Raw genomic sequence first — 72,089 nt, forward strand, 5'->3', positions numbered from 1 at the left:
GCCTGGTACTCTCTGGACTGGAAACAAGCATCAATGACCAGTTTCGGAGATTTACCCCTCATCAGCCAGGATAGCTTGACTCCAGTGGCATGGAGACTTAGGGACCCACGTCTGGGCATACCCATCCCACACTGGGTGACAAATGCAAAAAGAACAATTGATGCAGAGAATGCAGAAAAATGTCATACATTTACCTTAGTATAGAGATCTGGGTCTATAAACATGGAGGACTTCAACTCCCTGATTTCAAGTTATACTATTGGGTGACATTTACCGGACGCCTTCAAAGCCTTTTGCTTACTAAGAATCATTGTTATTTCTGTTTTTATCTTGCACTAAGGGTGGATGCTAATATGCTTTTGTGCAAAACTAATGACCCGAACTATTACATAAGAGTCAGATTCAAGACTATTAGGGACATAATGCATATATGGCATGAAATCTTAAACTTCTCTTCGTTGTCCCCAAACGATTCGCTGTGTGACTTTAATTTTCCTCTATAGGACAGCTCAACCCTCCCAGAAGTGTTCCACGATGCTGTTGGACGGCATTGGGCAGGCTATGGCATTGAACGACTTTGTAAACTTTATGATTTAAATGGCATCCATACTTCTTATGGTTTACAATCTATATATAATCTCCCAAATCAGTTTTTTTTAAAAATACTTACAGCTAAGAGACTACTTTTTAAGACGACAAATGATTCAGATACCGTATAATTCTGACTTAATGGCATGTTTATTACATCCTAACCAAAAACCATGAATCAGCACAATGTATTTGTTATTTTGTCAACATAGGGGGGATGATAGTCAACAACTGGCCAATAAGTGGAGCCAAGCTTTAGAGGTAGTCATTATTCCTGCAGAACTAACATCGGCTCTAGATACTTTGGATGGGGCTGTTTACTCGACCTATTTAAAATTACAGCAATTTTGCACTATCTGCATGTTATTTTATACTCCTGATAAGATTGTGAACTAGGCACAAACAGTTCAGGGAGAGGGTGGAGATGGTGGAGATAGAACGCTCTGCCCAGAATGTGGAATGTCAGCTGCTAATATCGTACACATGTTTTTTACCTGCCCTATGCTCGTTAACTTTTGGGGGGAAGTGGCTAAAGTTATTGAGAATTGCTTGGGGCTGGATTTCTCTCCCACTGTTAAAGAAATTATGTTACGCTACAAAGAGTGCGCTAACATGGGATTGAGATCCTTTTTCTCTATTATTTTGGTTGCTGCTCACCTATGCATTGCAAGGGTGTGGATCTCGACAAATCCTCCTGTTGCATTAGAATGGTGGACCATTATAAAAGATGTATATAAAAGGTAGCGCGCAATAGCTAAAACTAGAGGCGATCACTCCAGAAATTCCACTGCATATGGAACAGATTTGTTTGATTTCATGTATTAGATGTGGATGTAAAATGGAATTGATGATTCTCTGCACTTTTATTTTTCTCTCTCTCTTCCTTTCTTCTTTTCTATTGCTACTAGATTAAGCAAAGTATAAATGCAATACAGCGTATATTTTATGTACCCTTTGGTCAAAATCAATAAAAAGAACAGTGTTCCTCGGACAGAATGCAGAACAATGTCATACATTCACCCTAGTTCAGAGATAAGGCCCTAAATCCATCGCTTTTTTGCTCACCATGCGATTCCAGTGTAGATTCAGCCATATGCAAATCAGTCTTGAACCTGCGCCCAATGGGAACAGTCCAGCCCGAACTGCAAGGCCAAGTCCTCCCTGGACTGGAAACGAGCATCCTAGGACCTGTTTTGGGGTTACACGCTTCACCAGCCAGGATAGCTTGACTCCAGTGGCATGGAGAGCATGGGGCCCACGGCAGGGCTTACCCGTCCCACTCGGGGTGAGAGATGCAAAAAGAACAATTGATTGATAGAATGCAGAACAATATCATACATTCACTCCAGTACAGAGTTATCGGCCTAAATCTATTGTATTTTTGCTCACCATGCCATTCCAGTTTGGACCCAACCATATGCAACTCGGTCTTGACCCTGCGCCCAATGTGAACAATCCAGCGTGAACTGCCACGTCAGGTCCTCCCTGGACTGGAAACAAGCATTCAAGGACCAGTTTTGGGGTTTCACCCCCCATCTGCCAAGATAGCTTGACTCCAGTGGCATGGAGAGCACAGGACCCAAGTCTGTGCATACCCATCCCACTCGGGGTGACAAATGCAAAAAGAACAATTGATAGATAGAATACAGAACAATGATATACATTGACCCTATTACAGAGATCTGGGCTTAAATCCATTGTTTTTTGGCTCATCATGCTATTACAGATTGGAAACAGCCATATGCAAATAAACCTTGACCCTGCGCCCAATGGGAACAGTCCAGGCCGAACTGCCAGGCAAGGTCCTCCCTGGACTGGAAACAAGAATCCGAGGTCTGATTTCAGGGTTTTACCCCTCATCAGCCAGGATAGCTTGACTACAGTGGCATGGAGAGAACGGGACCCACCTCTGGGCATACTCCTGCCACGAGTGTTGACAAATGTAAACAGAACAATTGATGGTCAGAATGCAGAGCAATGTCATACATTCACCCTAGCACAGAGATCTGGGCCTAAATTGATTGTTATTTTTGCTCACTATGCCATTCCAGTTTGGACCCAGCCATAAGCAAATCAGTCTTGACCATGCACCCAATGGGAACAGTCCAGCCTAAACTGCCAGGCCAGGGCCACCTGGGACTGGAAACAAGCATCCTAGGACCGGTATGGAGGTTTCACACCTCATCAACCTGGATAGCTTGACTCCAGCAGCATGGAGAGCCCAGGACCCACATCTGGGCATAACCGTTCGACTCGGGGTGACAAATGCCCAAAGAACAATTGATGGACAGAAAGCAGAACAATGTCATACATTCATCCCAGTACATAGATCTGGTCCAAAATCCATAGTTTTTTTGCTCACCATGCCATTCCTGTTTGGACCCAGCCACATGCAAATCAGTCTTGACCCTGCGCCCAATGGGAACAGTGCAGCCTGAACTGCCAACCAAGTCTTTCCTGGACTGGAAACAAACATTCAAGTGCGGGTTTTGGGGTTTCATCCCTCATCGGCCAGGATAGCTTGACTCCAGTGTCATGGAGAGCACGGGACCCACGTCTGTGCATACCCGTCCCACTCGGGGTGACAAATTCGAAATGAACAATTGATGGACAGAATGCAGAACAATGTCATACATTCACTCCATTGCAGTGATCTGGGCCTTAATCCATTGTTTTTCTGCTCACCATGCCATTCCAGTTTGGACCCAGCCACATGCAAATCAGTCTTGATCCTGAGCCCAATGGGAACAGTCAAGCCTGAAATTCCAGGCCAGGTACTCCCTGGTCTGGAAACAAGCATTCTATGACCGGTTCCGGGGTTTCACCCCTCATCAGCCTGGGTAGCTTGACTCCAGTGGGATGGTGAGCACTGGGCCCACGTCTGGGAATTCCCGTCCCACTCGGGGTGACAAATGCAAAAAGAGCAATTGATTTAGGGAATGCAGAAAAATGTGATACATTCACCCCAGTACAGAGATCTGGGCCTAAATCCATCCTTTTTTTGCTCACTATACCTTTCCAGTTTGGACCCAGCTATATGCAAATCAGACTGGACCCTGCACCCAATGGGATAAGTCCAGCCTGAACTGCCAGGCCAAGTCTTCCCAGCTCTGGCAAAAGTATCCGAGGACCGATTTGGGGGTTTTACCCCTCATCAGCCAGGATAGCTTGACTACAGTGGCATGAAGAGCACGGGACCCACCTCTGGTCATACTCCACCCACTCGGGTTGACAAATGCAAAAAGAACAATTGATGGACAGAAAGCAGAACAATGTCATACATTCACACCAGTACAGAGATCTGGTCCTAAATCCATCCTTTTTTTGCTCACCATGCCATTTCAGTTTGGACTCAGCCACATGCGAATCAGTCTTGACCCTGCGCTCAATGTGAACAGTGAAGCTCGAACTGCCAGGCCAGGTCTTTCCTGGATTGAAAACAAGCATCCTAGGACTGGTTTCGGGGTTTTACCCCTCATCAGCCAGGATATATTGACGCCAGTGTCATGGAGAGCACGGGATGGGCTCCTAGGCTTTACCATCCTACTCGGGGCAACAGATGCAAAAAGAAGAATTGATGGACAGAATGCAGAACAATGTCATACATTCACTCCAGTACAGAGGTATGGGCCTAACTCCATTGTATTTTTGCTCAGCGAGCCATTCCAGTTTGGACCCAGCCATATTCAAATCAGTCTTGACGCTGCCCCCAATGGGAACAGTCCAGCCCGATCTGCAAGGCCAGGTCCTCCCTGGACTGGAAAAAAGCATCCTAGGACCGGTTTTGGGGTTTCGCCCCTCATCAGCCAGGATAACTTGACTTCAGTGGCATGGAGAGCACAGGACCAACATCTGGGCACACCCGTCCCACTCGGGGTCACAAATTCAAAAAGAACAATTAATGGAAAGAATGCAGAAAAATGTCATACAAACAGCCCAGTACAGAGATCTGGGTCTAAATCCATCGTTTTATTGCTCACCATGCCTTTCCAGTTTGGTCCTAGCCATATGCAAATCAGTCTTGACTCTGCGCCCAATTGGAACAGTCCATCCTGAACTGCCAGGCCAGGTCCTCCCTGGACTGAAAACAAGTATTCTAGGACCATTTTCGATGTTTCACCCCTCATCAGCCAGGATAGCTTGACTCCAGTGGCATGGAGAGCACAGGACCAACGTCTGGGCATACCCGTCCCACTTGGGGTTACAAATGCAAAAAGAACAATTGATGAACAGAATGCAGAAAAATGTCATACAATCAGCCCAGTATAGAGATCTGGGTCTAAATCCATTGTTTTATTGCTCACCATGCCATTCCAGTTTGGACCTAGCCATATGCAAATCAGTCTTGACGCTGCCCCTAATTGGAACAGTCCAGCCCGAACTGCCAGGCCAGGTCCTCTTTGGACTGGAAACAATTATCCTAGGACCATTTTCGAGGTTTCACCCCCATAAGCCAGGATAACTTGACCCCAGTGGCACGGAGAGCATGGGACCCACATCTGGGCATAGCTGTCCCACTCAGGGTGACAAATGCAAATGCAAAAAGAACAATTGATGGACAGATTGCAGAACAATGTCATATATTCACCCCAGTACAGAGATCTGGGCCTAAATCCATAGATTTTTTGCTCACTATGGCATTCCAGTTTGGACCCAGCCATATGCAAATCAGTCTTGATCCTGCGCCCAATGGGAACATTCCAGCCCGAACTGCCACGCCAGGTCCTGCCTTGTGTGGAAACAAGCATTTGAGGACAGTTTTCAGGGTTTTACCCTCATTAGCCAGGATAGCTTGACTCCATTGGCATGGAGAGAACGGGACTCACGTCTCAGCATAACCTTCCCACTCGGGGCGACAAATGCAAAAAGAAAAATTGATGAACAGAATGCATAACAATGTCATACATTCAACCAAGTGCAGAGATTTGGGCTTAAATCCTTCCTTTTTTTGCTCACCATGCCATTCCAGTTTGGACCTATCCATATGCAAATCAGTCTTGGCCCTGAGCCCAATGGGAACAGTCCTGCCCGAACTGCCAGGCCAGGTCCTCCCTAGACTGGAAACCAGCTTCCTAGGACCGGTTTCAGGGTTTCACCCCTCACTAGCCAGGATATCTTGACTCCAGTGGCATGGAGAGCATGGGACCCACGCCTGGACTTTCCCGTCCCACTCGGGGTGACAGACGCAAAAAGAAAAATTGATGGATACAATGCAGAACCATGTCATACATTGACTCCAGGACATAGTCGTGTTTTTGCTCACCATGCCATTCCAGTTTGGACCCAGCCATATGCAAATCAGTCTTGACCCTGCACCCAATGAGACCAGTGCAGCCTGAACTGCCGGGCCAGGTCCTCCCTGGACTGGAAATAAGCATCTGAGGACCGGTTTTGGGGTTTTACCCCTCATGAGCCAGGATAGCTTGACTCCATTGGCATGGAGAGAGCGACACCTACGTCTCAGAATACCCTTCTCACTCGGGTGACATACAAATAGAACAATTGACGGACAGAATGCAGAACAGTGTCATATATTTAACCAAGTACAGAGATCTGGGCTTCAATCCATCCTTTTTTGCTCACTATGCCATTCCAGTTTGTACCCATCCATATGTAAATCAGTCTTGACCCTGAGCCCAGTGGGAACAGTACAGCCTGAACTGCCAGGCCAGGTCCTCCCTGGACTAGAAACAAGCATTTTAGGACTGGTTTCGGGGTTTCACCCCTCATCAGCCAGGATAGCTTGACCCCAGCATCATGGAGAGCACAGGACCAAAGTCTGGGCATACACAACCCACTCGGGGTCACAAATGCAAAAAGAACAATTGATGGACAGAATGCAATAAAATGTCATACAATCAGCCCAGTACAGAGATCTGGGTCTAAATCCATTGTTTTATTGCTCACCATGCCATTCCAGTTTAGACCTAGCCAAATGCAAATCAGACGTGAACCTGCACCCAATTAGAACAGTCCAGCCCCAACTGCCAGGCCAGGTCCTCTCTGGACTGGAAACAAGTATCCTAGGACCACTTTTGATTTTTCACCCCTCATCAGCCTGGATAACTTGACTCCAGTGGTATGGACCCACATCTGGGCATACCCGTCCCACTCTGGTCGACAAATGTAAAAAGAACAATTGATGGACAGAAAGCAGAACAATGTCATATTTTCACCCCAATACAGAGATCTGGGTCTAAATCCATATATTTTTTGCTCACCATGCCATTCCAGTTTGGCCCAGCCATAGGCAAATCAGTCTTGATCCTGCGCCCAATGGGAACAGTCCACCCCCAACTGCCAGGCCAGGTCCCCTCTGGACTGGAAACAAGCATCCGAGGACAGGTTGCAGGGTTTTATCCTCATCAGCCAGGATAGTTTGGCTCCATTGGCATGGAGAGAACGGGACCCACGTCTCAGCATACCCTTCCCACTCGGGGTGACAAATGCAAAAAGAACAATTGATTGACAGTGTTAGACCTGACACCTTAGAAGTTATAAGAGAGGAGAGCACTCCTGTGGTTATTGATTAAACTGTTTTATACTGCAATAATACATATGATTGTTCCAAGATGGCGCCTACTGATACCAGGACATTCACTGAGTAGTGCAGTCCGTCTTTTAGATCTTGTTAGAATTCGGCAGTTCCGGTTATATGCTTACGTTTAAACGCGAACATCCCGGTGACCCACACTCGTTTCCTCCATTGTGGTGCACTGCTGTTGACCTCATTACTGATCGACTAATCGGTAAGGCTTTTTCCCAGCACAAAAGATTGAGCTCTGGTATTTTAGCATTTTAGCATTTCACTACCTTACGCCAACTAGTTTAATGACGGTTTTCTTTTCCGTTCTTGTTTTCACAGTTCTACACGAACCTCTACTTTGAGGTAAGCCTCAGCATCTTTAGACTTTTTACTGTTAGTCTGTCCGCAACTTATAAAATCTGTTGCATACAATACAGCACGAGCTGAGTTTAGTTCCCTTTTTTTCTCCTCAGAGACACACGTTTACATCCCTTCAGGTAAGCCCGGTTGCCTGGCGCAAACCGCACGCGCATTTTTCGCCAACACCAAAACCCTTAAAGTTTTATCTGACTCTTTTTTACTTCTTGTTATTTCCAGAGCGCACTACATAAGAACACTCATACAGGTAACACACATCTATGTCTGGGCAGCACAAGTACACTAAGAGATTGAGCCCGAAGTAATTACTCATTCAGACATTTCTTTACTTTCATTTCAGATCGTCCCCTGACGAAGGAACCGCAAGGTTCCGAAATGCATTGGGCATTGACCTACATACTAACACGAATCTGTTAATGTCAAACAACTTTATTGAGCTATGTGAATGAAAATATTATAGATGACAATTACTACAGTTGTTTATGATGTTAATACTAACTGTATTGTTCATTGTCAAACATCACTGATATATTGTTATGTACAAAATGTCATGTTTTTTCACAAATTACCAGTTGTAACGTTGAAAAATAAATGTACAACTTGTTAAACAACCACACAGTGCCAGCAGGCGCCTTGTGAACAGTGCACGGCTATATACAGGTTCTCATCCTGTCAATAACTCAGGCCTGACACCTTGGCATGGGTCTCCCTTCCACTTTTTGCTGTTGCCTCATGTGGTTTTGCTGGTTATATATGCTTTGGGCACTGTGCCACTGCTGTCCAGTGCCACGGTTCATGTGCTCCCTATTGTAAATTGATGGATGGATTAGTGAGTTCATGATTGGATGGTTTGGTGTACTTTTCAGACCCTAGTACATTGCACTGCGTGTGCCCAGGGCTTGTAAACCAAATGCTGCTGGTGGGCTTGCAGCACTGGTCGTGCCACCCACAGAAGCAGCCTGTAAAAGTGTGTCTCACTTCTGCCATTGCAGAGCCTGTGTGCAGTCTGGTACTGCTGTGTTGAGTGGGTAAGTGCACCCACTTGCCAGTCCCTAAACCTTCCCTTTTCTTCATATCAGTCACCCCTATGGTAGGCCCAAGGGCAGGGTGCATTGTAAGTATAAGGTAGGACATGCCGTGATGTGTGTCCTGATAGTGAATTACAGCCATTTTAATTTTTCAATATTGCAAGGCTAACAGTTCCCCATAGGCCAGAATGGGCAGTTTGATAATTATAATCCTAACTGACTCAGGGAACTGGGTTGAAATTTGAGTTTAGTATGCCTGAACACAGAATGATAAAATACATCTTTTAGTGAAGTTGATTTTAACATTCTGTGTTTGAAAATACCACTTTTAGAAAGTAGGTATTTTCTTGTCTAACCATCCAAGACTGCCTCTGCTAGTTTGTGTATTCCTTGTCTGGAGTTTAGTGACAGGGGCTGGGGGATTCCAGGAGACAGGGTGAGTCAGCACAGTGCTGAATAGAGAGATCTGCATGTATATGGGTGGGATGATTTGCACCTGGGACTTGAATAGGGCTGTGCCTTCCCCCCACAATGCTGGCTCAACCTCCTGTGGTGCGTCTGATGTCCTTGGCCTGCACTGTGAAAGGAAAGAAGGAGACTTGTCAACAAAGTGCTCCAGGACTGATCAGAACTGGTTTGGACTAGGCAAAGGCCTGACTGCTTTCAGAGAACAAAGAGAAACTGTGTATAAAAAGGGGGACCCAGACCCGAGAACTTTAGATCACTTTTGGGAAACAAGAAGAAACCTTTGCTGAGGAGAGGAACCAGAGAGACTGAGGAGAGCCTATCCCTAAGCTTGAGGGATTGGCCTGCAGTGGTTGCCGGACTGCCAAAGAGAGGAGAAAGGAACTGTGTGTGTACTTTTTTCAAATTGTGAAGGATCTCCAAGGCCTTGAGAAAGAGCTTGCCTCCTGCTGAAGTCTCATGGACAAAAGACTTCATTCACCAGCTCCCCAAGAGTTCTTTGGAAGTGCCTGCAGTTGTGTTGGGCTTTCTGAAGGACTGCGTGTCGCAAGGAGCTAAAAGCGCGACTCACGAAGAAGAAGCGTGTCACCACCACAGCCACTGTCGTCGCATCACTGAAGAAGGGTGTCACTGCTGTAGCTGTAGCTGTCGCATCGCAGAAGCGTCTCGCATCACCCATGAAGTGTGTCGCCGCCGCAGCCGCTATCGTCGCATCACTGAAGAAGGGTGTTGCCGTTGTAGCTGTCGCATCGCATCGCAGAAGCGTCTCGCATCACCGGAGAAGCGTGTTGCCGCCGCAGCCGCTGTCGTTCGCATCACTGAAGAAGGGTGTCACCGCTGCAGCTGTCGCATCGCAGAAGCGTCTCGCATCACTGGAGAAGAGTGTAAACTCCGCGGCCGCTGTCGACGCATCGCTGAAGAAGGGTGTCTCCGCTGCAGCTGTCGCATCGCATCACCGAAGCATCCCGCATCACTGGAGAAGCGTGTTGCAGGGCCTGTTGCGACTCAGAAGAATCGTTGAGTGGCCGCATGCCCGTCGGGTGTGCTCACATCGTGTCGCATCAAGAAGAAAACGCCATCTTTGTTTCATTGCACCGGATCTCCATTGCATCACGCCGTTGCGGGCCACATCGCCACGGAAGCGGAGTAAGAAACTGACACATCACCGTTCCTGCGTGTAAGGAACCAACGCATCACCTTCACTGCAACACTTTTGATGTATAGGGTTACGCATCCAAAGGTACATTGAACTCAAAGTGTCGCATTTTAACATCTAAAGAGAACTAAGATAATTCTACCAATTTAAGTACAGTATTGTGGATTTTTGTCATTTATGGTCTTATGTTAAAACTATATAAAGAATACTTACATTTAATATACAACTTGTGTGGTGTCCCTCTGTAGTGTTGTCACTGGGTTACTGTATGTGTTCACAAATGCTTTACACACTGCCTCTGAGATAAGCCTGTCTGCTCGTGCCAAGCTACCAAGGGGCTGACAGGGGTTATTTTAGGAGTGTACCCCCTTACCCTGACTACATGCAAGGGCCCCTATTTGGTCAGAGGTACCTACCTCTGCCAACTAGAGACCCCCAAATCTCACAGACAGAATGCAGAAAATTGTCATATATTCATCCAAATACAGAGATCTGGGACTCAATCCATTGTGTTTTTGCTCACCATGCCATTCCAGTTTGGACCCAGCCATATGCAAATCAGTCTTGACCCTGCACCCAATGGAAACAGTGTAGCCTGAACTGCCGGGCCAGGTCCTCCCTGGACTGGAAACAAGCATCCAAGGACCGGTTTCGGGTTTTTACCCCTCATCAGCCAGGATAGCTTTAATCCATTGGCATGGAGAGCACGGAGCCACGTGTCGGCATACACTTTTCACTCGGGGTGACAAATGCAAAAAGAACAATTGATGGACAGAATGCAGAACAATGTCATACATTCAACCAAGTACAGAGAACTGGGCTTCAATCCATCCTTTTTTGCTCCCCGTGCCATTCCAGTTTGGACCCATCCATATGCAAATCAGTCTTGACCCTGTGCCCAATGTGAACAGTCCAGCCTGAATTGCCAGGCCAGATCTTCCATGGACTGGAAGCAAGCATCCTAGGACCAGTTTCGGGGTTTCACCCCTCATCAGCCAGGATAGCTTGACTCCACTGGCATGGAGAGCACAGGGCCAACGTTTGGGCATAGACGTCCCACTCAGGGTCTCAAATGCAAAAAGAACAATTGATGGACAGAATGGCAAAAAATGTCATATATTCACCCCAGTACAGAGATCTGGGCCTAAATCCATTGTTTTTTTGCTGACCATGCCATTCCAGTTTCGACCCAGCCATATGCAAATCAGTCTTGACCCTGCACCCAATGGGAACAGTCCAGCCCGAACTGCCAGGCCAGGTTCTCCCTGGACTGGAAACAAGCATCCTAGGACCGGTTTCGGGGTTTCACCCCTCAACAGCCAGGATAGCTTGACTCCAGTGGCATGGATAGTACGGGACCCACGTCTGGGCATATTCGTCCCACTCGGGGTGACAAATGCAAAAAGAACAATTGATGGACAGGATGCAGAACAATGTCATACATTCACCCCAGCACAGAGATCTGGGTCTAAATCCATCTTTTTTTGCTCACCTTACCATTGCAGTTTGGACCCAGCAATATGCAGATCAGTCTTGACCCTGCGCTCAATGGGAACAGTGCAGCCCGAACTGCTGGGCTAGGTCTTCCCTGGACAGGAAACGGGCAACCGAGGAATATTTTCGTGGTTTTACCCCTCATCAGCCAGGATAGCTTGACTCAATTGGCATGGAGAAAACGGGACCCACATCTGGGCATAGCCTTCCCACTTGGGTTGACCAATGCAAAAATAACAATTGATGTACAAAATGCAGAACAATATCATACATTCAACGAAGAACAGAGATCTGGGCTTAAATACATTGTTTTTTTGCTCACCATGCCATTCTAGTTTGGACCCATCCATATGCAAATCAGTCTTGACCCTGCACCCAATGGGAACAGCCCAGCCCGAACTGCCAGGCCAGGTCCTCCCTGGACAGGAAACAAGCATCCTATGACCAGTTTCGGGGTTTCACCTCTCACCAACCAGTATATCTTGACTCCAGTGACATGGAGAGCAAGCGACCGACGCCTGGGCTTTCCTGTCCTACTGGGGGTGACAGATGCAAAAAGAACAATTTATGGATAGAATGCCGAGCAATGTCATACATTCACTCCAGTACAGAATTATGGGCCTAAATCCATTCTGTTTTTGCTCAATATGCCATTGCAGTTTGGACCTAGCCATATGCAGTTCAGTTTTGACCCTGCATCCAATTGGAACAGTCCAGCCCGAACTGCCAGGCCAGGTCCTCCCTGGACTAGAAACAAGTATCCAAGGACCATTTTCAATGTTTCACCCCATATCAGCCAGATAGGTTGACTCCAGTGGCACAGAGAGCACGGGACCCTCCTCTGGGCATACTCCTTCCACTCAGGTTGACAAATGCAAAAAGAACAATTGATGGACAGAATGCAGAACAATGTCATACATTCACCCTAGCACAGAGATCTGGGCCTATATCCATAGTTTGTTTGCTCACTATGCCATTCCAGTTTGGACCAAGCCATATGCAAATCAGTCTTGACTCTGCACCCAATGGGAACAGTCCAGCCCGAACTGCCAGGCCAGGGTCTCCCTGGACTGGAATCAAGCATCCTAAGACCGGGATGGGGGTTTCACCCCTCATCAGCCTCGATAGCTTGACTCCAGTAGCATGGAGAGCATGGGACCCACATCTGGGCATAACCATCCCACTCAGGGTGACAAATGCAAAAAGAACAATTGATGGACAGAATGCAGAACAATGTCATACATTCGCCCCAGTACAGAGATTTGGTCCTAAATCCATAATTTTTTTGCTCACCATGCCATTCCAGTTTGGACCCAGTAAAATGCAAATCAGTCTTGACACTGCGACCAATGGGAACAGTGCAGCCCGAGCTGCCAGTCCAGGTCTTTCCTAGACTGGAAATAAGCATTCATGGACCGGTTTGGGGGTTTCACCCCTCATAGGATAGGATAGCTTGACTCCAGGGGCATGGAGAGCACGGGACCCATGTCTGGGCATACCCGTCACACTCGGAGTGACAAATGCGAAATGATCAATTGATGGACAGAATGCAGAACAATGTCATCCACTCACCCCAGTGCAGAGATCTGAGCCTAAATCCATTGTTTTTTTGCTCACCATGCCATTCCAGTTCGGACCCAGCCGTATGCAAATCAGTCTTGATCCTAAGCCCAATGGAAACAATCCAGCCTGAAGTTCCAGACAATGTCCTCCCTGGACTGGAAACAAGCATTCTAGGACCGGTTTCGGGGTTTCACCCCTCATCAGCCAGGATAGCTTGACTCCAGTGGCATGGAAAGTGAAGAACCAGAACCTTTTGGGTCTGGCGGCGCAGGGTACGCCTTAATCTCCTAGGTTCTCCTGCTCAGCTACACAGAGACACGGGGACACTCTGTCGGCGTAAAAGATCAGATTTTATTAGCTGCAGCTAGTACACTTGTCCTAGAAGTACACACGGTATGTTCTCAGGAGACTGCCACTACTTCACTCCGTGGCGCACAACCTTATATAGTATATAGGTGAAATATACATTAACCAAAGACACACCTAAAACATATAAAAAGAGCCAATAAGAAAGGTTGGAAAACAGAACAGAACCAATGGGAAAGGTTTGAAAATAAAGTATCAAGTAACTCGAAGAAGCCTCTCCTCCAACTGTGTTTGTCACCCCTCCCCACGAACTAATTCATTAACAGGTTGGTAACCGACTCGCAGGTGGCGAGATACGTTTGTGTGTTTTGGAGGACAGTTGTGAAACGAGAGAATACTAGCAGAGAACAGCGAAGGCCAGACGATAAGATAAGGTCAGACCAGAATAGTGTGAACCAACAGATAGTTGAGACAGGGATTAGAAAAACCAGACGGGGATTAGTGTACTCGGCCAGTCCTAACACCAGCTTTGTAAATAGAGGCAGAAGGCTTATTTTGACACGATGCTGCAGGAAAAGCAGAAAAGACTTTGCTCGCCGTGCTGCCTGAGTGAGGGCAACACAAAATGACGGCGGAGCACAAAATGGCGGGTCGATTCGATCACAATCGAAAATCGAGTTTTCTCAGACCCTCCTTTTGCCAGAACTCAGGCAAGACTCACGTTAATCTGAGTCAATGTCGATGGCCATGAGGTCATCGAGTTGTTGCTGTAGCATCATTCTAATATTCTCTGTTACTTGTGGTTTGGGTTTAGGGATGCACATAGTAGCACAAAGGTCGCAGACGGCGGGACCAGAGTGCATACAAAGGCAACAAGAGAAAATGATGGTCAAAACTACTCCAAGGAATGTCAATACCTTCCAACCCCATTTGGACAGTAGTCCCCAAAACCACTCCAATAATGACCAATCTCCTTCATCCTGATGAATCGACTCAGAGATTATATGTAACTTAGACATAGCTTGGTATACTGTTGGAGCGTCATCAGGTATGAAAATACAGCAACTTAACCCGATCAATTTGCACACTCCACCACGATCCGCAAGAACAAAGTCTAAGCCAAACTCGGTTTTGTAAAGTCATAAGACGATCCGCCTGTAGTTCTGCCGTGATATTACTCAAGGCTCCTACAGTGATGTCTATAGTGGTTTCTACGACACGAACCAGTTGCCTTATATTTCTGCTGTTGGCCATTGGACCCCAAAAAGGAAGAAATCCTTTGAGGAAATCTCCTCCCTCTTGTCCTGCTGTGTCTTTAAAATCAATAATCCCTCTGCCATATCTGTTTCGATGATGATTTGCAGAAGCGGTGTATGTGGGGGGAAGAAGGAAGGCTATATAACAGGTACCAGAAAAACCAGTTGGCAACCATGTATAGGCCCTATCGTGGCAGATAAAATACGTGCCTTGAGATGGTACTAGAGGCGGCGAGTTTTGAGAGGAGTAGATGAATGTGTGGGAACAGTTGTTTCTCTGTACGGTGTCAGTAGACTGACCATTTATTTGCAGACAGAAATTTCCCTGATGAGGAATAGTCCAAATCGGTGGTGATTTTCCTCGTTTAACCTTATCACTAAGGCTAGTGACATAATGGGTGACGTTCCAGTTAGTGTACGCTTTTCTTTCGTCAATGGAAATCTTACTATTTTCCATGATTTTAGCCATAGCTACCATTTCCTTTATCAATGAACTATGTCTGAAATCCGGACCACCAATATATGAACTAACGGATTGTCTTTGATAGGCATTGGAGAAGATAACAAAATAAGCCCAAGCAGAACCCTCATAGGAGAACGGAAGAACTAAATACGGCATTCCTTTTTCTGTGGTATGTGGCATAAGTCCACACACCCAACAGTTAGTTGTATTAATCACTAATTGGTGTTGATGTAATAATTGGACAAATGAATTGTTGTAATATTCGGTTCTTCTGATGAGTTCATGTTGAGGAAGGGTATGAAATAGATGTGGCGAGACAGTAGAAGAAGACGAAAAGGTAGAAGGAGAGACAACTTTTTGCTGCAGAGCATAAATAATCCAACTTATACACGCCAAAAAGATACACAATAGTATAATAATACATAAGGCTATACTAAAACGACTGTACATTAATTTACAGGATTCTTTTTTCATATTATCCTTTCTCTCTCTTTTTCCTAATGTAGTTTCCATCTTTCTAATGGATGCTCACGGCAATCTTCCTCAATCACTTAATTATGATTATCTGCCGTCCTATGACACTGCAAGTCCTGCAGGCCTATTGCCACTACTCAGGTCACAACCAAGACTCCTACCGTGACCCTGCAACGGGGATAGAATACTACATAGGAGAGAGAAAAATCTTAAGTGTTCTTTAGTCTAGGTCTTAGGTTATAGTGTTCTTTATCAGGTACAGTTTGGTCTCGGAACAATGTTCGTGAATTTGTCATATTCAAGCGACGATGTGGTGTTATCGCTTCCTGAAGAATGTCGTCATCCTCTTTCTCAGACAATGTTCCATTCAGGAGTGCATCACTAAAAGGTACAAATCGTGGAACCTTCTCACTCTCAGAGTCACTAATACCCTTACGCATCCATTGATCGAAGGGTAGAGGCAAAGGCACTTTCTTACAATGCACGCCGTGAATCCAATTTTTCTTTCCTTCGACTTTTACTGTTGTTCTCGTGGTGAGGAGAACCAACCGAGGTTCCTTCCACCGGGGCTCCAAATTCTTCGTCCTTTGGAAATTCTTTATACAGACCCAGTCACCTGGTCGGATGGAATGACCTGGGTCTGTGGAAGCCTCCGGCAAAGCACTCTGAACCTGTTGATGGAGAACACGCAATTTAGTTGTAAGTTCATGCAAGTAATCAATCAACATTGGATATGGCAAGTCTGAGTATTTCTTAGGGCGAGGGACTCCCCATATATTAGCTGGGCGCCCAAAAACCACTTCGTAAGGGCTAAGTCCCAAACGGGAGTGTACAGCAGTTCTGGTGGATAGTAGGCCTGGGCGAAAATTTCGTTCCGTTCGTGGAAATTGCGATAATTTGACATTTTCGCGTTCCGCGGAGAGCGCGAAAATGTCAAAATTTCCGGTTTCCGTAGCTTGGCGATAATTTGTTTCTTGCTCGCGCTGTAAAATAATACATTCTCGCGCGCGCGTAATCGCCTTACCTGAATCCCTGCATTCGCCAACAAGTTTTCTTGATCCGGTCGCGCTCTCCATGAGATGTTGTATTGTTTTTAGCCATTTGCGCTGTCTCGCGACAGTTTGCGCCCGCAGTGACGTCATGTGTCGCGCGATCATGTCTTTCTTCTCGCGATCATGCACCGCGAGACAACTCAAAACAAGATGGCCGCGCCCGCAAGCAACCACATGAGTAAGTTGGCGACCCGCAACCATGCAGAAAATCTCGCGAACATGCGGGAAAAAAACTTCTGCATTTTCGCGATATTTCCGCTTGTTTGCGATAATTTTAAACATTTTCGCGATAATTTGCGAAAGTTCATTTCACAAATTCGGCCCACCCCTAGTGGATAGAAGAGCCAATGGTAAAGCATCGGGCCAATTAAGTCCTGTACTAGCCTGCACGTTCGCTAGTTTAAGCTTCAAAGTTCCGTTGTAGCATTCCACTAAACCCGCTGACTGTGGATGGTTTGCCGCATGGAACTCTTGCTTGATACCAAGACCCGCACAAACTTTTTGCATGACTTGGCCCACAAATTCGCTCCCATTGTCACTCCAGACAATGCGCGGCAAACCAAACCTGGGGAAAAATTCTTTTAGTAGAACTTTGGCTGTGGATAAGGCTGTATTGTCTTTTAGAGGGTATGCTTCTATCCACCTAGAAAAGGTGCATACCACCACCAGAACATATTTGAGGTTGTTGCATCGTTCCATATGAATGTAATCGATCTGCAACACCTCAAATGGATATGTCGGAGGAGCAAATTGACCCGCTGGAGTTGGGGTTCCCTTTCCTGGATTGTACATCAAACATACAATACAATGTTTCACTACATTGTCTGCACACTTTGGGATTCCTTCATTTTGCCACACTGGAGCCAGAAGCTTGCATATACCTTTCGCACTTAAGTGGGCTGGACCATGAGCCATAGTAACTACTGGGAGTACATAGGCATCTGGTAACAGCCAACGTTGGTGTTCAGATAATTCTACCCAACATCCCATCTCATCTAACATGCCTGTACTTTCTTTCCACTTGCTCAATTCTTTCTCTGTAGCCTCTTCCTGAATCGACCTTACACTTTCTACTGTATCCTCATACATTCCTCTCTCTCTAACCCAGTTCGCAGGACCCACAACATACATTCGACTTGTAGCATCTCTCGCTGTCTTTTTAGCTACTTCATCTGCAAATGCATTTCCTCGACCAACATCATCTGTAATCTTCTTGTGTGCACTACACTTCACAATTGCTATCTGAGCAGGTAAAGAAAGTGATTCAAGCAGATCAGTCACCAATTGACCATGTTGTATTTTAGTGCCATGTGAAGTAAGGAATCCCATCTCTTTCCAAAGACGCCCAAAATTGAACGCTACACCAAAGGCATATTGGCTATCGGTGTACACGTTCACTCTTTTTCCTTTTGACAACGCACACGCTCTGGTTAGGGCTACCAGTTCAGCTGCCTGAGCTGAATTGTTTCTGATGCGTGCTGTTTCCACAATTGTATGTAAGGTAGTAACAGCATAGGCAGAAACTGTATCTCCATTAGGAAGTTTAAAACAAGAACCATCCACCCATAGAATTCCATCCGGATTTTCTAGCGGCGTATCTTTCAAGTCAATTCTTCCTTTTGTCTCTTCCTCAGTACGGAGGAAACAATCATGTTGGTTTTGAATGTCTTTATCTACTGGAAGAGGCAACAAAGTAGCTGGATTTAAAATGTTACATCGTTTGATGTGCACATGACTAGCCAAAAGTGTCAGCTCATATCCAGACAGACGAGCACTCGTAAGATGCTGTGTTTTTGTTCGGTTTAGTAAGGTATCCACTGCATGCGGCACCATAACAATAAGTGTGTTATCTAACACTACTCCAGCAGACTGTCGAATAGAAATTGCTGCTGCTGCTGTCGCTTTAAGACAACTAGGCAATGCTTTGGCTACTGGATCTAATGTAGCTGAAAAATATGCACATGGTGGCTGTTTATCTCCAAAACGCTGCGTTAAAACTGACAATGCACAACCCTCTCTCTCATGAACATAGAGCGTGAACGGCTTACTGTAATCGGGAGTACCCAATACAGGAGCAGAACATAGCGCAGTACGTAAGTCAGTGAATCTCTTCTGACATTCTTCAGTCTATGGAAGGGGCTGAGGTGTATCTTTCAAAGTGAGTGCCAACAGAGGTTTAGCTAACAAGGAGAAGTTCGGAATCCACTGCCTACAATAAGAAGTAATACCCAGAAAGGCACGTACTTCCCTTTGTGTGGATGGCACAGACATTTGCGCAATCGCCTGAATTCGTTCTGGGGTTAATCGTCGTCCCTCCTTTGATAGGAGATGCCCCAAATAGGTAACCTCTCGACGAACATATTGTAGTTTGGAAGGTGAAACCTTATGATTCAGATTAAACAAATGACGTAACAATGCAACAGTCACATTTTTGCAAATATCTTCAGAATCGGCAGCGATTAACAAGTCGTCCATGTACTGAATAAGAGCAGCACCAGACGGCAAATTAAAAGTATCAAGATGACATTTTAAAGCTTGGCTGTAAATAGAGGGACTTTCACAATAGCCCTGAGGTGCGTGCTTGAACCGGAAGCTTCGGCCTCCAAGAGAGAAGTCAAAAATATCCCTACTCTCTTCTGCAATGGGAATTCTAAAGAAGGCATTCTTTAGATCGATAACAGAAAACCAAGTCGCTGTGGAAGGTATCATTGTCAACAGAGCAGTGATGTCTGGGACAACAGGAAATTGTGGTACAACAATTTTGTTTACCTCCCGAAGATCAATTACGAAACGATATACAGGAGGCTGAGAAGGATCAGTGCGTTTAAGAACAGGAAGAATAGGACTACTGCATATGTTTCCTCTTGTTTCTTCAACCACACCCTTCTGAATCAAATCATGAATGATTTCCAAAAGCGCTTTTTCACCTTCAGTGGAAATTCTATACTGCGGAATATGTGGCAATTCAACATTAGGCTTGAGAGTGACAAAATAAGGTGGAATCTCAAGACAGCCCACATCGTTCGGACCCGTGGCCCAAAGCGTTGTCGGAAGAGAAAGCAATTCAGGTGGAAACTGATCTTTGGACAAATACATTGGAGAAGTCAGTTTCTGTCCTAAAGTAAGATGTACACCAGAAGGAGAACAATATATCGTAGCATGCATTCTTTTCAATAAGTCCAAACCCAACAGATTCTCACCACAACCATTCGTCAAAAGAAGCGGAGCTTCCAAATCATAAGGACCAATTGAAATAGGCAAAGGGCAAGAAACCGGATTACGAACAGGGGCGCCAGAAAATCCTACAGATACATTCGTTAAGCCAGACAAAGGTGCCCCAGGGAGTTTAGAATGAATGATAGAACTTCTCATCACACCAGTATCTAAAAGAAATGGCTCTGAAACCCCCATTGTAGTGACATTAACAGAAGGTCCATTCTGATCTACTGGAATCGACACAACTCCCTTACTTTGTCCATGGCTGTCCTAGTTAGCATGAAGACTTTCATTCCTGTCTTCAATATAGTAATCCTCATTGTAATACTGTGTAGACCGAATGTTTTGCTGATCAAAGTAATTCACGGAATTAGAAGGAGGAAGGGAACGCTGTTCTTGGGTCAACATACCTCGACCTCTACCTCTGTTTGCTGACTGGAGGCCAGCACGACCTCGTGGAGCAGATAGTGTCCCATTTCGCTGCAATAAAACCAGACAACTATTCTTGAAATGACCTTCCTCTCTACAATAGGCACATTGATTAGGACCTAACAAAGGTCGCGGAATATATGGCTCAGGCTTTTGATACACCCTCTGAAACTGCGGAGGCTGTTGAAACTGAGGCTGAGCATAACGAGGTGGATAAGCCTGTTGCAAGAGAACCTTCGTTTTTAATTCTTTATTCTTTTTCTCTTGCTTATCTCTTTCTTCTTTATCTCTATTTTCATAATATTGAGCAGTAGCAAATATCTGGGCTGAAGAGGAAACAGCCCATGAACTTTCAGAGTCTTTTAACTTATGCGACAGCTCAGGAAGCAAATTAAATACAAACTTATCTACAAATAACCGCTGTCCACCCTCCGCAGTCATATCCTGACCACTGTGATCAATGAATGTCTCCTCGAAACGAGTAAAGAAATCGGAGACACTCTCATCTTTCTTCTGCTTACACGCGGCTAGTTTATCCCAGTTAAGTCTCAAGGCAGGCATCATCGTTTTCATTAATGTAATAATCCTACCAGGGAGTTCTGAAATCAAAGCATCAGGCTTCGCACCACCCACTTGGTTTCTATCTGCGGCAATGATAGCATCCCAGTCTCCACCTAATTCTTGGGCATGATTCTCTTTACGAATCCTAGCCCATAATGCTTGTGGAACTACATTCCCCATCAACATATCAATATCTGCTAAATTCATGATGCAGGCTTCAACAGTTTGTGACAATTCTTTATAATAACCTGCAGGGTTCTTACGAGGATCCGGTGGAGACTGTTTAAGGGCTAAAACTTCAGATCTTTTCCAGGGGACCTGTACCCATATTCGCTGGAAGTGAGCAGGAATAGGTTGATTACCACCTACTCCCGCAACCTCTTCTCTCCACAGTGGTGGAACCTCTCTCATTGGATAATTTTTCAGTCTGTGAGGTAAATTAGGTTCTAAGGGAAACAAGTGTCTTTACAGCGTCCTCAACCTTAGAACCCACAATGAGTCCCTTATCAATATTAGCCTGAATGTCTAACAGACCCTGAGGAACCGAACCCAAGTCCATATCCTCCCATCCTTTAATAAGAGTATCACACATAGCGTTGAAAACATATCTCTGCGTAGGCGCATTCCACTGTGAGAAGGTAGGCATAATGTCAGGTACACTATACCGAGGACCCTTTTCAATCCATTTACGGGCAAGAGAGTCCAACATTTCTCGTTATTCGGAAGCTGGGAACTGACTACGAGACTGTCTTTGAGAAAATGCCGGAGACACATTTAATGCCTCAAAGAAAGGTGATAAAAGACCACAGACCGTATCTGTGAGTCGTTTACGCATAGACGGAGAATTGGACATAAGAATAGGGGACAAAGTATTAGGCGAACTAACGGAAGCGAAATCAGTAATTACCAGAGGAGCGGAAGGCAAAGAAGATGAAGACAAAGGAGTCGAAGGCAAAGCCGGCAGAGGCGGCAATGCTTGAGGGGGCAAATGCGGAAGAGCCGGAGCAGGTGGAAGCGCAACTGGCGGCTGCAAAGGCTGTAACAACTGGGGTGCATTGGCACCTTGTGCATAGGGCGAAGGCAATCTCAATAGGTGAGACATCAAGGAATCCTCCTCTAAATCCTTTCTTTTATCAGAGGGGGAAGCTGGCAACATCGGATAGCATTTATCTATCGCCATACGATGCTGCCTCTCTGAAATTTCAGTTGCATTATCGACTTCATCATCTTTAAATTGTTGAGCAGCCTGTATAATGGTCATACCCTGTGCTTTCTTATCTCGTTTTTCTTGCTTAATTTTCCTCTGTTTGGCTTCCTTACGCCAAAGGCGGAAAGAGTCAAACATTGCCGGCCGGGCCTTTCTTTTGAATAAAACTGCTTCCAAATTATCTAGTATGTCAGGGTCAAAACTACCATTTTCTGGCAATTTTAAAACTCCATCATTCTTCGTGTATTGGATCCACGCCTTATTAAAGGTAATGGGGCCAACTTTTTGTGAATACATAGGAAACTAATTTCAACACAGTGAACTGGTATACAAACCAAACATAATAAATAAGTGCTAACAAATGTAATGTGTGATTTAATTGACCAACTAAGACCACAAGGGAACTAAATTCTTTCTATCCTTTTATTAGTTATTTGTTGCGTTATACATCTATTTACAGACTTATATACAATTAATCATTTTTCTCAATGTCTTTTTTGCATAAGCATTCCCTGTTTTAGGTACTAGGTTACATGTTTGGTCAAATAATTAATTACATAATAATTCATATGAACAAAAGAGAAGATTATTATCAAACATGGCTTTGTTACATCTAATAATTCATGCGAACAAAAGAGAAGATTGTTATCGAATATGGCTTTGTTACATCAGGTAATGGGGCCAACACCATGTTTAGAATAGAGCTCATAAGTGGGAGTTCCAACCGAAGGAATCGGACAAGAGTCCTCAAGCTGGGAATCCCTGTTACAACCAAAGCAACAAAGCTTTCCAAACTTAGTCAGACTAGGCATCTCGTGATTTCACCGGACTGTTCACAAACATCAAGGGGGTAAACTCAGTTTACGCAGCACAAATGCACTTACCCTCGGCTTCGGCTATTGCAATAGTTGAATCTAAGGACCAAAGGAACAAAGAAACAAAGGACCAAAATTGTGGGAGCGACCCACCAAATACTTAACTAAGGATGTCTTCTTACGCCAACAGAGGCCCCGTCTATCATCTCGCCTTACCATACATCATCGAAAGAGGGCCAAGGCAGGGCGGCAGTTAGGGCAGCAGTCGTCAGTAGCCGTCAGGAAGGAGTAACCACGCTGCAAAAGACCTTCGGACCACTTTCGACATACAGGGCTCGCTTGACGTGGCTCGCGATTCCTCCAGAATTTTCTTGCGGGGTTCCTCAGGACCTTCAGGCAGAACCACTACCTCTGAAGCCGCCCCACGTTGGGCGCCAGTTGAATAACCAGAACCTTTTGGGTCTGGCGGCGCAGGGTACGCCTTAATCTCCTAGGTTCTCCTGCTCAGCTACACAGAGACACAGGGACACTCTGTCGGCCTAAAAGATCAGATTTAATTAGCTGCAGCTAGTACAGTTGTCCTAGAAGTACACACGGTATGTTCTCAGCAGACTGCCACTTCACTCCGTGGCACACAACCTTATATAGTATATAGGTGAAATATACATTAACCAAAGACACACCTAAAACATATAAAAAGAGCCAATAAGAAAGGTTGGAAAACAGAACAGAACCAATAGGAAAGGTTTGAAAATAAAGTATCAAGTAACTCGAAGAAGCCTTTCCTCCATCTGTGTTTGTCACCCCTCCCCACAAACTAATTCATTAACAGGTTGGTAACCGACTCGCAGGTAGCGAGATACGTTTGTGTGTTTTGGAGGACAGTTGTGAAACGAGTGAATACTAGCAGAGAACAGCGAAGGCCGGACGATAAGATAAGGTCAGAACAGAATAGTGTGAACCAACAGATAGTTGAGACAGGGATTAGAAAAACCAGACGGGGATTAGTGTACTCGGCCAGTCCTAACACCAGCTTTGTAAATAGAGGCAGAAGGCTTATTTTGACATGATGCTGCAGGAAAAGCAGAAAAGACTTTGCTCGCCGTGCTGCCTGAGTGAGGGCAACACAAAATGGCGGCGGAGCACAAAATGGCGGGTCGATTCGATCACGATCGAAAATCGAGTTTTCTCAAACGCAGAGGACCCACGTCTGGGCATTCCTGTCCCAATCGGGGTGACAAATGCAAAAAGAACAATTGATGGACAGAATGCAGAACAATGTCATACATTGACCCCAGTACAGAGATCTGGACCTAAATCCATTTTTTTTTGCTCACCATGCTATTCCAGTTTGGAACAAGCCTTATGCAAATTAGCCTTTACCCTGCGCCCAATGGGAACAGTCCAGCCTGAACTGCCAGACCAAGTCCTCCCTGGTCTGGAAACAAGCATCCTAAGACCAGTCTCGGGGTTTCACCTCTCACCAGCCAGTATATCTTGACTCCAGTGACATGGAGAGCATGCGACCCACGCCTGGGCTTTCCTGTCCTACTTGGTGTGACAGATGCAAAAAGAACAATTTATGGATAGAATGCCGAGCAATGTCATACATTCACTCCAGTACAGAGTTATGGGCCTAAATCCATTCTGTTTTTGCTCACTATGCCATTGCAGTTTGGACCTAGCCACATGCAGTTCAGTTTTGACCTGCATCCAATTGGAACAGTCCAGCCCGAACTGCCACGCCAGGTCCTCCCTGGACTGGAAACAAGTATCCTAGGACCATTTTCAATGTTTCACCCCTCATCAGCCAGATAGCTTGACTCCAGCGGCACGGAGAGCACGGGACCCTCCTCTGGGCATACTCCTCCCACTCAGGTTGACAAATGTAAAAAGAACAATTGATGGACAGAATGCAGAACAATGTCATACATTCACCCTAGCACAGAGATCTGGGCCTATATCCATAGTTTGTTTGCTCACTATGCCATTCCAGTTTGGACCAAGCCATATGCAAATCAGTCTTGACCCTGCACCCAATGGGAACTGTCCAGCCCGAACTGCCAGGCCAGGGCCTCCCGGGACTGGAATCAAGCATCCAATGACCGGGATGGGGGTTTCACCCCTCATCAGCCTCGATAGCTTGACTCCAGTAGCATGGAGAGCATGGGACCCACATCTGGGCATAACCATCCCACTCAGGGTGACAAATGCAAAAAGAACAATTGATGGACTGAATGCAGAACAATGTCATACATTCGCCCCAGTACAGAGATTTGGTCCTATATCCATTGTTTTTTTGCTCACCATGCCATTCCAGTTTGGACCCAGTAAAATGCAAATCAGTCTTGACACTGCGACCAATGGGAACAGTCCAGCCTGAACTGCCAGACCAAGTCCTCCCTGGTCTGGAAACAAGCATCTGAGGACCCATTTCGGGGTTGTACACCTCAGCAGCCAGGATAGCTTTGCTCCCGTGGCATGGAGAGCACGGACCCAGTTCTGGGCATACCTGTCCCACTTGGGGTGAAAAATGCAAAAAGAACAATTGACGGACAGAATGCCGTACAATGTCATACATTCACCCCAGTACAGAGATCTGGGCCAAAATCCATCATTTTTTTGCTCACCATGCCATTTCAGTTTGTATCAAGCCATATGCAAACCAGTCCTGACCCTGCACCCAATGGGAACAGTCCAGCCCGAACTGCCAGGCCAGGTCCTCTCTGGACTAGAAACAAGAATCCTAGGACCGGTTTCGGGGTTTCACCCCTCATGAGCCAGGATAGCTTGACTCCAGTGGCATGGAGAGCAAGGGACCCACATCTGGGTTGGGGTGGTGAGCAAAAGAACGATGGATTAAACCCAGATCTTTGTGACTGGGTGTGAATGTTTGCATTGTTCAGCATTCCGTCCATCACTTGTTTCTTTTGCGCTCACTCTATGAAAGAAGCAGGCATTACACTTTTAGGACAATTCATAAAGGAGTTTTCAGGGATGTATTTTAAAAGGAAACCTCACATTCAAGGCCAGTCCATACCATTGACAAAACCACTTAGTGGAAAACATGGAGAGGGACGTAGGAATGTATTTAGTGACTCTATCATTCTGGAATAACTTCCGGGCTTGGACCTTGCTCATGAGTGAGAATTGAGTAAATATATTGGGGAGATGCTTTTACCCGAACCAAGATTGTCCTCGTCACCCCATCTCTCTCCCTTTGTAGCTAATAGCATCACGGAGGATAGTGAGGGCCCATCTCAAGAGGTGGATGGGCCAGGGAAGGAGGGAATGGAAAGTGGGGTAAACAGACCATTGGAAGAGGTAGAAAGAGATAGCCCCTAGCAGTATTCTAATCCTTCCATTCCTTTACAGTCGCCCCGGGCTTATAACTAACTGCAACCCCTCCTCATCATTGTTAGAGGTGATGTCTCTAATGCGGAGAACTCTTCAGGCAATATTAGAAGCACTGACTGTGAATAACGGTGTAGGGAAAACTCACAAAAACCAGCTACAGGGTATCGCGGAGGAGCTAAGATAAATTAATAATTGTGTTCCCACCCTAGTGTGGCCTGTGATAGAGAAAAAAGGCTAAGTGGTAAACATGTCGGCCAATAATGGCGAGGTAGACCTCAGAAATACAGCAAGGTTTCCAGCAGGATAGATCTCAAAATGAACATTGCTGGTATTAAAACGGGGGTGCACCAAGGGCTACATACCCCGGCCAGGTAGAATAGTGAAAATATAACAGATGATTAAAAAGAAAGGGGTCAAAAATAAAGCCAGGAGGAATGAGCAGTATAGAGCCCCAGGACCCGAGCCTTAACAGACGAGTGAACTGGAAGGTAGAAAGAGACTAAGTGGGATCGCAAGGTAAATAAGTTCCAAGAAGAAAGGGTACCCAGATATAAGCTGAAAGGATGCAAGCCCAAAGATCTGCAAAAAATAGAGCTAGGGTTATTGCCCTCATTGAAGAGAGAAATGCAGACTGAAGTGTGTGGTGTGTGCTGTAACTAACTGGGAGGAGGCTACTCTAGAACATACCTGGGAAGAGTGGATCCTTAATGCCAGTTAGGGAAACTAGAAGTGAGGAGAGTAAAGAAGGGTATAATACAGGGGAAAGGTTATGGGAATACCTAGAACCCCAGGAAAGAGGGATAGGTAGGAAACACCAGAGGATGCTCAAGCCCTTGAACCACTTGCCCACATTGATATTGCATCGGGTGATATGAGAAAAATAGGGCTCACAACAAACAAAGAAGGAAAAGAGGTGATAAAGGCCCTTTTTTACTTAGAAAGTGTAAAACAGATGGTGGTGATGGCAGAGGAAGAAATAGAGAAGTAGGGTGTGAGACTAGTACGGATGGGTGAGTTAGCGACAGATGGGAGAGGCCATAGGGACATGACTTGCCTTGTCAGCATAAGAATAGATAAAGTAAAGAGCAACTCAAAATGGCTTCAGCTTAGATGAATCTTTACTGACAGAAGTGAAGGCGGCCTACGAGTAACCATAGCAAGCAGAGAAAAAGGACTGATGCTAAGAAATTGATTTGAGTCCCTATCATGTTCAGAGTGAACTGGACTGGGGACCGGACACTTTGCACAGCCTGGTGGCCTTGTCTTGGAACAACAGGGGGCTAATCTAACCCAAGACAGTTTCAAAGAAATGCTGAAAATGGAGGAATCACTAATCAGGATCAAGCCCTTAGCATGCTAGTAAATAAAAGATTCATAGATGTGCTATGTGCAATTGGGAGATTTTTAAATGCAATACAGGAAATTTTAAAAGGGCTGCCAGATAATTTGTAAGGCCTCCGGTCGGTGGTATGAGACCCTCCACCAAACAACTTTCTATTTATATTGGTGTATGCACACTGTTGATTTGGCTTTTAAATGTTTTTATCTCATATATGATTTTAGGATCTATATATGGCAATATTTATAGACCACAGGCTAAATAAACAACTATTTGACTGATGACTGACTCAAAGCAATACACAGCATTATCTGGGGACAAAGTAACAGCAGAGAGGGGAGTTGTACTTTGGAGGACTGACTTACTTTTAACATTCATACCTGAGCAGCAGTAGTGAAAATGCTGGACTTTGGAGTAGTCAGATTTACTATTACCACTCCATCATAAATAACGGTGGGGAATGTGTTGCACTTTGGAAGGGCCATAAATACAACTCCCACTCCAACCTGAACAACAGCAAGGAAAGTATTGGATTTTGGAGGGGGTCAGAACTACTATTCCCTCTACAGGATAAGAAATGGTAGGTAAAATATTAAACTTTAGAAAGCTAAGATGTAATTCTCCCTATCCTAAATTAACATAAAATAAATAACAAATATATGAAATGACTAAACAAAAAATATTTACAGAAACAAATTTAAAAAATTTGTTAATTTGATGTAATTTTATATTTTTTATTAAAATATGCAATAAACATATAACAGCATAAATATCTATAAAAATATAAATAAAAATTTAAATATATTTATAGTACTTCCCACCCTATTACCCAGCAATACCAACAACCACAAAAACACATTTAAACCAGAACAAAACACATCAGTTTTGAATACATCACTATAACATGCTTTATAAGATAAGAACCTAAAAATAAATCATTATTCAAAGTATGAAAACAAATAATGACCGCAATACTATTATTAACTATTTTTATGGGTTGGTTTGAGGAGGTGCACATTTGGGGCCCTAATGGTGCAAAATGGCCAAACAGTATATATTATGGGGGGTGTTACATTGACAACTGCCTTAAAATTTGGCAGGTGTTTACATTTGAATCTAGTAAGGAACAGATTGTTTTTTCAACCTCAAACTGTACATATATGACTATATGAGACATAGTAGGATGTTCAGAAAGAAGTCTTTGTGTAACGCTTTACTCAATGCCTCTGGCACACATCCAAAACGCCAAATCGGTTCCATTGCATTTGGTGGAATGCTAAGAGCAAGACATCAATGTAGTGAGAACTCAAATGAACCCTTTGGTATATTTTGATATTGAAGAGAGATTTTGAGTATGAGGCTATGATGAGTAAATGATTTTAGGTGCAAGTAAAACAACATGAAGATTGAACCAGAGTGATGCACTTGTTGAAACTAAACGTAATGTTAGAAAACATACTTTTCTCATGAAGGTGGTTACTAGTTTTCATCCCACTTCAAATAAGGTTTTTAATATTCTTGCCAAACACTGGCACCTGTTGATTTCTGATAAAAATCTGTGACCATGTCTTACCAAATGCTCAAGTGTGCCATTTCATAGAGGCTGACCCCTAAGAAACATACGGGTACATGCATCAAACTGAAAAATGGTGATTCCTAAATTACGAAAAATAAGGAATCGCAATTTAGAAATCTCTATCCGCAATGCATGAAGCCGTTAGCAAAAAAATACTGATTCGCAAAAAATCGCAAAAACGATTTGCGAGGTCCCAAATTCGACACGCTAAAACGGAAAAATACTATTTGTGATGTCACTTTCTGCAAAATTGCAAATAGCGAAATCGCTATTTGCGATTTTGCAAAAAGCGTGTCGCATTGGAAGCATGCTGATGACATCACAACCAGGAAGTCATCCAGCCCATGCTTCATTCAGTGCTCAGAGGAGGTCAGAGGAGGAGGAAGAGTACTGGAGCTGAGCTGAAACACACCTAAGTCTGTTTCCTGCAACTTACTGTGTCCCAGGATGGACAAAACAGCATCAGGGGATAGTGCCACGCCCAGAAAGAGGAAGATGAAGTTCAGTGAGAGAGAACTTGAAAATCTCACTGTGGAGGTCTGCAAGAGCCATGATAAGCTGTTTGGGAAAATGTCACTCAAAGTGCCAGTGACTGAAAAAGAAGGATATGGCTGTGCATAAAGACCAAGGTTGATGCTGTGGGTGTCACACACCGCAGCATTGATGACCTAAAAAAAGGGTGGTACGACCGTTGGAGCCATGCCAAGGAGCGCGTTGCCGAAAGTCTGAAGGAGGCAAGTGGTACAGGAGGGGGCCAATCTACTGTACCCAACAACACAGCCCTGGAGGACCTGGTGGAGGCAACAATTCAGCCTGAGGCAGTGGTTGGAGTCACCCAGCTGGACACATCCGGCGCAGCAAGTACCCCACAAGGTAAGATGCATGCAACCATACACCTCTACGTAATGTTTAGTCGTGCACATACACCCAGGCAAAACACAGTGTACAGGACAGACTCCAGTCTACGTTTTCTCTCATACACCCAATGCTTCATGGGAGTTGTAGGCATGTCAGTCAAGTGGGCATTCCAACCCAACAATGGCAAGCAAAACACACCAACACTGCATAGCAGTCAGGGTTTGCAGTCAGTGATTTAATGTGAGCCAAGTATGCAAAATGTAACACAATAGGAAGAATAACACAAATTAACATTGCACTGTTTCACATCACAAATGCAGCTGAGGCTTACAAATCTCTGAGACACCTGCTGAGACTGATGTGGAGACTCCAGTTGCCCCAGCATGCACCCCACCCGCACCCACAAAACGCAGGTCCCAGATCCCCTCACTGCAGCCTATGGAATCCGAGCTGTCTCCTGTACTCACCACAGGGACCAGCCAGCCTCGGGTGGCAACACCACCTACACCACAGGCACAGGTCCAACGTGGACGGCGGCGCAGGTCAAGGGCCTGAATTGCTGCACAAGAATACCAGGCTCCGAATGTGTTTGGTGGCGTAGAGTCCCAGATGTTACCCGTGCAGCGCCTGCAGGGAAGACACATGGGCTCAATAAAGCAACAGATTTGCAAACTTGCCAAGAAGATCAGCATAATGACAGACAGTGTGCGTGAGCTGACCACAGCGGTTGTTGAGGGGAATAGGCAGAGAAACTCAAGCCTACAGGAGCTCACCCGGGCGATGCTTGCGGGACAAAGCACAAAGAGGAGAAGGCATCACCAGAGCATGATGCGCATGTCAGCCTATTCAAGGGCCAACAACAATCTCTGCAACACCACTGCGTTGCTGGCACGTCGCTCTGTGGCCATGTAAATCGATCTGGGCCATTACTGTGGGGATGTTGCCAGGGCCCTAGGACAAGTGACCACATACCAGGACTGTTGGTGGCATCAACTTGACAGGGGAGGAGGGGAGAGAGGATGCATCCAGTCTCAGCAGCCTGTCGGTGCCAGTGACCACTGCCAGGAGGCGCAGTTTGCGCAGCACAACATCTTCCGTTACACATCAGGGTGATGTAGCCGAGGCAGGCGAAAGGCGAAAGGCATCTGGGGGTGCATGGCAGGAGGCGCTAGCCAGGCATGTCCTCATTTGTTTGGCCATGGTGACGTAACCATGGTCAATAACATCCTAGTGATTGCTATCCTGTGGGTGGAATTGTTCATTTAACTTTATTCCTCAATGCAATCCCAGTTATAATTTGCACAAATCTCTGTGGGGTTACACATTGATATATGGGCTCATGTTAATAAATACTTTTGTGTTCGCCATTTAGGTGTTATGTCTCATTATTGACAACCTCAGAAATAATGTTGGGTGATGTGTGCACGTCTCCTTTGCCCTTCTGCTGAGTTCGCCACATGTGCTTGTCGGTGTTGTGCGGGTGGTTGGTTGTCCCCATCAGACTCACTGTCGGACATCTCGATGTGTATGCCTCTTCTGGTGGCAATATTGTGCAACATGGCACATGAAGCCACGAACCGGCAGCAGGTCTCTGGATGGTATTGCAACACTCCACCAGTTTTGTGCAGAATTCTAAAGCGACTTTACAGTATTCGAAACATGCGTTCAATCACATTCTGAGTGCTCATGTGTGCAGTATTGTACCTCTGCTCATGTGGTGTGGCTGGGTTAAGGTATGGTGTCAAAATGTAGTCCCGCATGGCATGTGCGCTGTCACCTACATGGTGGAAAGCAAAGGGTTAGCCACAGTTATGCATTTACATTTGTTTGATTAATGTTGCGAATAGGTATATGTGTGTATCAAGTAGATGTCCTTCACCAAATTCATCCCTGACCAGACGCGTTTGGATGCCACTGTGTCGGAATATATAGGAGTCATGGGTGCTTCAAGGGAATTGTGCCACAATGTCCGTTATGATATGCTTTGCTTTGCTCACTACTTGCACATTGATCAAGTGATAGGATTTCCTGTTCCTGAAGATGTATGTATTAGCTGCTGGGGGACAGACAGGGACATGCGTACAGTCTATGCAGCCGATCACATGAGGGAATTGTGCTACCTGGTAGAAGTCCAATTTTGTCTTATTCAAATCCCGTGGGGTTGTGGGGAAGGTGATGTGGGTGTGGATCTTTGTCATCATGGCATCAAGGAAGGTTTTGAAGAAGCGTGAAAGTGAGCTTTGTGATACCCCTCCAGCTACAGCTACTATGTCTATGTCTATGTATTGGTATTTGTAAGGCGCGTATATCACCCGAAGGTCTCATAGCGCCAGCAGATGCTCAGATGTTGGGTAGGAGACAAGCAGAATTTTAGAATAGCCACTGGAAACTGCCAGAGGCAAGTGGGTGCAGGCAACATAGGACCTGTACATGTGCGGTATTAGCATGGGCCCTACGTGTCTGGTGCTGCATTAGGGGTTCCAATTCTGCAATTAGGTGCATGATCATTGCACCGTTCAGCGTGTACTTATCATAGATTCCATCCTCTGTTTGTCCCAGCAATGTGATGCGCACGCAGAAAATCCTCTCCTGTATTCTCCTTCTGCGCTGCTGCATAGATCCTCATTCTCCTCGCCATCACGTAGAGTGCTGCCATTGTGGAAGGCTTCAGGGGCCTTCAGAGTCAGTTTTAAAGGGTTTCTGATTAGCAGCACCTCTGCAAATTTCTTTTTTTTTACTTTACCACCTGATTGTGATTCCCCTTATTCTGCACTTGCTAATTTGCGATTTTCCAGGGAATCGCTAATTGCGAGTTTACATGCATTGCATTGCGATTCTTTAATTGCTAATCGCTATTTGCGGTGGCTGTTGTGTGACTCGCTATTAAGGATTGGCATTATTGGTTCTCGCAAATTTTGCGTGACCTTATTTTTGCGAATTTGTTGGTTTTGTGGTATTTGGGTTCCTGCATTGGAAAGTGTTGTTTTGCATTCGCTAACGTTCTATTTTAGCGATTCACAATTTTTGCGAGGCATTTTTTGCTTGATGCATGTGCCTGATAATAATCTCTCTGAGGTATTCCAATAGAAACACTAAGGACACATGGCTGACTCGGCACACCATGAGTTTCTGCAAATGTAGATATTGTAGCATGTGTAATTTGGATGTAGATGGCACTACTACATTTCCTTTCTACAACTCATGTGAGAATACTATCCGAATGCATATTGACTTTGGTACTTGATATGTTGTCTATGTACTGATTGGAAATGTGAGAAAATATATGTAGAAGATATGAGCAGACCCATGCGGGTAAGAATCAGTGACCATTTCAGAGCAATGAAGCAACAAAATATGAGATACCCCATGGCACTGCATGCAAAAGATTGTAAGGATAAGGATTTACCCCTGAGTTTTAGATTTCATGGTATTGATGTAATACAAAAAGATGTAAGAGTGAGTAGCCATGAATTAAGGTTACATCAATGTGAAGCAAAATGGATAATGTAATTCACTGTGTGGAACTGGGTCTTAACATTGACTATAAGATGTACTAGATTTCATGGCAGCTGACTTTCCATGAATGTTATTTCACCTTTTGGGCATCAAAAGGTCAAAAGGTGCTTCTTTCAAATAGTATGTTTGCATGACGCACTAGTGTCCACATTTATTTATATATACTGGTGAATCACACATATGCTGGACAATGAGAGGCACACTTTGTTTGAATGATGGGATGCAATCTATGACTGAAAACATGTTTGGGATGGAATGACCACTTTGGTTATATTATAAATCAGGGTATCATCACAAAACACATTGGACTCTTTTCGATATAGCTACTGCAGTGTGTATACAATACACGTGCTAATAGCATGAAATCAGTTGCCAAGAAAATAGCGGGGTTTGAATTAAGAGAAGTAGGTGTTTCAGTATGAACTAGATTGTTTTTGTGATATACCCGAGCTCCTATGAGCCCACATTGTGAAGGACAGCTTAGGACTGGACTTTTTATAGTGACATAACTTGGTTTACACAATATGTTGCAAGATGGCCGCGATGCGCACACCATTTTACAATTTGTTGTTATGCAAATATGTGCAGCAGACTGTTAGTTGCCAGGGTGATAACCTGGTTAGATACAGAAAGTGTATTTCATAATCTCAAAATGGCCCATAAACTGAACACTGACAGTCAAGTGTTATATGAGGTTGTGTTTGAATGATGGTGATGTGTTCAGGGTGCAGATGGTGACAAGAGGGTGGCGAGCTTACGATGCATTGCTCTCTACTTAATTTTTGCTGTTGTACACCTTACTGAGTTTATGTTTTAACGATGATGAGATGTCCAGTGAGGGTGATCCAGCTCTACTATATGGAGCAGTCTCATATACAAGACCTTTAATATTGTTGTGACTACATACGGGCAGCAAATATGATGTGTGGGTAGAGTTACAGTGTATTGTGCTCTATCTTGCTGTTGCATCTACACGATTGATAGAGTTAGGGTTTTTAATGCTGATGACATGGCCGATGGGGATGATACTGAGAGGTCTCGTGAATAGGCCCTTTACTATTGCTGTGACTGAATGGGATGGTCTTCATACTGTGACAGTTTGTTGATGGCTGCAAATAATTATAGGGGATATTATTATTACATTTAGATCACACCTTCATATGTGGATACTTCATAGACGAGACGCATTGGTTCCACAACACAGGATAGGTAAGATCCGATAGTTTGAAGACTCTTGAATAGTGATGCTTAAACTAGAAGGGGTACAGGATACACTAAGTCAATTTTTCAAATTTTGCGTTGCAGAAATGTTTACTTATGTACATGACTGTTGCTTACGTCCTTTATAATTTTGTCTCATATAAGAAGGTTTAGGTGAGAGTGACTTGCACACTTGTATGAATGAACACGACAGGAAGAGGCATATAATCTCCTTCTTTTAACTCTTGTTATTCAACACAGACAGAAGCCCCCCTTTTTTCCAAACATAAAGCATACTTTGGATAACTATGTTAATGGTTGCACGATGGTGACTGCTGGTGACTGCACGTTTGCATCTGGTTTTGCTTATCGTTCTGTTTTTACTTTTCCTTGAAAATATTAGTGCATGATATACGCACAAAAACTGTAGGTTGCACCAATTCAAAATTTGCAAACATAGAGTGACAAGAATTTTCAATTCTATTAAGGACACGGAGGCGAGGATTATGCTTCTCATTTTCTTTACTGAAAATTCTCGGCAGCCAATAAAATGAAAGTAAAAACAAATAAACACTACAATACCCATGAACACTAACTGGGTATAACATGACAACCATAGAGTAACCACTATATAAAGAGTCCAAGAGAATACCATATCCTCTTTCTTTGTCTGAGAAATAAACAGTTAAGTCCCTGAAACACAATCCAACATCTGCGAACAAAATGGAAAGGAGAACTAATTCTTTTGAATGAAAACCAGCAGACCAACAGGCTGAAAATAGTAGACTTGAAGCTTGCTGCAACAAAATGTTTCGATCCTGTAGGGACTATGAAGAAACTCCAAAAACGAAGACCAACAAACTTTATTTGAGATCTGACCCTGCAAGGAAAAACAGAGCCGTAATACCATGCTCCCTCAAAGAGAATGTCATACATCAGAAAGGGAAGGGTAAAAATAGAAGATATACACTGTATAATATATATACTTAAGGTAAGCAATGTAAAGTATAAATCACAATATAAAATCTCGGGTGGGATAATCCTTGCCTCCGTGTCCTTAATAGAATTGAAAATTCTTGTCACGTAAGTTTGCAAATTTTGAATTCTATGTCAGGACCGGAGGCTCCGATTATGCTGGTTTAAAGCTGCGCCACCACTACAGACGCAACATTCACAATAGGTTTATAATAAAAGGACTTAAATGTAGAGTCAGAAGACCAATCAGCCGCATTCATCATGTCCAATAAACTGACCCCCATAGAAAAAGCTTTAGAAGCTATAGCCCCACGAGGTGAATATGCACCAAATTTTGAAACATCAATTCCTGCCTCGCCCATGAGCCAGCGCACCCATCTTGCTAAGATAGCCGGGGTTACTGGGCGAAATGGTTTCTGCAAAGCAATCAATAATTGACCTCCCATATCCTGCCTAAATTCAGCAGTACTTACCTCATAATCTCGGATACATTGTACCACACAAAGGTTAGGATTATCTGGAAAGATGGGATAATTAATAGTAGCGGTGTTACATTTAGTGCGTCTGGAGATAACAAAAGAAACACCCTCTGGAGAAAAACGACGACCCGCTGGATCTAGCGCGCGGATACCCGAAACCCGTTTACAAGACACTAGACAAAGTAGCATAGCCAGATTTGCAGAAAGTTGCTTATGGGACAGCAATTTATTGGAGGGCCAAGCGTCCAAGAATCGCAAAACAGTGGAAACATCCCACAGCTCAGAATATTTATGACAAGGTGGTTTTATCAACCGTATGCCTCTGAGCAATTTGCATATCAAAGGATGGTCACCAGCCGGTTTGCCATCAACCGCTACGTGTCCCGCAGAGATGGCTCACCGAAAATTATTTACAGTGCGATAGGCGAGACCTGAAGAGGCAATGGACGCAAGGAAATTCACTATCAAGGAAACATCCGCTGTAGCGGGATCCACCTCCCGTTGAGAGCACCAACTACACCATCGTTTCCAAGCTACAGAGTAACGTTTGTGTGTGTTGGGAGACCAAGTCTCATTGATAAATCTGGTAGCGTCTCGTGAAAGGCCTGGGATTTTCAAGCGATCCCCGAAATTCGCCAAGCAACCAGCAGGAGTTGACCTGAGGCTATCAAAGGATGTGGAGATTTGAGAGGGTCCAGCAACAGATTCCACCGCTGGGGTAGAAGGATCAGCACAACGCACAGCATTTGCAGAAGTACTGGGAACCACTCCTGAGCTCTCCAAAGAGGAGTGATCAGAAGCAATACTGACTGATAACTCTTGGTTCGGGCCAGAACCCTGGGGATCATTACAAACGGAGGAAAGGCATAACACAGGGTTGACGGCCAAACCTGAAGAAAAGCATCCGTGTCCAGAGCCTCCGGATCCGGACGCCAGCTGAAGAATGCTGGAATTTGCTTGTTGAGATGAGAGGCAAATAGATCGATCTGACAAGGACCCCATAGCTGATTCAGTAACCGGAACACTCGAGGATGGAGTTTCCAGTCGCTGAAATCCCAGAGGTGACAAAAGTGCCAATCGGCAATCTGGTTGTTGAATCCAGGAAGATATTCCGCCACCACAAATAACTTGTTCTGAAGGCAATAGTGCCAAAAATCTTTGGCTATTTCCGCTAGTGTCTGGGACCTCGTCCCTCCCAACTTTTTCACATAACGAACCGCTGACACATTGTCCATGCGGAGAAGAATGCCACAATTCATCTGGCGGGGTGATAGGCAGCGAATCGCAAAGGAGCCCGCCAGAAGTACCAGGCAATTGATGTGTAAATTCAATTCCTCTTGAGACCAATGGCCGCCGGTAGATATCTGACCGCAACGGGCTCCCCAACACCACCGACTGGCATCGGATTCTATCACCACTTCCGGAGTGGATCCGAAGAGGGCTCGACCATTCTAAGACTCCATGTGCTCTAGCCACCACAACATCTCCCACCTCGCCACCTCCGTAAGAGGAATCTGATCTGAGTACTTGAGGCCTTTCTGGAGATGACGGATCTTGAGCCGTTGAAGCGCTCGGTAGTGAAGGGGACCCGGGAAGATCGCTTGGATGGCGGAAGCTAACAAGCCGTCGATCCGGGCTACAGATCTCAACGATACATTCTGCTTGTGCAAAATAAACCTCAACTCTCTCTTGATAGATCTGATTTTCTGATTGGGTAAGAGGAGTTGACAAGAGAGGGAGTCGATCAGAAACCCCAGGAACTCGATCGATTGAGACGGGATCAAGACTGATTTCTGTGGATTTACAAGAAAACCTAGACTCTGTAAAAGATCTATGGTCCAAGTCAGATGTTGTACCACTAGGCTAGGTCAATGACCCATGATGAGAATGTCGTCCAAGTAGATAATGAGACGAACACCCCGGGCTCGAAGAGATTCTACTACAGGCCTCAGAATTTTCGTGAAGCACCAAGGTGCTGACGAGAGGCCGAAGGGAAGGACTTTGTACTCGTACTAGACTCCCAGCCACTGGAATTGAAGAAAACGATGATGAGGTTTGTAAATGGGCACAGACAGATAGGCATCTTTCAGATCTAGGCGGACCATCCAGTCCCCTTCCTGAAGAAGATCGCAAAGAAGATGGATCCCCTCCATCTTGAAGTGTTGATATACAACCCATCCATTGAACTCCCTGAGATTTAAAACTAGCCTGGATCCACCCCCCTTCTTCTGTACTAGGAAGATGTTGCTGACGAAGCCTTGGGGGTGACGAGACATCAGCACTATGGCCCCTTTTTGAAGTAATTAATCCAAACAAACGGTTCAAAGTGTATAATTCCACAGGTCGAAACGCCGTCGACGCTATAGTGGCTATAGTGGCTACAACTATTGGAGGACACACTTTTTTGTCTACTGGAGATTTATGCAAATTTTGCAAACTCCTTTGTTATGTAACCATCTCCTAGTCTGCCACTTGTCTGGTTATGTATATGTTTCTATGTTATATGTACCAGCTTACAACACTGAGCTGTTTTATTGAATACATTTTGTATGTTTTTCTATTAGGGTCGTTTCTTCTTTTTTCTTTCTTTTTCTCCTTTTCGATCTTTTTTTCTATTTCTTGATATAAATTCATGATTTTTTCCTTTGATATATGTTTTTGAATTATACACTTTGAACCGTTTGTTTGGATTAATTACTAATTGCCCCTGGTTCAGGTGGTTTGGGCTGCTCCTGTGGTGTTTAATAATGACCCTTTTTGAAGTAGAGAGTCTTTCTCGCTGGAAATGAAGGTCTTATCTTGAAGGGAAAAAAGCATTGGCCGTGGAGGAAGAGCTTGAGAGGGACTATTGAAGAACTCTATTTTGTAGCCCTGTACTGTGTCCAGGATCCATGCATCCTGTGAGATCTTTTGCCAGTTGTGGAGAAAATACTGTATCCTGCCCCCCAATATCACTTTTGAAAAGGAAATCAAGCTCACTTAAAGCTGCGGCATCCTATTGTCCTCCCTGGTTACCTCCATAACGTCCTTTTCTGAACTTGTTTCTAGCTCTACGAGTTGGATAGAAGGAGGAGGAGGAGTTAGAGGAGGAATCCTGATATCCTCCACGCTGGGATGTATAGCCATGCTGGGCGCCTTGGTGGAAACCACGGCCGAACGACCGCCCACGATATCGTCCGGCCAGTGCCAAAAAATGGACTAAAAGCCTGTTTGAGGGAGCCCTGCGCTTTGTCAAGACCACTGAAGGTGGCAACAAACTTTGTCAGTTCCTTAAGAAAAGGCTGACCGAAAAGCGGACCCTGAGCCAAAGGACCAGATTCAGATGTATAAAGCTCTGCTAATTTAGGGTTGAGCTTCAAAAGATTAGAGCGACGGCGCCGGCAAGACATAGCGCAGTTAGCGTTGCCTAATTGAAATATGGGCAATTGAGTCCATCCGATCAGCTCATCAGGATCAATGACGGACGCAGACTCCTTTGCCCTAAAACCCAGCTCCAATATTTTAGTAAGGTGACCTGTCAAATCAAGCAACTTATCCTGACAAGACCTCCATGCTCGATCAATTCCCTTCTTAGGATCTTTAGAGTACTTTTTGAGATAAGTGAGCATGGAGGGGTCCACCTCCGGAGTATCTGCCACCTTGTCAGCCAAGTCCGGTCTAGGACATTCAGAACACAAACACCCCCTCACGTCTTTATCAAATGGCTGGCGAATATGGGATTACACATACTCAGCAACCTCAGAAGAGGGAAGCCATGAGGAGGAATTGGGGTGAACAATCTCCGTGGGATCAAAGGTGAGTAATCTTGTATGAGAGGGTGCATCCACATAACGCTCCTTACGTGATTTTTTAGCAGGAGGAGGAGAAGCCAGATCAGAAGTAGAATCACCGTCATTCCCATGAGGAGAATCAGAAGGGGCGTCCTTGGAGGAAGGACTGTATGAGTGGTCATTAGACAAGGCTTTGGCTAACCTTGCAAAGTCAGAGGGATGAAGATTTTTCCCAGCCTTCCTGCTAGAGGTGGACCGGCTGGTAGAACCAGGAAGCCATCCTTGTTGCAAAGCGTAATTATATAAATTCCGTTTCAGAGGTTCAATAACCCTGACCAGGGCTTTATTAACAGAGTGCTGAACTCCCACATCAAGAGCCTCGACAAGCTTGTGTTCCAGTGACCCAGAGGGGCCCTCATCAGTGTACTCCTCTTCATAATAAAATTCAGGCATGTTGACACCTGGAAGTGACAGTTATACCCACTGGAAGAGACTGTGGAACTAAGAGGCGCTATGTGCGCTGAAAACACAGTAGAAACGTAAGGAGAATGACAATAAGTCAGTGGGGGTGTGGTGAACCCCAGACAAGCCAACGCACAATAAGCACTGAAGAAACAGTGTGTGCAAAAGAAATAAATAAAATGTGGAGGGAGGGCTTGCCTAGAAAAAAACACTCTAGGCAATGCCTATGCAATAATTATTCGGCCCAAATTCACCAATTATTAAGAATTGTGCGTTGTTGGGGACTGGCACAGACTAGTGGGTGAAGAGCAATTGTAGCGCCAGTCCCGCGCTCCTTCAAAAACTCAGAAACAACAAACCGGGTAAAATGGCCGCCGCGCAAGTGCGGTACGAGCCACCCGTAAAGCCAGAAAGAGGACTATGCGTTCAAGACAACACGTGTGCTCGCCCCGTAACTCCCGCTCCACTATAGAAGATGCAGGTACCAAGCGCCCGGTCCGGGGAGGTTATCAACGCTCCCAAACCCCTATCACGAGAACAACAATACGCTGGGGATCATACATGAAGATAAAGAACAGCGTGACACGCGCGCACAGCCGGCAACGAGCAGAAGCATCTGAAGAGTCTGGGACACAATCACAAAAGCATGTAGGAGCAAATATAAGCGCAACAGCAGGTAAGCCAGAAACGCGCAATAAGAACAAAGCAAGCAACATGCAAGATAAATACAAACAAGACAAAGGCAACAAAGAATCCTTGTTTTTTTATATAGTGGTTACTCTATGGTTGTCATGTGATACCCAGTTAGTGTTCATGGGTATTGTAGTGTTTATTTGTTTTTACTTTCATTTTATTAGCTGCTGAGAATTTTCAGTAAAGAAAATCAGAAGCATAATCGGAGTCTCCGGTCCTGACATGAGAATTGTATTCTGTTAAAGGAAATGCCCACGATAGATGAAATTAAGTAACTAAGTCAGTGGTGTCTCCTCTATAGGGGCGTGGGGGTGTCACCCTACTGCTTTCTCGCAGTGCGAGAAGGCAGACACATAAAAAGTTAAAACTACCATTTTATGTTTCTGCCTTCTCGCATTGCGAGAAAGCAGAAGTGACTGGAGTGCCTGGTTGTGGGAGGGCGTGTGGGCAGTCCCGCTCAAGGGCAGGGGGAGTGGTTTGCCCACTGTTGTGGGTACAGACTGTTTGGTCAGCCCCAGGGCCGAACAAAGCAGTCATGAGTACTCCTCCTTTTTCTCTATGTAGGCTGCTGCATGAGCGATGAAGTGTGTACTTCAGGGTTCGGCGAGCCCATAATATATCCCCGGCCGAGTCCCAGGACCAAGCGCTCTCTTCCAGAGAGAAAATCCTGCAGTCTGTCCATCCCGACCCAGACAGGGCACCAAGCACAGGTGGCTGTGCAAAGCCATGCAAACAGCTTGAAGCCGGGCAGAAAGCTTGATGACTCCTCGATGGCCAGTGCTCCCCAATGACCCTGTAGTGAGGGGAGACCCTCCTGCTCGCCGTCTGCACAGCTTCCACCATGTATCCAGCGTGAGTGTCCCCCTAGTTGAGAACCCTGCTGCGTGTTTTTTTTTTTTACTGAAAGTGCTCCTGCTAGAGTTGCCACCTTTCTTAGAATAAAATACCCCAGCCATTTGTTTAATTTTTGCTATTTCGTAACAGCTATGAGCTGATGATAGGCGACAAAGAATCCTTGAAAAATTGTTAGGGTTCTTTCATAACACGGAAATTATCCCTCTATTTGCACTAATAATCATTCTGAAATGACTTAAACAACTCTCAAATACCTTTTAACTGACTTCTTTATGTGTTTACAGTTTTAGACACAAAAATATACCGGATTGCACCAATTTTCCAATATTTTTATTAGCCAGTAAGTAAAAATACAAGCAAGGCCGGTAGGGCGAAAGCTAGGTGGCTACTCTGGCTCCCGCTGACATAGCAGCACATTTTTCATTTTCCGAAGACAACCCCCAAAGGGGTCTGTGTGTGTGTGGGGGGTGTTTTTTGGAAAATGAAAACGCAGTGTCACTGATGTGCATGGAATGTTCCCTCTGCATGTGAGTGACATTGATACTTTTTCCTGGCCAGTAATACCATGCTCAGGCCTTTCATCAAAACAATGAATAGAATATTAACATTAGAACAGCAGTTCTTAACCTTTTGGCTTCTGTAGACCCCCAATGAATCATTACTGGAATTTGGGAGCCCCTACTGAGTCATAATTGGAAGCCAGGGACCCCTGACCTAAGCACTTTCAATGATTTTGATCTCAAAACAAAACACAAAAGTGCAAAACCAGTATACACCAAACAAATGCTCAAATATTAAAATATTTTGTATTGCTTTATTAACCTTCCTGCTTCATCAAGTTTGCTTGAAAATGCACCACTTATCCACTCTTTTTTTCAGAATTTGCTCGGAGGGAAAACCCCTCCGAACCCTCCCTAAGTTGTTTAGGCTTGCTCGCTATGCTCGCTCGCCGTAGTGCAGTACTGCAATAATTTTACGCACACCACTTTCAAATGTCACCAGCCGCCACTGAACTAAGTTTATGTTATAAAGCATGCAATTACCTGAAGGCGTCTCTGCACTAGCAGTTAAACAACAGAAATCAGTAAAGAAGAATGGAATCAAATGAGCTTACCTAGTTTATCAGTCGAAAAGCCATGTTTTTAACTGTTTCCTAAACTGCAGCAGATCGGACTGGGATCTCAAAGTTAAAGGCAAGGAGTTTCAGAGTTTACTAGCACTTAAGGTGAAGGTTCTCACACCTCATCTAGCTTTATTTATTCAGGCTGAACTGCATCCAAGGATCTGATCAGGAGAGTTCTATGGGAAGATTTTTTTGAAGAAATTCTGTCCCGGTCCGGTGCACGGCCCAGTGAACCAGACACAGTGCCCTAAACATGATCCTGTTCCTCACTGGAAGCCGGTGTTGCCCCTACAGCTCCTGAGTGATAGGGGCACATTTGGGGACTTTCAAGATCACTCTGGCGGCTACATTTTGAAGGGAATGAAGTTTTTTCAGCAGTTGCTTTTGAGTGCCAAGGTACAGAAGGTTGTACTAGTATATCCTTGAGATGACAAGTGCCAATGTCACTGTTTTTGTAGCTCCACTGGAATAAACGGGAACATGTTCTTTAGTGTCCTAAGCAGGAAAAAGCATGACAATGTTGTTTGGTTGATTTGGTCAGAGAAGCTCAGTTTGGTGTCAAGAATGACACCCAAGTTTCTGGCTTTCTGAACAGGAACAGGAAGGGGGTCCAGATCAGATGGCCACCATGATGTGCTCCAGAAGGAGATGTGATTCCCAAAGAGCAAAACCTCAGTTTTATCTGAGTTTAGCTTCAGGCAGTTTTCCTGCATCCACTTGGCTGTGTGAGACATACCGCGGCAGACGTTTTCAGCTTCATTTCCACGTCGGATGATATAGATACCACAATTTGTGCGTCGTCAGCGTAGGAAAAGGAATCCATAAATGAAATGGGTTCCACTGCTCCATGCCACCGATTGATATGGTGATGGATGTTTGTATTTACAATGTGTTTAGATTATAGATGATATATTTTGTTTACTTGAAACCCCTGAGGAAGTCAGTGGTGACTGAAAACCACAATGACGAAACACATGTTGGCTACTGCAATTTCCTAGACCTGTTTGGAAACATATGGATGTATTATGAACTGAATAAAAGAACACTGTATACTTTGGAATTTCCAAGATTGAAGAATTTTCTTGAACTGTGGTGTGCAAGAGTTTATGAATGATTTTTAAAAAAATGAGTTTTTGAAATAAAATATTGAAAACTTAAAATGTATTAGCTGATCAAAAAATAAAACAATGCCCAAAACAATTGAATTGATTAGCATTAAAATAATTACTTATAACACAAAACGAATAAAAGTCAACTAAATAATAAAAAGACAATATTGTGTACAATTATATATAAAAAACTTTACAAGAGACTTAAAAAAATAGCACCTTCGCTTTCATATTCTCTACCACTATACATTTGATATCACAATATTTTTGACACAAAATGTGTATCTCACAAGATATTTTATCCTCACATGTCCTCTTTATGTCAAAAAATAATGGAGTGTTCTGGAAAATCGTTCAGGAGAACAGAGGGACTGGAAAGGTGTTGTCTTCTATTTAGAATGTTCATGTCATGTTGGTAGAGGGACATACGGTAAATCCCTAATAGGTATTGAGCATGAGTAATCAGGGGATATTGATTATAAATAATATGCTGAAGAGACACAAGTCCTGAGTAGAAGCACTTTCATGACTTCAAAAATGATAACATACTTGTACATGAAGGGGTCTATTCACAAAATGCATTTTGTCATAGGTTTATCATATTGCAATACTTAAACGAACATACAAAAAATTTTCTTCACTAACCTACATGTGGAGGTATGAGCTTCTTCCTCTCCTATCTTTTATGTGCAGCAATCTCCATCCTGACAATAGAAATCTCCACAAATTTGTGAGGAAGAGGGGATAGTGGCTAGAAAATGCAGAACAGTTACAACTTAATCAGAAGCACTGGGAAAAAGACTCTAAAAACATCACTCTTCCAACCGTACACGAGAATGTTCTCGAATTAACCGAGCACTACAACCAAACAATTTCAAACATAATGGAGTCAGTAGCCCCTCTGAGTTTCAAAATATAAAAAATCATAGCCTTTCACCCTTGGTACAATCAAAGCCTAAATGAAGAAAGAAAGAGACTTAGACAAGCAGGGCCAAGATGGAGACAGGAATGAGGTTCTGAAATTTGTCATTTCTCGATCGTACCCAGACTCCATCTTGTGTTTTCCGCCATCTTAGGTTGCCTTCACTCAGGCAGCTGGTAAACGAGATGTTTTTGCCATTTCTGCCCTTGCGTGTCAGGTAGCTTTTTGTCCCGTGTTTATTAACTAGTGTCAGGGTCTGGCCGAATACACTAATTGATGTCTAAGCCGGATAATCCCTGCCCGAACTATTTGTTAGCTCACACCATTCTTTCCTCCCACTTATCTTATCTACTGCCCTTCGCTACACATCTCATGCATTCTCTGGTCTCACGACTGTCCTTCTAGAACATACAACCATGTTTTCCTTTCTTGTAAACTGTATCATGTGGATTCTCTTTGCAATTTACTTAAAGGGGCCGGCAACAAACATCACGTGGAACCCCTGTCAGTCTTTAGCTTAAACCATTGTTGGTAACATTTGTCGATGTCTCAAATTCTATATGTGTTTGGGTTATCCATTGTATTTCACTGTATAAAAGTTTGTGCGCCACGGAGGTCAGGAGCAGTCTCTTGTGAACCCATCCCTGTGTGACTTCACGGACAACTGTACTAGCTGCAGCTAATAAAACTCGATCTTTTACGCCAAACGGAGTGTCCAGTGTCTCTGTATTGCAAGGCAGGAGAACTAGAGGATTTCAGGTGTACTCTGCGCCGCTTGGCCCTTAAAGGTCAGGTTCCTCAGGAACACCACAACATTTCTTCTAATCAAACTATTTGAATGATGGAACAGCTACAAAAACACATCTGGAGTGCAAAAGCTTTGTACTTCAGTTCCTAACTCGACAATGCAAGGAGTCGCCAAAGCCTGCTGATTAAAATTGTCATATAAAAAAATGGGGCAAACAATATAACCAAATCAGCAATAACACAGTGGAAAACTGTGAAGCCTTCTCTTCGTTTTTCAATGATACAATCTTTGACATCGAAAAGAAATTGTTGTCCGACAATGAAATAATACAAGCCTCTATAGACAACGATCACCAAACTGATGATAAATCTCTGCCCTTAGTGGAGAGTCATACGACAGCACACCACTCCGCGATAAAAAATCAAGCATTCTGGAGTAAGATCAAAGCACTTACCGAGGAAGAGGTCCACAAGACCTTACTATCTATGAAACCAACTTCTCATTTCAACAAGCCAATCCCTTCCAGAATTCTAAAATAACGCAGTCACCTCTTCTCACCAATACTGATGGAGATAGTAAATTCATCTCTAAAACAAGAACTGCCTGAAGACTGGGCAAGTGATACCCCTTTTGAAAAAAGTAGAAGCAAACCCTACAAAGCTTCGTCTGATATAAAATATTGCTTTTGAAGTCACATTGTTAGAAAAAATGTATGCACAAGCAGTTGCAACAGTACATTGATCAATTAACCCTACTCAGTAAATTTCAATCAGGATTTAGACCATGGCACAGCACAGAATCAGCCATAGTTCTCATTATGGATGACACGCTAAAATTGCTAGACAACTATGATTCATGTCTACTCATCCTTCTAGAACTCTCTGCAGCATTTTGCATGGTCATTCGAAACCTATTAAAATTTCCAGAAAACAGAATGGGACTGTCCGGGTAAATGCTCTACTGGTTCACATTCTTCTTGCAGAACTGATCACAAAGAATCAACTAGGCATCTCATTCTCAGACTCTTCACCAGTGAGATGCAGAGTCCCACAAGGATCAACCACTTCCCCCACACCCTTTAACACATATATGGAGCCACTAACAGAAATCCTCAGACAATCAAACCTTGCATATCAGATGTACGCAGATGACACACACTTTATACCCCTTATAACAGCTCCAGAAATATCCATGATTAGCTCAATCACCTTGATGCCTTCAACTGCAAACTGCAAACTTCAAATTATTGATTCCACTAAATCCCTTGGTATAACTCTAGACAAGAATGTGAACATGCAAGCATACATCAGTGAAACCAGGCGCAGTGAGGCATCCCAACTTAAACTATTGAAGAAACTGAAACCATTCCTACCACATCAAGGCTTCAAACAAATGGCACAAACATTATTGGTCTCCAGACTAGAAAATGGCTGTGCAACCCTTTCAGGTCTTCCCAAGTAGAGAACGGATCCACTCAAAGCGATCCTCAATGCAGCTGCCTGACTGGTAACAGTCACTACACGTAATCACCAGATTACACTATCCCTTAGGTCTCTCAACTGGCTACCTCTTGAAGCCAGAACTCAACTGAAAATTGCTTGCCTCACGCATAATGCCTTACATCTTAATGAACCCAGGTACCAGATTTGAATCTTAGGAGGTAGCCACCCCCTCCGAAGCGCAAACTCTCTCAGGCTAGAAACCCCAGATTCAGAAAGCAAAAAATGTACACATGCCCTTTTTCAGGATTGGCTCCAACAATTTGGAACTCCCTACCAACCAAGATTTAGTTAAAGCCATGAATCCACATTTTCAAAAAGGCAGTGAAAATGATCCTAATGAACAGATTCATCTCATAAAGTTTTGGTAGGCCTGTCCTCTTCGGCGCAGTGGACGCCACAATGACATTCATTCCAATACAGGTTACAAGCACTTTCTTCCCAGTATAACTCAATATAAACATTGTTTCCCAGGGTAAATGGAAAGGATTGAGCTCTGAGTTGACTCAGGTAACCATCTTGGAGAATCTAGCACAGTGCTTCATAAATGAACAAAAGTTGTTCATCGATATCTCTGTTACAACATAACATATACTACCAGAGTCTTTAGCTTTTGATTGATGTTTTTATTAAGGTGTCTATCTCTTACGTTTTTTCAGTTCATTGTTTATATTTACTCTTATTTCAATCCTTTATACAGCATTCTGATACCCTTGAGTCATGTTCATGCTTTATAAAACAGACTAAATATAACTAATTAAATAAAAGGTTAAATGAGGCATAAAGAGGAGTTTAGGAAGGGACATGCACTCACCCACAAAGGGTTAAGGCAGTACTTTTTAATAAACTGCACTTCTATTGTCACTACAGCCCCAAAATACCCAAAACATTAGTAAATGTACTACAGCTCAGAGCTGGAGTAACATCAGCACCACACAAGGCCGCCCACTGCTCCGGGAGCACCCACCTATAGAAAATACAAGCCCATAGGAAATGATGTTACATTAACTTATTTTAACTGTTTTAAAAATATAAATACATTTAATTTGATAATAAACGTATAAATATGACATAATTACTAGTATAATATAAAGTATTCTTTTTAATTTACACATTAATATAACTTTATTTTAAAAATAATGAAATACATTGTAATTACTTCTAGACCTAACAATTTTACTACATAATAAATTATACTTTATGTAAGATTTTTTTATTTAAATCATAGGAAAAATAATTGTAATTTAATCTATAATATTTAAAATTATGGTCCATATGTACCACCATTTGCTTTTACTACTCGCAGATTTTGAAAAATTGCAAGTCGCAATTTGAGAGTCGCAAAAGCAAATGTACAACTTTGTCAGAGACACTGCTAGTGATTCCCAATGGGGTCGCAAAAAGTGAGGCTCGTGAATATTAATGAGCCACTCGCAATTTGCGACCCTGTTGCGAATGGCTGCCCCTTCAAGCGATGGTGGCCTGCTGGGCTCAGCGGACCTTCATGTCTGGGACTGCTTTTGAGTAAAGCATTTTTTTTTAAATGCAGCCCATTTTATTTAAAGGAAAATGGGATGCATTAAAAAATAAATAAATGAAACTTTTTCGTTCCATTTATGAAGGGCAGGCAGTGTTCCCTGGGACCACTGCCTGCCCTTAAAAAATATTTTCCCTCACATTCCCCAAGAGGAAGGGGTCCCCTAGGGAGCGCTTCCCATTTGCGAATGCTTAACCACCTACTTGAAACTGCGGGTGTTTTGCGACCACAATTGTGGTCGCAAAACAGTCATACATAGGGCTCAGACTTGCTATTAAGAAGGGACGCCCTTGAAATGCCCCTTCCGAATAGCGAGTCACAAATCCTAATTAGCGAGTCGCAAATAAATTGTGACTCGCTAACTGGGGTTTGTGCATGGCCCTTAGGGATTTTTGCATGCGCAAACGGGATGCAAACCTGTTTGCGCATGCCAAAAATACTTTGTACATCTCGCCCTATATATCTAAATTAAAATCAAGCTAATAATATTGTGGATCTGTTTATACTTTGTTATACATTTTAAACGAATGACATTTATTTATATGAACATTTCATTATTATTTTTGTTTTACGATCATTAAACTTTTTTACTTTTTCCCCTACGTTAACATAGGGAAATCGCAGCTCCTGTAGCAGAGACCTCCACCTTTGTGTGAAAAGTAGCCTTTAGTAACTTTACACATGTAGATTAGGCTTTACCCCCCTGAATTCAGGGGGTGTGGACATGTATATTTTTAACCCCTTCAGTGCCACGCCCTTTCCCCCTCCTGTGCCGGGCGTTGCATTAGTGGATGGGGTTCATGGCGAGATAGTCTCGTCATGGGCACAGCGCATCCGTGCTCCATGACGAGACTATCTCGTCATGGGCACAGAAGAGGTTAAGTAAATATACACTTGTAAATTGCGAATAAACAAAAGTAGTAAAGTAAATCAACAGTGAAAGAGCAAGTAAACTTAAATTAAATCTAAAATCAAAATGTGTACTCTTCCTTTGAAATAAGCCCAAAGAATTATGACTACTGTGAAATGGAATGGGACTGTAGCTGATTATTCACTGGGCAAGGCACATTTGTCCTAACATGTCACATGCACACCAGTTCCTGTAACTCATAGTATAGCTTTTGCCAGTTTGTGTGTCACCAGCAGGAAAGAGATAAAAAATGTGTGTAGAGGTTAGTAATACATCGTCAAATGCTTTCTCATCTACATGTAAATCAGGTGTACAAAATGGGTCTATATATAAATATAATATATGTTCTCTTTATCTGGAATTTCAGTTTATATCTGATGCTCTGTTTTTCCCAATAGAATACAGTTGCGCCGATCCAGTATATATTTAATGCTCATATTGCACCTTTGCAAGTGACCTCATAAAAAAACACAAATTCTCAGGCCTTAAGTAGTCCTGGATTGAGAAAGAAGACTAACGGATGGGACTTCATGCTAGGAAGGGTACAGTTAAAATATGCAGTAAACACTCGAGGACAGTAAAAATAGAATTAATAGTAGGTCTGAAATACGATACAAGAATGTGAATAGGCCAAACATTAGTGTAGGTACAGCTTTACAAGAACTAGATGTCAGCCACAGGGATATGTGCATCAAAAGGTTAATCCCAGCCCTCCAGCCCTACTCTTTATGATTCTCTTATCAGCCCATCTCCCTTCCTGAGATGTGTGTAGGCCCCTTTCTTATGATCTATTACTGAATCAAAGAGCAGCCCTTTGAAATGTAAAGTGAGTCTCTTCTTTTTCCCCCCAGTGTGTTCCCACCCAGCTCACAGGAATGCAGCAATATACACATATGTCTGGGGGATTCCACTTCTCCTTATGTCTTTATCAAGCAGGCAAGGGCTTCACAAAATGGAGCCTTGGGTCCTCTATACAATGTACCATTGCTGGCACACTTACTCAGTGTACATTCATAGCACGCTTTCTGTTCAGCACTACTACCTTTATATATTGTACTCTCAAATGCACACATGCTTTCAGCACACACACATCCAGTCTGCATGCATGGTTAAGCACTGACACTTTTCTATCTTTAATCAGGGTGTGCTCTTTACAATTAAACACACTGTCAGCACACACACTGACTATGTGCGCTGCACAACTTTTCACTCTCGATGTGTTGTACTTTATGCAAGCACACATATACAGAGCACATGCTGTCCCTGTGCACACACATTGCACAGCACTACATCTTTCATGTAATGTATTTCTCTCAGGTATACATACATCCAGTACATGTACTAACCACACATGTACTGCACAGTAGTGCTCCATCCTTGTACTGTACCCTTCCCCCACACACATACAACCAATGCAGAGTCAATACTGCTGCACTATGCAACACTCCACATCTAGCTGATGTAGGCCAAGGGTGAGTTAAGTACACAGCAGTAGAACGTATAGGAAGGTGAGTGAGCCTGTAGGCTTCGCTCCGGTGACACAGGGTAAGAAGATTGTTTTCACTACTACTTGTCACTAAATGGGTATGCTGTTGAACTCCTGGTGAACACTATAGCCTTCCAACACTATGAGGGTAGTGCTTCCGGACACCCCTTCAGGTCCAACAATATTGCAATCCATGAGAAAAGCCTATATCAAGGCGCACTCACATGATATGTGTTTGCATATGACAAAAGAATAGGCATTAGGGATCCAGACAACAGTACAGGTGGGAACTCAGGGCATGGGACACAAGTCTCCTAACATGCAGAAGACTTTTATATCCCCAAAAAATGGACTTTGTTAAAAACATGCTCCTTTGCCAACCAATGAAACCTTTTTATGCAACTGCTATTAAATTATATTAAAATGTCTTTAGAGTGTAAGCTCAATTCTGCAGTGGTAGGGCATATAAAAGACCTCCTTGTATGCTAACATTTTCTTGAACTGTTTTCAATGGTAAAATAGTCTAAACAATAATATGTCATGTTACAAATTGGGCCTCTAGTTGGCAGAGGCTCGCGCCCAGTCCAAGTTAGGACCACAATTCTAGTTAGGGTAAGTCAGATACACAACCTAAATTAATCTTTGCTCGCCCTCTGGTAGCTTGGCACACAGCAGTCAGGCTTAACTTAAGAAGGCAATGTGTGAAGTACTTGTCCAAACTTTAAATACAGTAACACACTGAGGACACCACAAAAAGATTCTACACCAATTTAGAGAAATAGTGAATACTTGTGTCAGTAAAACAAGACAAAAATTACAAACATCCAATAAGAAGAAGTCAAGATATAAACTTTTAAAGATTAAATCCAAAAACAACGCTTAGAAGTCAATAGCGGTAAAAGACTACTTGAGGCCGAACTAGAACGAGGTAAATCAAAGTTCAGGCTGACCATGATGGAGGGAAGGCTGGCTACAGAACCCATGCAGGGTTCTCTGCAAAAGTAGCTTTGTATGGAGCAAGCATCGTTGTTGAAGACTCAATGCATCGGTTCTGATTCACGCAGTTAGGTCGATTTGTTGGAGTCTAGCCTCGCAGCAGCGTCTTCAGACTGGCACTGTGTCATCGTTGAACCTTGCAGTCAGGATCCGAGTCATTGTCGAAACGGCACTGTGTCAGCATCGGAGGGCACTGCATTTGTTACGAACAGCACAAAGGTGTCACTGTGTCAATTCTTGCAGACAAAAGCTGCAGAAACAACTTCTGAGGTTCAGGACTGTAGGGGAACACTGCAGGCAAGGGTAGCATCCACCTTAGGGGTGACATATGTAATAAAAGGGAAGGTTTGAACCTGGGAAGTAGGTTAACTTGCCGGTCAAAATGGCAGTTTAAACTGCATACACAACCTCTGCAGTGGCAGACCTGAGCCAAGTTTAAAGGCTTCTTCTAGTGGGTGGCACACTGAGTGATGCAGGCCCACTAGTACCATTTAATGTACAAGACCTGGGCACATATAATGCACTTTACTAGGGATGTATAAGTAAATAAAAAATGTCAAATGTGGATAGCCCAATTTTACCATGTTTTAGGAAGAGAGCACATGCACTTTAGCACTGCCTAGCAGTGGTGAAGTGCCCAGAGCCCTAAAGCCAACAGAAAGGAGATCAGAAAAAAGGGAGCAGGAAGGCAAAAAGTTTAGGAGTGACCCTCCAGAAAGGGCCATTTCCAATAAAACCCTTCTCCAGCCTAAAGCGAGGGTAGACTAATTATTACCTTGATGGACTTCCCTGCTTAGGGCAATAGAATATGAAACATTGCTCACTACTGCAGGGGCACTTGCCAATTCTACGCCTCCCTAAAGCCAATTGGATCCCTCTGTCTATACTCTTGGGGCCCATAGAACTTACCTATGGGGTACCCTTCTACTCACCTGTGGATTCTAGCTGTGCATCACCTAACCTTACTCTGCTCACAGATGCATCCCAGTAGGCAGACAGTACCACAACAGTGTGATGTGGCCAATTCCACCCCTTGGATCTGACTTCTGTCTCCTGCCCAGGGAAAACTCTGACCACAAGGACAACAACCAATAGAGGCCACTGACAGGGGTGGTATCCTGAGACTGGTTTCTAAACCCAGGGTCTGCACACTGAGGCTGAACAGGAGACAAGGGAGGGTTCTCCTTCATCCAGTCCCTTCTTCTGTTCTTCTGAGGTCCCATACCCTCTGCTTGTGGTGTCCCCAGAAACCGTAACTGTTCCCAGTTCCCTTAACACCTGGCAAAGTCATTCCCCAGAATGCAGTCTTGGGCATTTGGGGACTAACTATGACCCCCTATAGGTCACTTCCCCACCCCACTCTAGGGATACCACGGCCATAGGGATTTAAAAAAAGTCCTGCCAATGGGCTGGAGTTATCCTACACACCTGGCCAGTGCACTGCTCTGGGGAAACTATTCTTTCCACAATCATGGTCCAGATACCCTTGGTGTCCCTCAGAACAGTGCCTGGGACCCCATTCACTGTCACCTGGTGGAAGTGATGACTCTCACCCTCAGTAATCACCAACTCACCCTCTGAGTAATCCTTCCAACTAAGGGAGATCACAGCATAGTCTTGGACCTGCCCCTGGCGACTACGTACCCCTAAGGGCACATTGACCAACATTGTAGAAGTACTACCAGTGGGTGGTGTCCTAGGAGAGACAGAGTCCCCCTTTTTGTATCCTAGCTGGGAACACTCAAAGCAGCAGGGTTAGAAATGGGGAGCCCTGGAACACGGCACACCAGAACCCCTTTCCTGTTTCTCAGAAAGGGCATGGGATCCCCCTTTACCATAGGGCCTGTCTGTGTCTCCCTTGACCTTCCCCTTACTCTTGTGGGGGGAGCCTGAACTCACCCTCTTGGGGTCATTTCCAGGTACCTTCCTTTGGACTCTGGTACTGATCCAGTGAGCCACCTCATTAGCAAGCTCTCTAGGGTCAAGGAGCCTACTATCCACAAGCTGTTGGTGCAGATCTGGAAAGCAAAGACTGAACAGATGCTCTGTTGAAAACATATTATACAGCCTCTGGTATTCTTTTACCTCACTGCACTTCACCAAACCATCCAGTACCTTGCTAAAAGAATCCACACAATCCACCCAGGTCTGTTGGGAAATCGTCTGATACCTCATTCTTTTACTCCCTTCTAGGGACAATAGAGTGTCCCTCCCCTCTCTAGGGCTATGTCTCTAAAGACTAGACCCCCAATCTTCCTAAGGGACATTGTGCATTCGGAGTGCAATTTCATAGACCCTCAAACCATCTGTCTATGTCATCTCGTACCACAAAATTAGACACAAGGGCCTTGGGTATGTGGACCCTCCTCTCAGAGTGCACAGAAGAATTGCTGCCACCATATCTGCTGGACTACACCTGCCTTGCCATGATGTCCAGTTCTCTCATGCTCAATTCTTGAGCCAACATCATCTTTTTCTCCTCTATAGCCAATCTCTTTTTGCTCTCCTCTATCTTCATGGTTAGCTTTTTCTCTTCTTAGGCATTTTTTGTTTCTTACAAGGCCCTCTCCAATTTGAGCTTAGCTGGCTCAAATTTGAACTTTCGCTCCTCTATCCTGTCCTCCAGCTCCTATGGGGACAGGCCTTTGGATGACACACTGCTCCCTGCTCTGGAAGGAACCCTCATTCCTAGAAGTAAGTTGCCCTCTTCCTCTACATACAGCAGTCCAAGGTCTCCTCTTAGACCCTGTCCAAATCATCCTCCTTATCCATCTCTTCCTCAGCCTCGCCCACCTCTGGGGTCTCATTTAGTGCAGCATGGTCTCCTAACCAAGCTCTCAGTTCCTTTTGCAGCTCTACCTTCTTGCTGGTGCTCATTACAGGAAGCCCAAAATCCTTCCAGAAGCCTTGAGCTGGGCCACAGCTTACCCCTTAAGTTTGACCACCTCGTTCTCCATTTTTGCAGATGCAGAACCCCCAACCACAGACATGATTTTAGGAAAAAGCAAAAATGCCAATCAGGAACAATTGGAAAATTAAAAATACCAACAGAGCAGATTAGGACAAAATGCCAAAGGGGATCAGAAACAACTGATTCAAGCTGGTCTAGATGTGGGTAATATTGTACAACAAATTACTGTAAGGTACTGCACAAACACAAGTCCTATCCTCAACGTTGATCACCAGTGTTAGAAATCAGGTCTCTAGTTTGCAGAAACTTGCCTCCTGTCCAAGTACAGAAAACAATCCTAGTCAGGGTAAGTCAAATATACAACCTAAATTAATCTGTGATCACCCTCAAGAAGCTTGGCACAGAGCAGTCAGGCTTAACTTAAGGGGCAATGTGTAAAGAATCTGTGCACACTTTAATTAAAGTAACACAGTGAAAACACCATAAAAAGACTCCACACCAGTTTAGAAAAATAGAAAATATTTGAGTCAAACAAGACAATAGCAACAAAAATCCAGTTACTAGAAGTCAAGATATAAATTTTTAAGGATTAAATCCAAAAACAGTGTTTAGGAGTCAATAGTGCTAAAAGGTTACTTGACGTTACGCTAGACTGGGGTAAATCCATAGTTCAGACTGATGACAATGAAAGGAGGCCGGGCACATAACCGATGCAGTGCCTGCTGAAAAAGTATCTTTGTATGAAGCAAGAGTTGATGTTGAAGACTCAATGCATCGGTTCCGATTCACACAGTCAAGTTGATACATTGAGCCTTGCACTCGGTGTCGAAGGATCGGCGCTGCGTTGTCATCAAACCTTGCAGTCAAGGCCCACGTCAAATCGGCTTAGAAAGGCACTAAGTTGGTTCCATTTGGTGTAATGGTGTTGCTGGGTTGATTTTTGCAGAAAGATCTGCAGAACCCACTTCCGTGGCCCAGGACTGCAGTTCGATCTAGGCTGTTCCCATGGGGCACAGGGTCAAGACTGATTTGCATATGGCTGGGTCCAAACTGGGGTGGTGCAGTGGGCAAAAGAACGATGGATTTAACCCTGATCTTTTTACTGGGTGAGAAATTTTGAATTGTCAGCATTCCATCTATCATTTGTTTGCTGTAGGACTGTAGGAGTGCAACTCACGCAAGGGTAGGACTCACAGATGGCAGAGACCAGCTGTTCCAGCTTAGTTGCAAGATGTATTTTGTGACCCTGAGACTTCGTGGAACAGAAGACAAGCAAGAAAGTCCTTGGAGAAACCTTGATTCAAGGATGTGGAGAACAGATGCAGCCCTTCTCACTCTAAGACAAGAAGCAGCAGGCCAAAACAGCAGACCAGGTAAGAAAGTGGCAATCCCTCCTACAGCACAACAATCAGCAGGCAGCAGGCCAATACAGCAATTCAGTTAGCAAAGTGGCAGTCTCTCCTACAGCACAGCAGCTCTTCTTCCAGGCAGAATGTCATTGGTTCAAGCAAAGATCGGATTGGTGCTGTCAGGGGTTCTGCACTGAAGTAGGGAGACTTCGGAGAGCCATTTGAAGATTCCAAAGTCCCTCCCTTTCTTGCTGTGACTACATATTCACTACACTGGGTTATGCAGCTCTTTGTGTGAGGACTGGCACAGCCCTATTCATCTGCAAGTGTCAGCTCCTCATCCCAATCTACCTCAGGATTGCCCATCAGCCTGGTGATGAAACTTCAGGATGCAAATGTCACACTTCAGCTCTCTTGGTGTGAATGTCTAGAGGGAATGCACAAAGCCCAGCTGTCCCCAACCCAGACCTGTAATAAAACTTCCAATACTCACATAATGATGGCACCAGGAATTTGGAGTAACCATAATATTTAGTAATTGCAAGATTGAGTTTCCATCTTGGGGAATACATTGGTGTATCATGTATTTTGAAACAAACTCATATATTTACAAATACTTGTAACCCAGGGTTTTACCAAAATGGTGTGTTTACATGAAAGAGCTGTAGCGAGGAGAAATAATATTTCTCCTTGATACTTCCTTTTTCCATGTGTGCTACACACGTAGTTAGAGAAAATGCCACTAGGGATTGTTTTTGTGCAAAAAGGTATGCCATCCTGCAAATAAACAATCTTGCTTGTAACATAGGCACAATTACAGCATGGAGCAAAGGTGCCTGTATTAGCGCTTGGCAGCACACAGTGAACCAGCACTAGAAGAGCGCATAAGTGTACCATAGCTTAGTAGATATAGCACATTTGTTTTCTCTCCCTTTCATGCAACACAGCAAGTTACCCTGCTGCATTGTGTTGCAGGAAATATTGAAGTATCTGTCACAAAGCACTTAGCACTGAGCTGTTTCATGGAGTCCCTATATGCTTATTTAAAATGTTTATAACAGTAATTTAAATAGTGAAGGATTAGTAACGGTGGCAGCACCACCTAGAGGCCATTTGAGGCTGCTGCAACCTGGAGGGATAAGTGACAGCGTGCAGGCATGTAATGAATGCGCACCCACAACAGCAGTATGTTTCCACTCGTTCAAGATAAGCCTCCATGCAGCATAAGTGTGCAACGGGCTTGCATCCTCAGTGCTGAAAGAAGGATGACAGTAAAAGACTATAGCGCCTGGGAGGTGTCACGTGGCAGTGCAGTGGCGCAAAGCTGCTGTGGCTGGTACATGAAGCAACCGGCGCCACCTGGTGGTTTCAAGCGTAACGGTGTCCTAGCCTACAGACAGAGTGATAGCAGGATTGACTGGCAGTTGTGTGCCAAAACAAGAGGCTGCTATGAGGGCAGCATAGCCCTGGTAGGCTGCAGAGTGAGGGAGTTGCTTTAAGAAGCCCAGCTGAGAAAGCGACCAAGAGGACAAAGGAAAGCAATGTGAGTGGACTCAAGACAGCAACAGCCCACCTAAAGACAGCTGAGGTAGTGATACCTTGTATACTTGAAAGAGAGCCTGTGAGAAGAGAGACTACTGGCTGATAGAGACTATGCCAAACTCAGAGAGAGAAAGATCCTCTAAGAAGGAAAGAAGAGATTAGAAGTGCGCCGAAGACCCTATAAGATGAACTGACTGTATGGGCATGAGCTCGAGAGGGAGATCCCTGTGAAGTGGAGGGCCCATGTTGTCACAGGATATGGCAGACCATGCAAAGCCTGCCTGAGCGAAGGCAGAAGAGAGTGCCACATCAGCGTAGCCTTGAGGCACAAGGAGTGCATCCTCTAGTGAAGAGGAGACCTGTGAGAGGTTGAAGATGAAGACCTGTGAGAAGTCGAAGATGAAGACCTGTGAGAGGTTCACGATGAAGACCTGTGAGAGGTCAATGATAAAGACCTATGAGAGGTCGATGGAGAAGAAGACCTGTGGTAGGTCGATGGAGAAGAAAATCTGTGAAGAGTCGATGGAGAGGAAGACCTGTGAGAGGTCATGGAGAGAAGAAGGTCACGACAAGAGGTCTGGTCATGGATGAGGAGAAAGCATTGTCCTCGCGGTGGGTCATGGCCAGGGAGACCCATGTGAAATGCACGTCACATGGAGAGGCCTGGTCAGAAAAACAAGAAGAGTAAGACAAGATGGGACCAGACCGCATCGTAAAGTGAAAGAAGAGCAAAAGAAAGAAGTGTGGTACAAGGTTACAGGGTAATGAGTCCAAATAATGAAGGAGAGGAGTGTGTAATATACATCTGGCACACCACAAGGTACAGAATATGACTGTGAGTGCAAGAACATCTTAGGAGTGAAGCACAGTACCCATGAAACACCCAGAGGTCAGTGAGGTATCCGTGGCACCATGAGAGGCTGGCTGCCTCAAAGTCTTCAGTTACCAAGCAAACTTGAAGCCTGTGGAAGAGAGCAAGCTGGACCATTAGTACCATCCACCTTTGGGGTCGCACGTGAGACTGGATTGTACTCCTGCTCGGACGTCCTGAATGACCTCAGTCGGGGGTCTAGAAGAGGATACGACCAACCAGCACCAGATTGTGGCGATCCAGGATGTCATCAGTCTTTGGAGGCTTGCTGTCCATGGATCCAGTGTGTATTTCAAAATGCATCAGCCACAGACTTCACTATTGCTTCACATGCACCCTCTCAGTAAACCATGTAATTAGACTTTCTTGCACTTAGTCCAGGGAGGATGGGATCAACAGTGCACTGCTGAGCTGTGCCAATTAAAACTGGGGATCACAGCTGCAATTGTACAATCATCCTGTCTAGAGAGCAGCCGAATAGACTCTGTGAATTCTTCTGTTGTTGTTTTGTTCTCTCCAACAGGTTGGTCTTGTTGTTCAATTTTTAATAAAGTTTGGGAGGGGTGCAGTGACCTGGGCTGGTCACTCTTCTAGTGTTTCTTTTACCAGCCATCCCCCGAGTGCTGGCTTACATTTCCACCCCACACCCATCCATCACAGGTGTCATAGGATATGTCGCCCTGCTAATAAAAGGGGCCGGGTGCGCGTGCCCGAGGCCAGTTCTACCATGTAAGCTACTGTGTCTGTGTGATTCCTTATAGTGCATGGGGTCCTAGGTCCCCAAACCTTTACACATTGTACGTGCAGCAGTCCTGCCGTTAAGTGCTGGTGCTAGTTGTTGTATGTACAGCCATGATGCTGAGTAGTGCTAATGCTAATTATTATATGTACTGTCGTCCTTCTAAGTAGTGCTGATTCTGGTAATTGTCTGTTGAGCTGCTCTGCTGATTAGTGCTGGTGCTTGTTATTTTCTGTAGCACAGTTCTGCTTAAAAGTGCTGGTACCTTTCTTTCCATGTACAACAACCCTGCTGAGGGGTGCAGGTGCTATTAATTGTCTGAAGAGTAGTCCTGCTGAGACGTTCTGGTACAATTAATTACATGTATAATAGCACTGCTGAGAAGTGCTGGTCATTGCACATGCAGAAGAACTGCTTAGAGGTGCTTGTGCTAATCATTGTCGGTAGAGCATGCATGCTGAGAAGTGCTGGTACTATTCATTGTCTGTAGACCAGTGCTGCTGAAAAGTGCTGTGCTATTCATTGTCTGTAGAGCAGCCCTGCTGGAAGGTGCTGGTGCTATTCATTGTCTGTAGAGCAGCCCTGCTGAGAAGTGCTGGTACTATTCATTGACTATAGAGCTGCCCTGCTGAGAAGTACTGGTGTGAATTATTGCATGTACAGCTTCCATGTGAAATGTGTGCATGCTATTCAGCACTACAATGGCAGAGCTGATACATCTTACTAAAGGTATGACAGTGCATGCACTGTTTATTGCAAGAAGATCAGCTCTGCTCAAAGTGTTACCCACTGGCAGACCTCTCATCCTTGGCATATTTCCTTTGACGTTTTGCCTTCTGACCTCCTGTTTTGCTGACTTCATTTTTGCTGGCCTTTGGAATTTGAGTACTTTACCACTGCTAACAAGTGATAAAGTGCATGTGCTCTTTACTCTAAACATGGTAACATTGGTTTTATCCACAATTGGCATATTAATGTATTCTTTATTTGGCAAATGCTGCCATAACAGTAAACATAAATACAGTTCACATGGAGACTTTAAAACAATAAAATTGATAAAATCCTTAAAACATGGGAAAATGCATTGATGGACACATCTTGTATAACTGCTTAACCAATAACAATACTTAAGATGGAATTTCACAGTGTGATTGGAGCCAATGGCTTATATGTCTGGGTGTCAATTACACCTCATTAAGGGGGGTCAATAAATTAGAGGTTGGGGCTAGAATTTTATACGGATTACATTAACAGCAACAAGAAATAATGCAATACAGTACTCAGTTCCCAACACTGCCCTGTCTGATTCTCCATACTCCCGTTAAAAGGCGGGACAGAGCAAACACTGTCAATGGTATTCTGTTGGATCTAAGGATTCTAGAGACAACCCAGAAATCCCAAATTCCCACATCGTGAAGGAACTCCCCAACCCCAGCTCCAACACCAATGACATCCCACCATCGCAAGACCTGTGTGACTCCCAGGCCACCTTCTTCCATCGCAAGATCACAGACATCCACGACAGCTTCAATGACCTGACCGCCCCGACAACCACCGACACCGTGGACCCCACGGCCACCACCCACATAGATCCCCTGCTCACCTGGATCAACATAAACAAAGATGACACCATCAATATCATGATCACAATCCACTCCGGCTCTCCGTCAGACCCATGCCCACACCACATCTACAACAAAGCCAGCGCCACCATCGCACCCGATCTCCGCAAGGCCATCAACATCTCCTTCGATACCGCAACCTTCCCGGAGAGCTGGAAGCACGCCGAGATCAACGCTTTACTCAAAAAAAAAAAGGCGGATCCGAGGGACCTCAAGAACTTCCGGCCCATCTCCCTGCACTCGTTCCGCGTGAAGGTCATCGAGAAGTCCGTAAACAGGCAGCTGACCCACTACCTCGAGGAGAACAACATCCTGGAACCGTCCCAGTCCAGATTCTGCAGCAACCACAGCACCGAGACTGCCCTCATCGCCGCCACCGATGATATCAGGGCCCTACTGGACAATGGCGAAACCGCTGCCCTCATCCTCCTGGACCTATCTGCCACCTTCGACACTGTCTGCCACTGCACCCTATGCACACGCCTCCACAACGCAGGGATCTGTGACAAGGCTCTGGATTGGACCACATCCTTCCTCTCCGGCAGAACCCAGAACGTCTGCCTCCCCCTTTCCGCTCCGAAGCCTCCGAGATCATCTGCAGCGTACCCCTAGGATCATCCCTCAGCCTGACACTATACAACGTCTACATGGCACCGCTCGCCCACGTCTCCAGACTGCACGACCTCAACATCATCTCCTATGCCGACAACATCCAGCTGATCCTCTCTCTCACCAAGGACCCCCTCACCGCCAAAACCAACCTCCACGAAGGAATGAAAGCCGTCGCCGAGTGGATGAAGAACAGCCATCTGAAGCTGAACTCAGACAAGACAGAGGTTCCATCCTCGGATCCAGCCCCTCAGCCTGGGATGACTCCTGGTGGCCTTCTGCTCTGGGAACAGCACCTACACCCACTGACCACGCACGCAACCTGGGATTTATCCTCGACTCAGTGCTCTCCATGACCAAGCAAGTCAACGCCGTCTCGTCCTCCTGCTTCAACACCCTCCGCATGCTCCGCAAGATCTACAGGTGGATCCCACCAAAACAAGAAGAAGAGTCACCCAGGCCCTCATCATCAGCAGGCTGGACTACAGAAACGCCCTCTATGCAGGAGCCTCGGCCAAACTCCTGAAACGACTACAACGCATACAGAACGCCTCCGCACGCCTGATCCTCGACATCCCTCACCACAGCTACATCACACCACACCTCGTCAACAAGAGGATCACCTTCAAGCTCCACACTCACACACACAAGGCGCTCCACAACACCGGACCGGCATACCTCTACAGACGACTCACCTTCTACACCCCAAACTGACAGCTCCGCTCTGCGGACCTCACACTCGCCACCGTCCCCCACCAGTGGCAGATCATTCTCCCACCTCGCTGCCAAGACCTGGAACACCCTCCTCATCCTCCTACGGCAGACCCAGGACCTATTAACCTTCAGGAGGCTCCTCAAGACCTGGCTATTTCAATAGTAGCAGCACCCCTCCCCCCATGCCTTGAGACCCTCACGGGTGAGTAGTGGACTCTACAAATGTCTTCATTGATTGATTGATAGTCCGACAAAGTGGAAATATCCACCTCTTTCTGTTGCCTAAATAGCACTGACGGAAAAATAGTGTATGGTTAATGCATTATTTTGCCTGGGGACTAAATGGGTAGGTCGAATTTGGATTGCTGTCATGTAACCTCCATTTAGCAGTGAAAGTGCACACTGGTAAAGTCCCAAAACAAATTGTAATGTACAGGGTTTTTGTCAATGGGGGGGGGGGGGGGTCAATGGAATCCATATATTCTTCCATACTGAAGTTATCTTCTAATTCCAAGAAGGCTAAACGTCAAAGAGCTCAGCCTCCTGCTCAATTCTCCATCTATGAACCTCCACTACATGCCCTTAAGTGCAGCCTTTGACATACCAGTCATGGCTCAGGGGTTAGTCCACAGGTGTTCCCACCCCATCTATGCCAGAGGGTTTAATGTGCCCTAACCAGGTGATCCTGGAGACCCCAGGCTGCCAAAGGAGTTCCTCACATCCTTTCCAAAACATGGCTAGGTCCACTGAGGCCCACAGCCGTCTCCAATACAGCAAAGGTCTAAGGGCTGCTTTTTGAGAAATGGACCTTTGACCTATGTCAAGCCGTAGTTGAAGAAGGGGATACTGGTAGGGAAATTTGTCAAGGATTGTATGGATTGATTCTCGCCCACCTCTAGCGCAGTGGCCTTCTCATGTCCCCACAGTTCTCCCCACACAGAGATCCGCCTAGTTTAAAAGTTGGAACCATTAAAACCCCTAAAAATGCCCCCTCCATGATGTACAAGATTCAACTTGCTCTTGCGGATATGAGCAGACCAGCCAAACTTTCCATCAGGGTGAGGCCTAAGTACTCAAAAGTGCAAACATTCTAAAGGGAAGCACCGTGCAGGGACACAAATTTGGACAGGTCATGTGGCTGGGATTAAAAGCATGTACTTGTTTTCTTGTAAATTGATCTCAAGCCCTCTCTGCTCACAGAAGACACCAAACTGGTCCAGAAGGTTTTGAATACCCATAGGGGATTTGGATACCAGTAAAGTGTCATCAGTGAACAGGAGGGCTGGGATCTTCAAACATGCTAGGCTCGGGGTATCATGATTGCACTTCTCTAATTGGGCTACTAGATCATTAATTTATCATTGGAATTAGGTTGGGGCAAAGACACAGCCCTGTCTTACCTCCTTCATGACTCGTATTGATGTTGTTACCTCCCCATGTTTGCCATATCTGACCTGCACATAATTCTTTGGGTGCAGTCTCCTGATGAGCTTTACTAGATAACTTGGGGCTCCCTGTTCAGTTAGGGCTTTCCACAAGTTCTCCCTTGGGACAAGGTTGAAGGCTGTGTGGAGCTGTGGGAGAGGAGTTGGCCTCACGGCTAGGGCGCTCGACCTCGGACCTGGGGTACTGGATTCGAGTCTCAGTAATGACGCTGAACATCCTGTGATTCTGGGCAAATCACTTAATCTTCCCGTGCCTAACAAAAAAATAAAAATGAATGTGTGTCCTCATGTAACGTAACTAGTGCTATGTAAAGCGCTCTGATACCTGATTGGATTCGGGTCAAGTTCGCGCTATATAAAACTCTGCAAAAAAAAAAAACAACATAAAGCTGACCATCTCCCAAAACAACATTCTCAAGTATATACGTTGCAACCTAAATATTTGGTCGATGGTTTTGATCCCTGGACTAAACACTACTTGTAGGGGGCTTATAAAACCTGCGTCCTCAACCCACTAACACAACCCATCAAACAATATGCGAAACAAAAGCTCTTGGGAACTACGAATAAGGCTGAAGGGGCAATGGTTTGATTGACCAGGATGTAACATCCTAGTCTGCAAGTTGGTCATTTTGATGAGAACCTGCATAGCACAGTGACAATGACGCTATCAGTAGAGATTAAATGGAAAATAGGAATTCAGAGACCTAATGGTAGCAAGAGCCTGGAACGACCTCCACGGCACCTCAGGACCGCCCCCACGCTTCGCTGAAAACCTGGCTATTCAGCGGAGATTCTGCACCCTGCCAGAGCCTGGATACCCTCAGGGGTGACAAGTTTGTGCTCTACAAGTTAACTGATTGATTGATTGAAAAGTACATTTTGGTGAGAGCAGTGATTGAAGTGGGGAAAAAAAAGTAGGGGAACTGTGGGCGGAGACTCCAAGGGTGGGGATAACCCAAGAATTGGATCAGTGGGCAGAGTCAAAGGTGTAGCCAGAATGTGCAAAACATCCCAATTTTTTGTATTTGTTTGGCATTTCACTGACTAGTTACAGCTTATTGTGTTATTTAATTCAACCAATGAATACACTTGATTATTTAAGGTTTAATATGAGTTATTGGCATTTAAATACATCCACAAAGTGGTAAATATTTCCAATCACACAATGTCCCAAATACGCATAAAAGTGGAATCACAAGCCGAGCAGAGAATATAACAGTGCCCCCGCACCATTGCAGGTTGCACACCCGCTCAGCAGCTTAAGGTGCCACTGACTCAGTGCACCCAAAGTCACCGTCCCGTGGCGGGGTGCCTGTGCTGGCCGCAGTACTCCGAGTGCCACTAACCCTGTGCAACCCCAGTCAGCGCCACGTGGTGGCAGGCCCTTGCCGTCTGCAAGGCCTCGGGTGCCACTAACCCTGTGTAAGCCCAGTCAGTGCCACATGGCGGTAGGCACCGTGTCGTGCGCCAGGCCTCAAATGCCACCAACCCTGTGCACAACAACTAATGGGCCCTTTATGAATGAGAAGCATGGAGGGGCCGTCATCCAGCAACCACCGGAAGAGGGAATGTGACATCGTCGGCCCCTTATGTTGACAGAGTCACATGGCCTTTGATGCCTGTGCCGGATGGGTGTGGTGTGTGTGCAAACCTGCCCTCAGGGATTGACTGTGATATGCTGACGACTAGACCAGTGACCTGCACACCACCAGTGAGTACACCTGCGACGGGTAACAATGATGCCCCCCCCTCAGTGCATCATCAGAGTGGTCTGGCCTGCCATACGCTGGACCAGTGCAGGGCTTGCCACAATGATTCGTGGCCTCGGGCATGGTCTAGTTTATGTCTGGACAAGGAAGTGACTGATGCGTGTGTCCCTGTTGTAGTGTTCACACAAAATGCAATGTCGCACCCTCTGACTCACATCCCACAGGATGAACATCATTGACGTAATGGAAGGCACTGTCCCCACATTCATCCACACATCCATACCTGAATGATGTAGGACATGAAACAGCAGTGCGTCACTGGATGTTTCTTTGCACATCCAGTGCAGTTATGCAGCTGGAGCGGTACCGGGCAATGCCGAGCTCACTACACAATATGAGCCCGTGGAGGGCCAGCCAGAGTCCATCTGGGGATGACATGTACTGCGAAAGAGGAAGGGTACAGACCGCAGTCTGTCCACTGTGTCATTGGTCATCGAACAGGATGTGGCATTCCATGTCGCTGTCCAAGTTGAGTGCATTGGAGTGTATAGGGGGTCAGTAGAAGGTCATGAGGCCATGTGCGGCACCAAGCAGAAACAGGCCAGGTGGCGGAAATGAATGCTAGTGCCTCCTGATCACAAACACCCCTTTGTAGGTGTTGAAGTCCCGGCTGCGGCACTGTGTACCACTGACACATCAGGGGCCTGGGTGGATATGTCTGCCACACTGTGAGGCACTGACACACCAGGGGGCGGTGATGTGGATGGTGTGGGGGCAGCAGCATTCATCAGCACCACGCCTTGTGATGGCAATGGCATGATGGAGGTCTGCAGGGCATGATAGATCCCAGCTGCATTTCGATGATGTGCAGTGGTGGCTGCCATCCTTTCCACCTCCATACTCACCATGTCCTCCATGAGCCTCCGCATGTATGCCAGCTCATGGCTGGTATCGCTGGAGCCACTCTGAGTGGACAGCTGTTCTATTCTCCACGTCATGACTCCAGTGATGTCAGTCAGGGCTCATTGGAGACCATGGGGCAGACATAGACACCCAAGGATGGCGTCCAGTTTGGCAACCATGGGTTCGAACCCCACCCGCACCTGCTCAGCCGTCTCCCTCTGGCCCTCCAGCACACGGCGTTGGAAGGCCATTTGTTGTTCCTAGGGGACTTAGGAGGGTGCCGGGTTGTGGGTGCCTCCTGCTGGGTGGTGTGGGTGGTGGGTGGGTTCTCCTCAATGTAGCTGGGCTGCCATGATCCTGGAGGTGAGTCACGGATGAGGTCAATGATGTCTAGGAGGGCTTGTGCGTCGATGCTGGTGTTGTCCTCCTCATCATCTGTGAAGAGTGGCTGGGACTGCTCTGCAGGAGGTCTTGACGATGCCCCTGTGATGTGAAGGGGAGATGGTGTACTACAATGTGTCCACATGTATGTAGCCACATGGTACAGGTTGACATTCTGACAACATGGCATTGTACATTGTGACAGTCTGTGGGTCTCAGCGAGGTGCCAGGGTCATTGCGGGTGTTTACTATGATCCTGTTCACCTGCGGACTGAACTTTGTCTTCCTCGTCTTCTTGTCCTTGCCCTTCCCTGTTCCCGGTGTCCCGGGCTGGTCGTCGGGGTGCTTGTGGTGTTGCGCTTGTCCTCTGTGCCTGCTCTGGCTGCCTCCATGGTGCTTGAGTGTAGGTCAGTTTGGGTGTGGGTGTTATTTTTACTTTTATGGAGATTGTTGCAGGCCTGGCACTGCTTATCTCTGATTTCCTCATCGTGCTTTGGCCCATTGGTTGTTTTTTGGTGTTGTGGTTTGTGTTTTAATCTACATCGTGGTGGTTGTATCACGGACATTGTCCGCGGTGTCGGCGGACTATCGCATGGTACCGCCTTGTTGTGAATTCCACGTTGACCTAGGGTTATTTTCCCGCGATGGTCTGCGTTATTGGAAGTTGTGTTACGCTACTCTTGCGGTAGTTATCACACGTTCTTGTGAATATTTCCCTTAGTTTGGTGTGTGTGCAAATCCTGCATTGCCAATCCCTGGTGAGTTGCAGCTACTACTGCTGCAACAAGGCAAATGGAGGTACCAATGGGTGAGGCGGACTCGCCTCGAGGGCAGGGCCGGCTTTAGTGCTGGTGGCGCCCTGTGCAGCAATGTTGGTTGGTGCCCCCAATGACACCTACACCTCGCACTCCCTCACTACCCTCCTTTAACAGTTCCCCTCAAGTCTCCGTAACCACACTCTTTCTCAGATGCATTTAATTTGGTTTACAGCACCACTCATACCAGTGTACGGTGTCAGAGCACTTTACATCACACACACTACACAGAGACAATCATTTATACATGTGTAAATCACTGTATAGGAATTCTTACATAAGTCAAAGGACTACAAGGTGTAGAAGTCACATGACAACCATACTAGTAGGCAGTATAGTTTAATAGCTCACTGTTCCATGTTAGGATTTCAACTTATAGACTGCAAGTAACAAAAGGATGTCTCTAACAAAAGCCGTAACCCACTCACCTAGTTAACATCCTGTGCACTTTCTGATCTGCATGGTATATGTTCCTTGCAACAGGCACATTAACCCTTTGTGCTACCTTTCCAGGAGTCAACCCTTCCACTTGACAAAACTCCGATCTCTCTCTAGGAAGAACATTAATCACCGGAGTTATCATGACATTTTTATTGTTGCTGAAAATTGCTGGAAGCCAGGAAGGAGACACCAAGTTTAAAAAAAAAAACTAATATACATGCAAACACTACGCCCCCACCTTAAATAGGTGCCCGGTGCAGTCGCACCGTTCGCATCGCCCTAACCTGCTCAAGGTTCTTGTGACCTCAGTGATAGAATCACAGTGATGGGATCAATGTTGCTCTAGGGTGTGCTGCTTCGTAGGCCTGCCCGCAAGACTGGAGATGAACCTCAGTATTGATTGTAATGGATAGGCCTTCAAGGTTAACCCACAAATGACACCGCTAGGGTATGCCTGCTTGTGCTAAGACACCGGGGCTTCTAAGGTCTAGTGGGGCCTTCTAAGGTCTAGCATGGGAATATGCTCCCTCAGGAGAGTGGTCTGGTGGACTGGTCATGAAGGCTGAACCTGATTCCCCAGTTCCATGTCCGTTAGCTCTGGCCATAGTGACACATCCTCTCCCCCAATAAACACCATATTGCCCCACTGAGAGAAAATCGCACTGCCTTCAGCTACAACCTGATTGTGCTCGCTATTAACACTTGGATGTGGCTGAATTCATATTATGCACTAGAAAAGAGTAATATACTGTCTAAAAAAATGTAACAACATACCCGAAAAAGCAAACACTCAGAGGGAATGCAAGATTAGGCAAAGCATGTGAAATTTAAGCAGAAACAACATGGTTACCTTAACGATTTTTCACTCACTATTTAGAAAACAGTGAATGCTTTTACCTGAAAAGTTAAGGAAATGACTACAGGGCCCAGAAAGGACCCGTTTCAATGTTCATTGCTTGTATCCTTACAAAACGTAAGCAGTCTGGTTTTAAAAGAGCACATCCATAAACACAGAGCAGTAGTACACATTTTGTTTTGATACCCCTCAACCAGGTATTACAGGAATAGTGCACTTCCCCACCCCGGGAAAACAATGCTGCTCAAAGAAAGACGAGAAAACAAAAGTAGCACTTCACTGGCAACTCTTTAACCCCTTCAGTGCCCATGACGAGCTGGACTCGTCATGGGCCGCGGTGGCGCTGTGCCCATGACGAGTCCAGCTCGTCATAGACCCCGCCCGCTAATACAACGGCCGGCACAGGGCGGGGAAAGGGGCGGGCACTGAAGGGGTTAAAGTGAGGCTGATGTGTTTGGATGTTAATAAAATCATGGCAAACTCTTTATAGAGAGGCTGATGTGTTTGGGTGTTAATAAAATCATGGCAAACTCTTTAAAGTGAGGCTGATGTGTTTGGGTGTGAATAAAATCAATCTGGCCACTTTGCAACCAATATGTCTTGCTTTATTTAGTTATGGATTTATTTTTCATATTTTAAAACTTTTATTTCTCACCGTCCGGAGGCTGCACTTTGAAATGGAAAAATGTCAGAAAAAGAGGGCATTTCCATCAAAAGTATTTTTTTCTTTTGGGGATCCATTTCACAGAGAAGCAAATAAATGAAAGAAGGAAAGAAAGGGTTGTGAACCGTTTCTTCAAGTCACAGTTTTCAGTAAGTGGGGAGGGGCTGCTAGACAAAAAAGAGAGGCCTAATTCAATGTGAGCTAAGTCTGTTGGACAAAGGACACACGAAGTTCCAAAACATAACAAGAATTGGGTAGGCCAATAGGTCTGAGTTAATTTCCTAATAAAACACGAGCAGGAATTGTAGTGCCTTTTTTTGTTGAAATTTCTCTGAGCAAGATGCCTGGTTCTATGTCTCACTTGTCTGTGCCGTTGATGTTATGCAACCGTGAGGAATACAAAACGACATAGACTTATGAAGCACGAACAAGCAGATTGCATAGAAACATACCTAAATAGTCTGTATGCATTTGAGTGTGCATGTGTTGTCATACATTAGCAGGTTAAAACCTGATACATTGGTTTTACCAATGCTTGTGTTTTTAAGGGAACTGGTTTCCAGAGATACATGCACAGTCATTCAATGACCTTGATAACAGCATTTAACAGTTTTAACTCTGCATTATTTACCTTCCATCTTCCTAATTTCTGTCCTGTTGCACAGACGGCCCCAGGATACGGGAGCACAAGCATGAAGTCCAGAAGGTATTGATGGCCTCTAAGGAGCTCATCACGAACATGCTTTGACACTAATTTCTTTCGACCAGTAAATCTCTTCTGCATTTCTTGTTAATTGGGATTGGAAATGATAGCGTATCAGATCTGCCGCTCTGACATTACTGCAAATCATTTCCCTGACTCGAAAGTAAAAGGATCATTACATTCAGCCAAGAATGCTTTAGTCATGGAGGGGACTGGACCAATTATAGAATCAATTGGTTTTGGACGACTTCATGCTAACAGCCTACTAGGGACGGCTCTGGAAGGAGTTTTTGAGCTGAAGTAAAATGTATATTCTCAAGTAAATACACACGTGGACAAAACACTAGTGGGACTGTTGCTATGAATGATTGCATTGTTTCTAATTGCTGAAAAATTCCATTCCATAGTTCTTCACGACTTGAGCGATCATTTATAGTGCATTAATTTGCTTTCTATACAGTAATACCATCATATATTTGAGGCTTTGGACTTTGCATTTCATACTGAATTTCCCGAACATTTTAGATTTTGTAACATGTATGTCCATGTCTACTTTAGGATAAAAATGGTGCTCCATTTAGCACAGGAGATCAACATTTTGCTGATTCTTAGCTCTATTTATAACAACCAGTGCCATTACCCTTTGATTATTCGTGTGTTTTTTTTAACATCAGCATGATGAAAGGCTCAGTATTTCGTGCAGCTAATGCTAATTTGAGCATACAAAACCCTTAAACTAAACTACCTGAACTATCTAAAGTGCTATCGCAATACGTGAGTATCAGTCAGGTGATAATTATAGTGTGCCTGATTCACGGCTGCAGGTTGTAGTAAGTTTTGTCGTGCTATAGTAGTACTAAAAAAACGTACAACAAGATGATATTTACAAAAGTCACTTTTGTAGTAACGTACACCTTTTGTAGCAAATTAAACTTTTGTAGTAAGTTGTTGTCCTATTCATTTCTAAGGGAAGATGTTGCAATACCAGTGGCGGGCCATGTGTAGTGCTGGACTTACTTCAAAAGTGTAAGTTACTGTAAAGCTGCAATTTGTGAATACTGAAAAGAAGTAAACTTACTGAAAAGTGTAAGTTACCTTTGTGAATCAGCCTAGAGTGATTGCTAAGAAACAGCCTGGTAAAAATGATGCTTTACTTAAATCAATTTAATATCTATTGTTTTGAAACACTACTTCCCTGAGCGGTGATGGTACCTTAGAACACAGGTTTTTTTAAATGTAATTTTTTTGTGTTTTTATGATTTTTTGTGTTTATACTTATCTACGCTCCTATGTAGTATTTCTAGTGTAACAATACACTACTGCACACAGGCTCAATAAGTAGATGTTTCATTATTTATTGCTGACTATTTAACTGTCCATTCCACATTTACAGCAGACATTGTATACCATCCTAAGACAGCAGCT

This window comes from Triturus cristatus, chromosome 4_1 (genome assembly GCF_964204655.1).
Source record: "Triturus cristatus chromosome 4_1, aTriCri1.1, whole genome shotgun sequence".
Taxonomy (NCBI): Eukaryota; Metazoa; Chordata; class Amphibia; order Caudata; family Salamandridae; genus Triturus; species Triturus cristatus.